Source organism: Hemiscyllium ocellatum, chromosome 5, assembly GCF_020745735.1.
Source record: "Hemiscyllium ocellatum isolate sHemOce1 chromosome 5, sHemOce1.pat.X.cur, whole genome shotgun sequence".
NCBI classification, from domain to species: domain Eukaryota; kingdom Metazoa; phylum Chordata; class Chondrichthyes; order Orectolobiformes; family Hemiscylliidae; genus Hemiscyllium; species Hemiscyllium ocellatum.
In genome coordinates, this window is record NC_083405.1 from 60786942 (window position 1) to 60859030 (window position 72089).

At 41.5% G+C, this 72089-nt stretch overlaps 1 protein-coding gene across 1 annotated transcript; it reads right to left on the minus strand.

Moving 5' to 3' along the window:
• Nucleotides 1–348: 348 nt before the first annotated feature.
• poc1bl (POC1 centriolar protein homolog B (Chlamydomonas), like) lies at nt 349–36495 on the minus strand. The gene is made up of 11 exons (XM_060825465.1): nt 36361–36495; nt 27646–28079; nt 22360–22529; nt 16606–16795; nt 15899–16084; nt 14559–14676; nt 10424–10600; nt 9077–9208; nt 8233–8343; nt 6542–6694; nt 349–1096 (listed from the first exon to the last, which is right to left on the minus strand). Exons 2-11 carry the CDS (start codon nt 28020–28022, stop codon nt 968–970), a joined length of 1743 nt encoding a protein of 580 aa, XP_060681448.1. The 5' UTR covers nt 28023–28079; nt 36361–36495; the 3' UTR covers nt 349–967.
• Nucleotides 36496–72089: the final 35594 nt, after the last annotated feature.

Genomic DNA, 72089 nt, shown 5'->3' on the forward strand with positions numbered 1-72089 from the left:
TCTAATTAACTAGCTTCAGTGCTGTACAGTACCTGTAAATTCTTGTTTTAAAGCTGCACCCAATCAATACAGCAATCTTTAGTTACTTGTTAAATTGAAGGACAGACTAGACTTTAGATTGAAATTAGCCCCTAAATTAAATAATTCAACATTATATAAATGTATCAATAAAAACTTATTTCATTCTTTAAAACAGGAAGAGAAAATGCTCAAAATACTCAGCAGGTATGGCAACATCTGTGCAAGAAAACAGATGTGCAGCATCCATGGCATTTTGCTTTGGTATTCAGCACAAAAACAAATTTTTTAAAAAAATAATTTATTTATATATAATTCTAAAAAGACAGTAGTTTATTTCATGCATTTCTTATATCCACACAAGTTTTCCATCCCTTTGTTCCTGCATTGTAAGCGCTTTAACAATCATTTATCCCTTATACAGTTTCTATTTTAAAATAGCATTTGTTTTAAACTGCATTTCACAAGTACAAATTTTACATCTAAAATTTCTCCTCACATTCTGAAACCATGAATTGTTTCATTTTGTCTCGATTGAAGCCTGCAATCTTTTTTCCCTTTTAACAATCTCAGAAAAGTAAACCATGCAAGATTGTACAAATCACAAAGCAACAGGGACCCATTCAAGTCCAAAAAGCAGTTTGATTAGTTTTAGTTATCTGATACAGTGATCAAGGAAGGGCAAAGAAACCAAATATCCAGACAGAGAGCCATGAATAAATCATCATGAACAAAGACCTCATAATGTCTGGCATTCAAAAATGGACAAAAATCTACATTCACTCAAGCTATCCCCTCCATGTTTTCCATCAAGGTTTTAGGCACCATGGTGATACAAATTGCACTTTGCTTCAATGCATTAAATTTTAACTTCACTTAGCATTGATTTCTCTTTGACAATTACTTAAGTCAAAGCATTTCTGTTTACTCTGGAAAATCGTGAATAGCCCTATTCAAAATGCCAGATTTGATTATTGTCCTGTGAATTGCAAATTCTCATTTCAACATCCATCCGTCCTTCAGCTGTATAATAGGAAGTAATGCACTTGTTCGATTTTGGGTGGAAAATCATTCCGTTCTGTAAATAAACAATGCAGTTATTTCACATAACATACATACAAGTTTCACCATACCAACATTGTTCAGCTTTACCACGGGACATTAAGGCTGGAACTAAACACTTTTCCAGTTCTACCAACATCAATATGAAATTCTGCCAGTTAAGGAGAAGCACAAAGTAAAACTCCATTAGTGTACGTCAAAAATCTGAAGACAAGTAAGGTGTTAATATGTGATATGTATTAATATATCACAAAACATTGTCATTTTCTATGCAGGCCAGGCCACAGGTAGAATATGGATCTTAGAACAAATTCAGAATGATTGAGAGGTGTCCTAATGGAGTTATTGAAAGTGATGCAAGCATTTAATAGGAGGAGAAACCTGTTCCTCTGGTGGGGCAATCCAAAACAGGAGGATTCAATCTTAAAATGAGAGCAACGGTATTCAGAAGGGAAATCAGAAAAATACTTCTTCCCCCACACAAGGTAGTTAAATTAAGACTCCTTACGTAAGGAGTCATTGTTTGATCAACTGAAATTTCCAAAACTACATTTGGGTAATTGAAGCCCCACTTTATTACTACTCTATGATGCTGATATTTTTCTGTAATTTCCCTACAGGTTTGTTCCTCTACAGCTTTTCCACTAGTTGGTGTTCTATAGACTAAACTGAACAAAGTGTTAGGTGAGAAAGGGTGAACCATCTTCCCTCTTTTCAGCCTCTTCAGTTGGTATAACAAAGTTTTTTGAGATTTAAAGAAAGAGCAAATTTATTACCCAAGAAAAATAAAAAGCAGCAAGAACAAGCATATAACCTGCATGCAGTCACTCGGGCACGTACACACTCAAGTACAAATTTGAAAAGGAATAGGGATGAATACAAATGAATGTATAAAGAATATATTTAGTTCAGAATCCTTTGAATGTCCTCAAGAATCAAGATTTCAATCTGAGGCTTAAGGTTGGTTAGTTGGCTTTTTTAGATGCAGTCAGTATTAGTGAATTTTACATATTTCTTTTAAGAGGTCTTAGTCTTCTGATCTTCCTTTCAATCAGTGCTGTCAAACAGGCACTTTTCTTATTGGAGGAAGAGAGATCAGTTGTGCATTCCGAATCCCATTTCTCTTGAGCTGTCAAAAAAGCTTGTCAAAATGTTAACTGTTTGCATGTTCCACGCCTATGAAGGTAGGCAATTACAGATGTTTCAGCTCCAATATGCAAACATTCCCTGATGGTGTAAATCAAATAGGAGATGTTAACCTTCTCATCCTCCTCATGGAGAGTGACTGACCAATTTAATTGTCCTTAGAGAAAATGTTAATTTCAGCTTAGCCTATGTTTGGTCTAATCTGTGTGAGTTTCATGAAACTCGGCCAACGTTTATGGGTCAGGCAATCGATGAAGCCTTTTAACTTCATCTTTCAGGTTTTTTTTTGTAAAAACGGTTTCCATCCATGCAAGTCCTGGTATTAAATGAGCAGACAGAATTCCGAAAACAATATTCTGTAATTTCTATCATCATAAATAATTCAACAGCCTTGTGGAGTTGAATGCTGTACTCGGGTTTTTATATATGTAGCTTAACTGCACTAAGGTTCTTGCTGAAGCTTAGGAAGCTGAAATAGCAACAGCTTGAGAAGATATGATTAATGTATTCAAAATAGTAGAGGGATTAGACTCTGATTATAATGGATAAGCAATTCAAATTAAGTGGAACAGGAAGGTACCACAAAACAATGAAAAACAGCAAGCAATTCTTCTGATGACCTGACCAATACTCCTTTCTCAACCAATAATAAAAAGCCATTGTTTCCAATACTACTTAAATATTTGCATACATAAGTCATTGCACTTCTACCAAGGTGAGGAGAGATATGTGGATAACATACAAAGTAAATGCAAGTTTGTCCTTCCTGTTTCACCTCTACAGCCCCATATTTTTGCACAAGAATTTTGAAAGCTTACATTATGTTTGAATGCCATCCAAAAGTAGGACAAAGATTTTTTCAAAACATAGCAAAACATTCTTGGCCAACTTTCACAAATAGCCTTTCAGATTTGGTGGAATGCCTTAACAGAGAGATGCAGTTCTTCATTCAGCTTCATTTTCATCTTGAAGCAAAGCATCTCAAAGTTTAGGGAAAATGAATGAAACATAGACACAAAATTTTCATTGATCAAATAATCTGGCATTAGTTAAGCCATTTTTTCTGACTCACAAAGCACAATAAACTTCACTGAATCGCTTTGCAAGACAAACTAATATGTGCCACATCTGTATTGTATTTTGAAGTGTGTTCATGTACGAAGTTGCCTTGCAACTCAGCTTCCAGGAATATTACATTATTCAAAGACCTCCTGGATGGAACTATATCTTGAAATTCACAAACTGACTGAAAGAAAATCCCATGATTTGTCTGTATGTCTGGTGATTCCATCCATCTGCAGTCAGCCTCCTCTTCAGATTCCCAAGATTCATGGATGCCAGTCTTAAGTCATATCAATCCGTTTCACATGATATCATAAAATGGCTGAAGGTACTTGATCAACCAAAGCTCTGCACCCTTCCAACATTCTGACTGGTATACTGAAAACAATTTCTTCTCCACAGCTAACCATGCACATTGCCAATGTGTTCCCACATAGTTACAACACCAGTAACTATATTATATTATGAGAAGTAGCCCAAATAGGTTCTGTCTGCAAAAAAAGCAGGACAAACCAATTATAGCAATTAACAATCCATTACTCTACTCTCAATCAACAGCAAGATGAGGAAGATATCACTACCAGTGTTCCCATGTGACTTCCAACTGTGACCATGTGGAAAATTACACAGGTACTTCCCGTACTCAAAATGCAGGACAAGTCAAACCCGGTCGATTACTACCCATCAGAAGTGATGGAAGGTGTCCTAAACAGTGCTACCAAGGATATTCCTAGCAATAATTTTCTAACTGACACTCAGTTTGGGTACCGCCAGGACCACTCAGCTCCTGACCTCATTACAACCTTGGTTCAATTCCAGAGATCATAGAATCACTACTGTGTAGAAACAGGCCATTCGGCCCAACAAGTCCACACCAACCTTGTGCTGAGAGTCATTGCCTTTGATATCAAGGCTACATTTAACCAAGTGTAGTACCAAGGATTTCTAGCAAAGCTAGAATCAATGTGTATCAGCGTGCAAAGTCTCACTGGTTGGAGCCATTACTGGCTCAAAGGAAGGTGGTTGTGGTTGTTGGAGGTCAGTCATTTCAGCTACAGGACATCTCTGCAGAAGCACCTCAGGGTAGTGTCCTAGGCCCAACCAGCTTCAGCTGCTTCATCAATGGCCGTCCCTCCGTCATAAGATCAGAACTGGGGATGTTAGGTGATGACTGCACAATGTTCAGCACATTCATGACTCCTCATATAATGAAACAGTCAATGTCCAAATGCAAGTGCTGGATAATAACCAGGTTTGGTCTAACAAGTGAGAGTAACATTTGTGCTACACAAGTGACAGATAATGACTGACTATCTAACCATTGCCCCTTTGCAATCAATAGTATCACCAATCACTCAATCCCCATAATGGATATGGATTAATCCCCATAATTAACATCAAGCATACTACCATTGAGCAGAAACTCAACGGGACTAGCCAAATAAGTACTGGCTACAAAAGCATATCAGAGACTAGGAATACTGCAGCAAGTAACTCATCTCCTCACTCCCGAAAGCCTGTATACAATCTATAAGGCACAAGTTAGGAGTGTGATGGAATACTTCCCATTTTCCTGGATAACTGCATCTCCAATAATACATAAGCCTGACACCATCAGGGGAAAGCAGTTTTCTTGAGTGACACCACATCCACAAACATTCAGGCCCTCCAACATTGACTCTCAGTAGCAGCTGAGTGGACGATCTACAAGAGGCACTGCAGAATTTCACCAACAGTCCTTGGAAAGCACCTTCCAAACCCACAGCCACTACCACGTAGAAAGCCAAGGTTAACAGATACATGGGATCATCACCAGGTAGAAGATTCCATTTTCCACCAGTCAGCACTCACGTGAAAACATATCACCATTTCTTCAGTATCACTGGGTTAAAACCCTGTAATGACTTTGTGAGTGTAACTACACCAAATGGACTCCAGAAATTAAAGAAGGCAGTTCATCACAACTCCAGAACAGCATGTCAGTGCCACAATTGGTGACCAGACACCTATCACCAGGTATGGAACCTCACTTAACTGCACATGTGCACAGCTTACATGATCACCATCTTTCAAAGGCAACTAGGGATGGGCTGTAAATGCTGGCCCAACATCCTGTGGCTGAACATAGCTGCAGGAGCATCTCAGAGCAGTGTGTGGGGTATAACCATCTTCATCAATGACTTATCTTCCATTGTAAGGTTCAAAGCTGAAGTGTCTTTCAATAATTGCACAGAATATTCAGTACTGTTTGCAATTTTTTTCGATAATAAAGCAGTCTGCCAACTAGGAACAAGAACTAAGAAACATCCCAGGCTTCTGAGATGTCACCAACCAGCCCAAATGGCAAGCAATATCTATCTTTAAGAACAGAAGAGAGCTTGACCTGTACCATTAACATTTAATAGCTTTACTATCGTTAGATTCACCAACATCTGAGGGATTCCCATTGACCAGAACTTTAACTGGATCAGCCATGTTAAACAAGCAGGTTAGAAGCTGAGAAATCTGGGACGAGTAATTCCTTTTTCAACCATATTCGAGATGCAACTCAGGAGTGTATTAGAATACTCACCATTTGCCTGAACGAGGGCAGCTTCAACAACACTATAGAAGCTGAATACCATCAAGGACAACACAACCCATTTGACTGGCATCCATCGACCACCTTAAATATTCATTCACCCCACTTGCGCAAGGTGGCAGAAATATGTACCAACTAGAAGATCCACAACAGCAATAGCAAAATAGTTAGACCTCCTCTGGAGTACCTTCCAAACCTGCGACCACCAACACCTAGAAGAACAGGGACTACAACTGTAGAGGAACACCACTGACCTAAAGCACCCAAGTCCCATAGGATCTGAAGTTGGAACAATATCACCATATCAAACTTCTGGACCTTTCTCCCTAACAGCACTGTAAATACAACTAGACCTGGACTGCAGGAGTTCACAAAAGTCATTTCCCACAAGCTACTCAGAAGCAATAAACGCTGGCCTTGTCAGCAAATCTCACAATCCATGAACAAATAAATTAAAATTTAGAATATAATTGTGTTGTCTCCTACATATGTGCACATGTGCAGAAATTTGCTCTCTTTCAATCAAACTGGCTGTGGGGGCCATAAAGAACAAAAAATACAACCAATAAGAGTGACATATAGAGATACATAGATTAGAGAAATATTACAGAAATGGGCACATGATTTTCCTCTCGACTTGTTTTATTTTATAGTCATGTTTCAGTTACGTACCTGTTTAAATTCCCATGTAATAGACTCTAGTACAGGGGAGCCGTCTAATGGGCAGTATTTCATTCCAATGGAATTCTGTCCATCATTCACTTCTGCACACAGTTCAGTCACAGAATTAAATCGAATTTCCCCTTTAGATGTATATTCAAAATACTGTTTTTAAATAAGAAAATGTTATGTATCAAATGTCTTCTGAAAGTAATAAAATCAATTGCTTTAGTAAAATAACACTCACCAGAAATCCTTTATATAAATCAGTAGAATTATTAAAAATGTAATACTGAAATTGCAATATCTGACCAAGGCTCTTAACATTTAGACTTAACTTTGGTTTACGGTGGTTAATGATATCTATCATCCTGTAGTGAATAGTATCACCATGTAAAACATACATGACTATTTCACAACGCTCAATTAATCTCCATTAACTTTGTTGGAACGTGGCACATTTGAAGATCCCAGTCAAATTTCCAATGTGCACGTTCAAAAAGGAGCTTGAAAAGATTCTGAAACACTTCCTTAAAGCAGCCAACTTCACACTTGAAAGATAGCTACTAAAGGATACTTTCCTGTCACATGAATCTAAAAGTTAGTTTGAAGTTCTCCCTCTTTCATACTTGACAGATAGGATTAATTAATGATCTGAGGGAAGGTGCTCATAACTAACAGCAACCACAATGTGACTAAATTTTACGTACATCAAGGGGGACCATTATGGAGGGCATGAAAGCAGAGTGAATGGCAAATTAGGTTAAAAGGAAAATCCAGTAAATTTAGGATATATATCAGAACACGTCATATTCCAGCAAATAAGAAATTCCAGCAGTGATTAGATAGGTTAATGTATAGTAATACTTGGATTCCAGTGGTTATTAATTTCATCGGTGGGTCTTTGGGAAGCCATCAACTAGCTGACATTGCATGAGCTAATCTCACCAATAGAAATCTTACCCACTCAAACTTTAGTTGTTGAGTGATTTTCAGGTAATATTTTAGCTCAACATGATGGTAAAACACACCATGTAAATAGCAATGTACAATTATTCAAGGTTATCAAAGAAAATGCTGCATTTTGTCTTTAGGATCAGTGGAAGAATTAATCCAGCTTAATCAATTTGAAACTCCAGCTTAACCCATGAATCACTGAGTCCCAAATATTGTCTTTGATCTCACTGCCCCAAAATTGCAGAAAAGTATATACTGTACTGAGTGCTTTCATGATTGAACATTGCTACTCTATTCAAAACTCTACACAGTAACAGTTAAATTCGATCAATATGCTCAATGGAATGCTTTCCCTGCAGGCAATCTAGCCAACTGTAGCTGCAAAGGACATCTCAGCAAAAGTAATTGATATTGGTTCATGGTGCAAAGTAGCAAAGTATTTTTATTGATCATGCCTCTTAAAAACATATGATTACAGCTCATCAATTTATCAATACTCCTTCATTTCTCCCAAAGTACTACCAAATCACATCTTTACTGAAGTGGCATCACGTCCCCTGTTACTGCCACTATTATCTCAAATTAAAACTGCAACATTTACTTTTATTTTACATCCTATGTTTGCCTGTACTGTGGATCACCGTTATTTTAAAAGGCCACAAAACTAAACAATTTAAAATATACGCGACATAGTTTGCTCTACCAAATGAAACTGAAAAAATGTCCCAAAAAACTAGAGCACTCACCTGATTACCTCCCTGACCATGGCAACCAAACAAAGATAACTGTGCTCCAACAGGACTATGTTCTGGTGCATTGTAATCCAGACATTCAGAAGGAATTCCAACACTACGAATCTGGAAAAAATAGTATTAAAAACAATACAGTAAAAGAAATGTTAGATCCATTCACAGATTTGATTGTAAGTGAATGGTAACAATCCAGTGATACAGCATAGTAAATATTAAAAGGTTTAAATCAGATGTCCTTTCAACAATCTAAAACTAAAGCTGGTGCAGCATTGACATTCTACAATGATGCAATGCTTTGTAACAGAGGTGGGAGTTGGAGAACTTTGGGATGGTGAGGATATAGATTGAAAGTTCAATGTAGGAATCAAACAGGACACCATGTTGTAAACAGTTTGGTTCAGACTGAGAAGTTAAGGAGTTGCTCGAAATAAAGAATACTGAAGAGTGCAGGGAAAGAACAAGTAAGTAAGTCTGTCAGTGAAGTATGTGAATGAGTGAGGTACGCAAGTGAGTATGTACATCACTCAAATTGTTTCCAAGTTACAGGCAATTTTAAGTTTTATGCTCTTCATCAAGTTCCTGATATTTTTAAAACTAAAACTCCTCCTTTTACAGCAAGACAGGTTGAGTCAGCTCATCATGCTTGCATTAGATCGGTGAGTGAGCTGTGCTCAGTCCCATTCCCAGCCTTTTTATGGATCACTTAAAACTTTTGTTCCCAAGAAGTAGAAACTGTCCTTCAGCTGAGAAAGTTAATTTTCTCTTCAAATAATACAGTAGCTGTGTTTTTGGAGTGGGGTGGGGGGATTGTGAGGGGACAGAGAGAGAATCTGCTTACTGCTCCATGCCAATCAGGACGATCCTCAGGTACATGCAATTCGGGGTATATGTTCTCCAAATACCAGCTGAAATTGTTGCACTGTAAACGATCTCGGAGTAGCTTTCTTTCAGAAATATCTCCATACTTTTCCTGGAAGAAAGGAAACCCGTTATAGTGAGCCATTCATAATCTCAGCCTGATTGTTTACTTCTGCTTCACTCAGCATTCAAACACTCAGAGGTTACACCCAGGGATAAATGATGAAGGAGTCTGGAATGTTGGGTGATAAAGTTGTACTTAGTGGTATGTCTGCCAGATTAGAAAGCATTTTTAAATTTTGGTGGAGCAATGAGAACTTTACAATCTGAAATAACCTCAAAGTTTTCGAACCTGATCCAAATCATTCCCTCGTTACTGCCACTATGATTGTGACGATGTATGATTCTTTAACTTGTTCAACCAGTTCAAAGTATTAAGGGTGCAACACTGTGGCTAGATGCAGATATTGTCCAAATTTGTCCTGTAAGCATGAGGCTCCTCAGATATCCTGCTGTGCAACCCCACAATAAATCAAGAACTAATTCAGTGTCACATTCCTGGTTGCATCGCACATAGATTAGGCAAAGGTATAATTGTCATAGTCTTACCAGACCATAGGGCTGTTCTCTCACTCAGACACACAACACCTCAGACAAAGTGAGAGGTTGAGAAGTATAGTCCTTTATGGTAACCTTATCTGATGCAGGAATTGAACCCACACTATTGGCACCACCCTGCACAGCAAACCTGATGTCAACTGAGCTAAATGGACAAGTTATCAATTCAACAGCAGTTCAGTTGAATGGTGCCAACTTTAGAACAAAATTACTGAACATGGAAATATTACCAATCAGCAAAAAATAAACACAATTAATTCTAATCTGCCTTCATCATCCTGTTCTTTACAGCGGCCATGAAGGATTGAACTGGAAAGAACTACTTCCTTCCATTAGTCGGTCAATCATGATTGTAATTTTCAAAGTATTTTCAATGTCATGATTTCAGTAACTTAAGAAACCTTCCTAAATACATCCTCATAAAACTATATAAGATCTGACATTCAACTTTACTGTTTTAAAGCAAAGATAATTTTATCTGCTTCAATATAATAGAACCTTCATTATTCACCTACGATTAACAGGTATAATGTATTGGAACAAAATCTCAATCTTAATTGTTAATTTGACTCATTTTTCTGGGTGAATGAACAGACATTGTTTTTGTTATCTATATTCCACTTGCCTCTGTTCCTATGTCTGTGAAGGCAGATAAAGCAGATTCCATTGTAAGTTAAAGATGCAAAACACAAACCTCACTGCCCAGTACCTTTTTAGCTGGAGGATTCCGGTAATAGAAGTGTACTTTGTATTCATCCATCCACACCTCAGCTGCTCGCACAGTGTTCTGGAGGAAATTTGGCCGTGCATAAGGGGCACGCTTTGGAAAAACGTGGCCTACATGTGAACAGGGATCAATTTCCAACGTGCCTCTACATTGCCATATCTTTTGAAGTAATTTCAAAACAAATTAACACAAGAGAATTCCACCACAAAATACTACTACAACAGCTTCGAATACAGTCATACAGTTATATAGCATAAAAGGAGGCATTATCAGCACATCAAATCTTTTTATTAACAGATAATTATACATCAACTTTAACACATAAAAGCATCCCAAGGCTTGCCACAGAGGTCTAATCAGAGAAAAGAAAACAATCAATGGGTGGTGGGGAAGAAGAAAAATATTACAGGGTTAGGGAAGAAGGGTTTGGGAAGAAGACCTGGTTAAATGAAGGTACAGCTACCAATTGAAACATAATGCAGAGGCTGCGAACAAGACTGGGTCAAAAAAGAGAAAATTTGATAAGGTGTGGGTTCTGTAGGTTTGCCATCTCTGTGTGGACTTCAAATCACTCATCATCATCAGAAATATGTCCCAAGACATAACTAAGAGCGACACCAGTAAATCAGTGATATTTTGACACCAAAAATATGTTTTCATGTATCGGTGAACAACATCAGAAGGAAGGGCCCAAAGATAGATATTTGGCAAACTCCAAGAGTAAAACAGCCACCTTCCCTTTTCGGTACTGGGAGGGGTGTAGTGACAGTGCCACTGGACTAGTAATGCAGAACCCCAAGTCAATGTTCTACTGACATGGGTTTGAATCCCACCATGCCAGCTGATGAGGTACGTATTCAATAAAAAGAGAAAATAAAAAGCTGGCCGAAGGGTGACAAGGAAATCTGCCATCCTTACAGGTCTGGCCTACACGTAACTCCAAACTTCATAACAATGTGACTGATTCTTAACTGCCTTCTGGGCAATTAGGGATGAGTGATAAATGCTGGCCTAGCCAGCTACACACTTATTCCATAAAGGAATAATTTTTAAAAAAAGAAAATTCATTCCAGGTGATTGTCTGCCTATGGTAAGACAGGTAAGAACCACAACTTTGAAGATGAAGGAGAGGCTTTGGAGAAGGACAGAGCAGCCAATTATTATGCAAATTGCAGACAGATGCAGATGGATGAGGTAGTTATCACAATCACAGTCTTCAGGGGGGATTGTTTCTGTAATGTGGATAGCTGGAGATCTGATTGGAGTTGGGGAAAGTATATGCACAGATTTGGCATGTCACAACACGTTCAAGGAGAGGGAAGAGAGGTTGGAAATAAGTGTCAATTTGCAGGTACAGTACAGGGAAGAGTAGGTTTACTTTCAGCAGGATGGGAATAGAAGATTTGAGGGAGATGTGTCAGTCCCAGAGGAGACAACATAAGGGAAACTGAGTAGTTAAGAGATTTGGTTGTTATTTGGACAGAACAGGAATTGGGTCTGATGGGAAGTTGAAAAGGGTCTTGCAGAAAATGGAATGGAATCTAAAGAAAACGAAGTTCAGGGCTAGGGCAGCTAAGAATATTTGGGCAAGTTTGTCCTTAAGGGTAAGTGGAAGGTATTGTAGCAGCATGAGAAGCTAACCGGATTATTTTCAGCTTTCTAATGAAAAAAGCCATAAGCTCCTCACACTCACTGCCAGTGGTGAGATGGAAGAGATTGTTGGATTGTAAATGCGAAGTTGAATTGTAGGAAAAACAGAAATTGACAGAGTTCTGCAAATAATTTTAATAACAACATTCCAAAGGAATTGTGTACGTACTTAGATTTGATTCCCTACAGTATGAAAACAGGCCCTTCGGCCCAACAAGTCCACACTGACCCTCCGAAGTGCAACCCACCCAGATCCATTCCCCTACATTTACCCCTGAGTAATGCATCTAACACCACGGGCAATTTAGCATGGCCAATTCACCTAACCTGTATATCTTTGGACTATGGGAGGAAGCCAGAGCACCTGGAGGAAACCCACAAACACAGGGAGAATGTGCAAACTCCACACAGACAGTCGCCCAAAGCAGGATTCAAATCTGAGTCCCTGGCGCTGTGAGGCAGCAGTGATAACCACTGAGCCATCGTGCCACAGAGACCTGAAAATGTTGGTCATTGTCACATTATATACACATTGGTACCATTACATTGATGAAGACATGGCAGACTTGGAAAATGAAAAAAATCGCAAGGGTGTAGGGAACAAATGGATAGCCATTACAAAAGAACCACACAAGCCTGATGCTTGCAATCTGTGATAACATCAGTAAAAGTTATGATTTTATTCCTGGATGAAGTTTGAACAGTATGTTTGGGAGACAGAAGGTGAATACAAAAGAAGTTACCATAGCCAGAGGGGTAACAAGGGGTAACAAGGTCACATGAGATGACAATCTTCAGGGGATGTTGACATATACATACATGGAAACTTTTACCCAGAAGGACAGAGTTAGGAGGGCTGAGGGCAGTTAAATACAGCAGAAAGAGAACAAGAATGGAGGAGTGAGTCAAAATCAGCAAGGAGGGAAGTTGTTCAGTGCACAGGATGAGAAAGTGTTCCAGAAATAACAGTCAGCATGACAGTTTGAGTATTCATACCCTACTGCCACGAGTTCATCAATACCATAATACCAATGTGTATATAATGTGACAATGACCAAAACGTTCAGGTCTCCGCGCCATTGGAGATTGGATATGCTTTGGGAGATGAACAGCCGTATCCTGCAGAAGTCCGAAAGTTTAAAAAAAATCACACAACACCAGGTTATAACGATTTTTAATGTAGTGATTTTTAACTTTGTACATCCCAGTCCAACACCGGCATCTCCAGATTATGACTGTAGAAGTCCAGATGTGTGGACCAGTGGAAAGTGCTTGTGAAACTGTGAAGCACCCAGGACCATCTGACTGGAGTGCCATCTGGCAACTTGGGAGAGAGATCAGTGGTAAGAGATCAGTGATACTCATGTGGATAATTACCCAGGCAATGTTTGACAGATGAAAACCTGATTGAAAACTTGGATAACTCCACATTACCCCAATCAACACCACCCACACCCCACTACAAATCAACCATACCCTCCCCCAATTCAATAATCCTGCCCAGCCTAGCTGAGCCCAATCAGCAAACACCCACAATCCAATCTCTCTGACAACCCAACTACCAAATTCACCCAACATGCCTCAAAAGGTTGGCCCTGCCAATTCACCAGGTAGACTGCAACAGCTGGTGTCATAAAAGGCTGGTGTCTCTTACACCCCCTGTTACCCCACTCCAATCTTGGCAGATACTGCACTATGCATTTCTTTGATATCTAGGACAGACAATCCCAAAATAAAGTGCACAGTGGCAACAGCTGGAAGAATCATCATTTGCTGTAGCAACATTGTGCATACCCAAAATAAGCTTATGGATGGGAAATGTTTTATTTGCAAGCCAATGTACTTTTAAAGGAAGATGTGGAGGGCAGTAGTGGATAGAGGAGAGGGCTGGAAAGCAGGATTGGCAAGGTTACCTTCCAGCAGGATCACAGGTCAGGAAAAGCAAGGATGAGATAATTAAGGTTACAGCTCTCTAGGAGGCAGTGAAAAATGGGTCAGCAGGCTTTCCAACATGACAAAATAGAGGCTAGTGGATTATTTAAAAAGGAAATTATGCAAGAGATAGCAGCTTTACAGTTAAAAAGACATAGAGTAGTGTAGAATGAGGTTAGATTACTAGAGTGGGGAGAAAGGGAAGGAGGCAGGTGTTGAAAGCAGTAAAGGGACAAAAGGGAGAGGAAAGGAAAAGGGGTTCAGGTGCAGAATGGCAACCAAAGATTCATAAATAGACTCACAGAAAGCAAGCTACATGGGCATCAAGGTTACTCATTAATTTGAGATAGTAGCTATGGTGAATGGAGTGATCAGGATAGATAGAAAATTGCTGAGACTAGTCCCAGCAAACAAATAGGTTGCTTCTCATAATGAGGCAACGATAGCCATGTCAATTCATCTGACAGGAAATGCTGAGAAAAGCAACTGTGGAGCTGTGTTCTCAAATAAATACAATGGCACGCACAACACTTACCCTGAAGGATAACTCTAGATTCTCTCCTCCCCATACTTCCATCCCTGTGTCATAGGTGCCCAGGTATTCAAAATACTTCTTACTGACAGCAAACAGCCCCCCTGCCATTGTAGGTGATCTGATAAGAGATGCATTTTTTTCAATTGTGCATATTTAGCTTTGTTAAAAAAAAAGTCAAGAAGAATACAGCAATTGAATTGATTATATTTGTTTTAATAGGATACAGAACTCAGGACATACCTATAATTCAGCAAATAACTTTACTGTTTAGTTGTGATAGGAGACCAAGAATCTTTGGTCCAGTGTGGAACTACTTATTATTAACTAATTCAGAAACTGGGCCATCAAAATTTGTTTCTGTTACATTGGACTGGAGAGAAGAGAATGGACAACTCAGCCAGCAGTCCTGTTCCCACACTTTGTCATCATAGTGGAAAGAACAAAACTCAAGCTCAAATGTAATGAAAACAGAAAATGCTGCAAATATTCAGTATGTCAATCAATATTATCAGGGAAAGAAAGGATTAACTGGTCATTGAACCAAAAAGGAGACAGTGAGGACTGCAGCGGCTGGAAATCCTGAAGAAGGGTTTATGCTAGAAACGTCGACTCTTCTGCTCCTAGGATGCTGTTTGACCTGCTGTGCTTTTCCAGTGCCATACATTTTTACATTGAACCAGAAAGGTTAGTTTTATTTCTCTCTATACAGATGTCATCAAATCTGTGAGTACTTTGGTATTTTCTATTTTTGTTTCAGACTTATAATATTTTGTTTTCCTCAGACTCAGCTGTGATGCCATGGCTAACTAAGCCTGGTAACATTCCCATTCTCATCTCACCCAATAGCAGCAGGTTGAATAATGCCCAAATATCCAGAAAAGAAAGGACGATAAAAACTAACAGTACAGCAATAGGATACATAGTTATTCTAAAACAATTTACAGCATAGATCTTGTACCCAAAAACAATTTAGAAAAGGGATGCTTATTTCTTGCTTATGGCTTTCAATTATTAGTTGCCACTAACATACTTCACAAAATGTGTTACAGCTTCTGCACATTCTGTCCTTGCAGGAGTCTGATCACAAAAACATTTCATTTATGACCCAGTCCACATGTAATATATCATACCTGTTATTTATTGTCTTCAATTTAAACTAATTTTAATTATAGATTAACGTGCTAAATAAAAGTACCAAATGCGTGACATTGTGTTGCATTTTTAAGAATTAGATTAATGTATTTCAAATGTTTCAACCTCCTTTCTAAATGATTTTTTTTTAAAAAGAGTAGCTCTGCACTGAATATATTCTATTCAGATTGTGAGCAAAATATACTTACCTAATTGGGTCTACTCTCGAGTTCCTTCGTTTTCTTTCACCATCGGGGACAACATGCCACTGAAATGTAAGACGCCAGTCAAATCCACCAATCATCGGCTCCCCTGTCTGCATGTAGAATGCAAAAGTGTTCCAATCGATAGTGTCAATAACTGGGCATACAACAGCAGTCTCATTCTCACTAATCCTAAAAATAAAAAGATTTCCATGAACAATACATAAGGGAAAGTATAAATATCCTTGGGTGAGTTGCAGATGGATTTTTCTCAGTTCTGGCCTACTCTACTGTGATGACAGTAGCTGGGAATTGTACAGCGATGGGATTGGAGATATAGTATTGCATATTACAGTCAGTGCACCAGCGGTGAATGAAGTTATCTTTCACAATGCCCAAAGCCAGCAGCATTGCTCGACAGCCAGCATTTTAAAGTGGTAAGGGTGAAGGGTCAAGAGCAAAATATACCTGAGGTGAAGACAACACAATGCTCTAAAGCAATTTGTGGAAATTAGATGAAGTGGGTCCTGGATAACAGGTACTAATGCTAAAAGCACATTATAGCAAAGATATACATAAATTTAAGCTCTTGTGGCACAGTAGGAACATCCCTACCTTTGAGTCAGGACTTTCGCTTTCAAGTCCTACCTGACCATTGGTTTGTAATAGCAACACCTGAACAGTTTGATTAAAATAGCTGGACATAATCTTACCTCGCCAACAATGGCTCCAACCATCCAGGAACACATTCGCAATGACAATCCAGAAATGTAAGTACATCTCCAGTAGAAAAGGTTGCACCAATCAAACGGGCACGGACCAGCCCCTCCCTCTTATTGGTTCGAATGAGACGAACTCGCTGAAGGTTACTGACATACTGCTCCAGTTGAGACTTCAGATAAACTAAAATAATCAACATTTAAATGCATTATCATATACATATTGATTGCTTTCAGGTCAGTGTAGAGCAAAGTATCATGCAACGTAGTAACAGTATAACACGTTTCTAAATACCTGCATTTATTACTAGGGCACTGATGACCAAGAAGTTGCTGTATTGTTACTCAAAATATTGGTAACTTTTGTTCATGTTGGGATATTAGCATTAAATTGTGCAGTTCTTTGTCATAATTACAAGTATTAAAATGTTAAGTAATTTTTACAGAGCTAAATAATTCACAGATATGTTTTATCCAACGTTGGAAGTGAGGCAAGACCAGAATTTATTACCAATTGCTAATTGCCAATAAGCAATATGTGATGAACTACTGCAGTCTGTGTCAAGTGTATCCGATACTGTTGGTATATAGGGATTTCTAGGATTTTGATCCAATGACAATGAAGCAATGTCCAGATTTTTTTAAAGTCGGGATGGTACCTATTGAAGAAGAGAACTTCAAGGCATGTTGATCCAAAACACTGTCTTTTTCAATGGTAAATATCACAAGATTGGGAAGTGCTGTTGAAGAAGCATATGCTGCAATACATCTTTTAAATGGTACACAATGCAGTCATCGCCTAATGGGATAATAGTTTCTCTGGTAAGGCTGGAATTTACTGCTTTAGGATAATTAGTTGGGATTCTCATTCTTGAATCATTACTGTCTATATGGTGTAGGGTTTTATCCCCACTGACAATGAAAGAATGTCAATTTCTTTCAAGTAAGGGTGCTCTGTGGCTGCGAGAGAAAGACAATTGATGGAGTTCCAGGCTTCTGCTGTTCAATGGTGGTGTTGTGATATAGGCAGTGGCAGCAAATCCTGATTGTGATAGGCCCAGAGCCAGGGAGCTCCTGTTTTTCAGTGAAGGGCAGTGGCAGTGGTAGCAGCAGCAGTGCCAGGGGCTCCTGGTTTCAGGGCAAATGAGATCCCAGCATGGGCGCGTGAACAGTGGCAACGCTGGTGTTGGTGGGTCCAGCGCAGATGATGGCGAAGTGCAAGTATCACTGGTGAGCCAGCTCAGTGCTCATGTCGGATGTGGCTGAATGAAGAGAGACTCTCATTCGGCTATATCCTTTTATTCTTAAACTATTAAAAATGGCATCATTTTGTAGCAACAGTCAAAGCTTTTCACTGCATTTTACTGTATTATTCACTGTAAAATACAAGTGACAATAAATCATTCAATTCAATTCAACTGTTCTCCTACGTGGTAAAGATCATGGGTTTGAAGATACTGTCAAAACAATCTCGTTGAGTTGCTGCAGTACACCTTGTAGGTGGCATACACTGGTTGTACTGTGCATCAGTGATGGGAAATGGTTGTTGAAGGTGGTGGACTGAATGCTGATAAAGTGGACTGCTGTACCTTGGGTAAGATCAAGCTTCTCGAATGTTGTTGGAGCTGCATTCATCCAGTCATGTGCAAAGTATTTCACCACACTCTTGATATGTGTCTTGTCGGTTGTAGACAGGACATTTTGATCTGGCTATGCAACCACAGTATTTATATGACAGATCTAGTTCAGCTTCTGCTCAATGGTAACCCCCAGGATGTTGGTGGGGAATTCAGTGGTGGCAATGCCATTGAATGTCAAGTGGAGAAGTTTAGATTGCCTCTCATTTGAGATGGTCATTGATGAAGCAGCTGAAGATGTTGAGCGTAGGACACTAACTTGAGGAAATCCTGAAGTAACGTCCTAATGCCGAGGTGACTGCTACAAATGATAATTATCTCCCGGCTAAGTATTACTCTGAACAGCCAAGCATTTTTCGTGACTCCGGTGACTTTAATTTTTCCTGATGTTTGTTAAATGCTGCCTTGATATCAAAAGCACTCATTATCTTCCCACCTTTGAAATTTAGTTGTTTTGCCCATGTTTGTACTCAGACTGTCCAGGATTCGAGTGGCCCAAGCTGAACCCAAGCTGAGTGACAGTGAGCAGGTTTTAGTTGAGAGCTGCTTGATAACACTATCAATGACACCTTCCATTATTATGTTGATGACTTAGATCAAACTGACAGGACAGATATTTGCTGAATTGTACTTGTCCTATGAAACTTTCCACATCATCAGCTCAATATCATTGTAGCTGCTTTGGATGAGCTTGGCTGGGGGAGTGGCAAGAGGTTGTTTTAATGGTACAAAAGGATACCATTTGGCCCATTAAGTTGGTGATTCTCTGTTGACTAATCAATCAATTGCTCAGTTCCTCAACATGCTTCTATAGCCTTGTTAATATATTTTCCTCAAGTGTCTATCCAGTCACTTTGAAGTCACTAGTAGTTTCTTCTTTCACCAAGCTTGTAGATGCCAAGTTCAAAACCATTAACAATCAATGCACAAAAAAATTCTTCCTCATCCTCTCTACATTTCATTCTCAAATCCATAAACCTGTGTCCACTTTGCCTTATACTTTCAGCTACTAGGAACAGACTGTCTTTGGTTACTTAATATTATAATGCCTGTAAACACTGTTTACATTCAAGTGAAATTCAAACTCCACAGAAGTTAATGAAAAGAACCATGTCTCAAGATTTCACATTTTTAAATATAAAAATATAAAATGAATGCGAAAGCAAGTAGTACTAACATCATAACTGGTCAAGATGAAATGTTGGCCTTTGTCACGAAGGGGTTGGAGTGCTAGAATTCAGAAGTCTTGCTACAGTTGTACATACATACATCTGGTGTGCAGTTTTCTATTTATTCTCTATTTTAAGCAAGATTCACTTGCAATACATGCAGTACATCAAAGGTTCTCTAACTGATCTCTGAGATGTCTGATAATAAGTGGCTAATAAATTGATTGCACATTCTCTGCAGTTTATGAGAGGCCATCTTTTTGAAACATTAATGAGTCTGAAGGGACCAATAAGGCAGAGATTTTTCCACTGATTGTGGATTCTAAAGCAGGGGAGCAAAATGTTTTGGGATAAGAGGCCAATCATTTTGAGCCAAGGAGAAATTCCTTCACTGAAAAGATATTAAATTTTTGGAATTCTCAGAGGGTTGTCAATGCTCCACTGTTTAACACACTTAAAGTGGAGACTCACAGGCTTACTATCTCGGGAAATCAAGGCCTATGTAGCTGTATTGGGAATGGGCAATAAATTTGAGCCATGACTGTATTGAATGATGCAGCAAGCTTGAACTGCCTGACCATTTTCTCCTATTTCTTGTAAGAGCTAAGGATATATAAATCTGATTTCCTTTTTACTTTCATCCCCCAAGAGTTCCCTTATCAAACAAAGGTTTGAAGGATTGTTCACTATTGTTGGTACTAACACCAAACTTTCCCATGGTTACCTTTTATAGCTCAGGACTCAGTTCAAACCCGAATTTCACCTGCAGTCGATGCAATGATTTTGACAGTAACCAAAAGTCATATTTTTCTATTTTCCTGGTCAACAGCTTTTGATAAATACCTAACTTCTGTTTTCTGAACTCAGGGCTTATGTACAATAATTAGCTGCTTTCACATTTGACCTCAAAGACATTCTAACTTCTTCCAGGTGAATGGTCCCTGGCCGATTTTTCTCTCTCTCTGCCTAATTCCAAGAACAACCCTTTTGGTTTTGTGATCCGTGTGCCTAACTTAAAACTGTAACGGGTTAATGGCCCTCTCCTCCAAACAAACATCTCAACATGTGTGGGCGGCACGGAGACACAGTGGTTAGCACTGCTGCCTCACAGCGCCTGAGACCCGGGTTCAATTCCCGACTCAGGCGGCTGACTGTGTGGAGTTTGCACGTTCTCCCCGTGTCAGCGTGGGTTTCCTCCGGGTGCTCCGGTTTCCTCCCACAGTCCAAAGATGTGCGGGTCAGGTGAATTGGCCATGCTAAATTGCCCGTAGTGTTAGGTATGGGGTAAATGTAGGGGTATGGGTGGGTTTCGCTTCGGCGGGTCAGTGTGGACTTGTTGGGCCGAAGGGCCTGTTTCCACACTAAGTCTAATCTAATCTAATCTAAAATATAAATGACGAACAGAAACAGGCTGTTCGGCTCTTGAGTCTGTACTACCATTGAAAACACAATGGACAAAATCTTTATAGGGGCCTGAGTAGCATCAGCCATGGTAAAAATCACTACTTCGACTTCAGAAAGGACTTGGTGCATCTTCTAACTGAGTTTCAGGTGTCAAGGTAAGATGATCAGTAGAGAGCAATGAGTTTTCTGTTAAGGAGGATTATTGCTTGTTAACAATCTTACTAACTGCAGACATTGCCTCTTAGATGCGCGAAACCCACTTCCTAAATATTGTAATTCATGTGCAAGGGCACGCAGATCATTTTAAACTACAGACATCTTTGATCTCATCATTTACAACATGTGCTGCTTTTCCAATCTTGCCATTCCTATTGTAGCACCATCTGTCCTTACCTGCTGCCACTCTTAAGTTGTCTGTCTTTTCTTGTATGCCTCAATTATCATTACCTTAATTGTTCACTAGCTTATCTGCCCAAACTTCTCCTTTAGATTAACCACATCTTCCCTTAGCCTCACCATTTAAGTTAAAAGCCATCTCTATTACCCTTCTATATAACTCACCAGACCACAAGTCCCAACTCCATTCTGGCGAATACAGTCTGAAACTTTGCTTTTTATGTATAATAGCCAGACATCCAGGTTTGCTGGGACAGTTCCAGATTTTCACTAACTCAACAAGAAATGCTGAGATGGGACTGGAGGCTGATAGTCCCTGGACCTGATGAACCGCGAACCTACTGCATGATGTAGCAGGCACTGTGGACAAAATGGCTTAATCTCCTCCCTATTTATGACCTTATGTCTATCTGCCTCTGCACACTCTTTATAACTGTGTCATTACATTTACATTATACTGCCTCTCCCTATCCCTCCGACAAGAGTATCTCCCCTCATATGTGGGTATTTTAAGCTCCATGTGCCAATTGTCTGTCCATTCTCACATACAGTCCCAGAAACAGTGTTGCAAACGGACTACCTCTAGGCCCAGCATTTTGTTGGTTTCCTCAAGAAATGTGTTTAACAATGATTACCTCTTTCTCTCATATATTTCCCAGACAAAGATTATACATTTTCCATCTTTCAATCTGCTGCTGGAAATGAAAATTCCCTTAGACAATTGTTAAGTTTGCAATGAATTGTTTCACCACACTGCAGACTGCAACATTTGGTCCTTCCATATAGATTAGAATTAATCTATTTTCAGTTGTTTCTGTCGCTCACTTGTAAATTTGTCTCCATACACTCTTAATAAGGGAGATACCTCAATGAAGAGAGATCTCCAGATCCTTGCTATACCAGAATATTGTAGGCTAATTTGAAAAGGCTAGGGTGAGCAGTAATACTCTGAGTGCTCTTTCCTTTTGTGGGAAAGAGATACATCAGTGCTTCAGACCCATTCAGCATCTTTGGGATTAAATATCTCCAATCCCCGATAGTCCCAAAAAGAGACCAGGCATATACTCCCTCAAACGACACATGAAACATGATCTGAAAATATTGCAACAGCATAAATACATTCAACATAATTACTTCCTTACTTCGATCACTATAGTCATCAACGAGAATGAGTTCTTTAAGGAGAACAGCAGGAGATGTTTCCAACACACTGTGAATTGTACGGAGAAGTGTAGACCAGGCCTCATTATAAAACGCAATAACGACAGAAGTGGTAGGAAGATTCCGATAATTGAACTTCCTTGCCCTACATCTGAAATGAAGCAGAATTTCAATAGGATCAAGAATACCCCAATAATTTAACACAAAATACCTTTAAAACAAAGCTCACAAGAACAGCTAGGAGGTTGTGCATGCACGAATTTAGTTTTGATTTGCGCAGTCCAAATTAAAGAGTTACTGCACTGCAATACACCAGCTGCCAGAATTCTCCAAGTTTTCAAATGATAAATAATAAAAATAACACAGAATAAAAAAAACACAGGAAATTCAATCATCAACCTCACGCTTAACAACTGTGCAAAAAAATTGCTTTAGTGTCACAGGTGAAGAAGGGAACAAGGAATTAAATAACAAGAAAACACGCGGCTACTGTAGCAAATTTGTCAACACACTGCAACACAAAACACAGTAAAAACAGGTTCGGGACATGCATTCCACTCTTAGTCTCAAATATATAATGAAGTGGTGACACTCAACCACATGGAGGAGGATAAGTAAAGAAAACTAAAAGAGGCCATTACATCAGATGCCTTGGATTGCTCATAAGTGCGTCCGATCAAACCATTACCGAGCAACACCCCCAAATCAAAGTTGTTAACTTGCCTGCTTGCTGAGAGAAAAGTGAGTGGCATAAGGGAATGAGAAAGAAATATTTTTTTCAAACTTTACACAAAAGAAAAGTATGCAGTTGAGGCTCTACTGGATGAAAAATCATCATATTTACTTGCAAATACTATCTGTTTGACAATGTGCTTCTGAATCGTAAACTATTTAATAGTTACATTCCTTAATACTGATTTGAAGGCTCTGGCTCAATGGCTATATTACATTCAATGTCTTTAGATTATTGAATTGTAACCTCGGATAGATCCACTTGTCACAGAAAAAAGATGTTCTATCTACTCTCTAGGGCGGCACGGTGGCACAGCGGTTAGCACAGCTGCCTCACAGTACCAGAATCCCAACCTCGGGCAACTTGTCTGTGTTGGGTTTGCACATTCTCACTGTGTCTGCATGGGTTTCCTCCGGGTGCTCTGGTTTCCTCCCACAATCCAAAGATGTGCAGGTCAGTTGAACTAGCCATGCTAAATTGCCCATAGTGTTAGGTGCATTAGTCAGAAGGAAATGGGTCAGGGTGGGTTACTCTTCGGAGGGTCGGTGTGGACTGGTTGGGCCGAATGGCCTGATTCCACACTGTAGGGGATCTAATCTAAAATTCAGTGATTCTTAGAATAAATTCTAGAACAAAAGTATGTTGCAAGATTTTTGACAAGATCACACATGATAGACTGGTCAGAAAATTAAGTGAGATTAGAAGGATGAGTGGAATCTGATTGAACATTACATAATACTAAGGGGAAAAAGTGAGGACTGCAGATGCTGGAGATCAGAGCTGAAAATGTGTTGCTGGAAAAGCGCAGCAGGTCAGGCAGCATCCAAGGAGCAGGAGAGTCGACGTTTCGGGCAAGAGCAAGAGCCCTTCTTCAAGAATGAGGAGAGTGTGCCAAGCAGGCTAAGATAAAAGGTAGGGGGGAGGGACTTGGGGGAGGGGCGTTGGAAATGCGATAGGTGGAAGGAGGTTAAGGTGAGGGTGATAGGCCGGAGTGGGGGTGGGGGCGGAGAGGTCAGGAAGAAGATTGCAGGTTAGGCAGGTGGTGCTGAGTTTGAGGGTTGGGACTGAGACAAGGTGGGGGAGAGGGGAAATGTGGAAACTGGAGAAATCTGAGGCCTGGATCTAATTCCAAGAGGCCTGGATACAGTGGACATGGAGAGGTGTTCCCACTTATTGGAGAGACTAGGACCTGAGGGCACCTCAGGGTGAAGGGTCAACCCTTTAGAACTGAGATGAGGAGGAATTACTTCTAACAGAGCGTGGTTAATCTGTGGAACTCACTCAGGCTCTGTAGCCCCAGTCATAGGGTCCTAACTAGCCCCACTTGTGTGTGTTTGGCCATGACCCCCAAACCTTTCCTATTCATGTACCTGTCTAAACCTATGCCACCTAGTTCTGGACTCCCCCACCCAGAGACAAATAATTCCCTTACCAATGAGGAACCTAAGAGTTATCGGGAGAAAGCAATAGAATGGGAAATAAAAGACAAATCTGCCACAATTGAATGGTGGATCTGACTTGATGGGCTGACTGGCCTATGCTGTTCTGATACCTTATGGTCTTAAATCCAAAGGAGTAGGCTGTTGAATCCAAAACATACTCGAGTTGGAGGGGTTGAGCAAAGAGAGAGGCTGAATAGGCTGTGGCTGTGGCTGTTTTCTCTGGACCATCAGAGGCTGAGGGATGACCTTATAGAGGTTTAGAAAATCATGAAGGGCATGGATAGGATAAATGGACAAAGACTTCTCCCAGGGGCAGGGGAGTCCAGAACTAGATGGCATAGGTTTAGGGTGAGAGATGAAAGATATAAAAGGGACAGAAGGGGCAACTTTTTCACACAGAAGGTGATATGTGTATGGAATGAGCTGCTAGAGAAAGTGGTGGAGGCTGGTGCAATGACAACATTAAAAAGACATTTGGATGGTTACATGAATAGGAAGGGTTTAGAGGGATATGGGCCAAGTGCTGGCAAATGGAACTAGATTAGTTTAGGATATCTGGCCAGCATGGACAAGTTCGACTGAAATGTCTACTTCCGTGCTGTACATCTCTATGACTCTAAGTGAACAGTAATGTTTAACCATTGCTCTTGCAAAACAAGGCTCTTTCCGGTGGGGTTCCACAGGGCCTAGTACTTGGCACATGGCTTATCCCAAAATTCTAAACTTAAATGCAGGTAGCGCACTTGATACGTTTGCAGATCAAGGAGCCTTTGCTCAACTATATAAAAATGCTAAACAAAAACAGAAATTGTTGTAGAAACTTAGTAAGTCTGGCAGCATCAGTGTAGAGAAAGCAAAGTTAACCTTTCTAGTCCAGCGACCCTTCTTCAGAACTGATAGTATCTAGGAAAAGGCAGTATATGCTAAAGATGGAGGGCAGATAAAAGAAGGAAGGAGAGAGTGAGGGAATTGGCAGAGAAGGAGAAGAGCGAATGACAGTTAGACAGACAAAGGAGTGGATGACAGCATGTCAGGGAGAAATAAAATCTAAAAGCTGATATTGGGGACCATAAGTAGGTGAAAATTAGGTTGGTTGCACTGAAAGCAACCCAAGTGATGACATGGCCAGTGTAGTGAGGGAGGGGGGGAGGGCATAAAGGACATTGATGTTTAGGTTCTAAAATCATTGAACTCAATATTGAGTACCACTTCAATACACCACTGTCTTCCCTGGCCAGTATTTCTGCTCCAACAAGACACTTCACTGGAAGAACAGCTTCTCATGTTCTGCTTGGGAACCCTGTAGCCTTTAAACCATTGAGTTCGATCATCAGTTCTGAAGAAGGGTCATTGGACTTGAAATGTTAACTCTGTCTTCTCTCCATAGATGCTGCCAGACCTGCTGAGTTTCTTTAGCAATTTCTGTATTCACTTCAGATTTCCAGTATCCACAGTTCGTTGTTAGTGTAGCCAAAGAATAGCAAACAGTTCCGATCAGTTCAGGACAGGAAGGTTCTGACTTCACAAGAAAGCGGAAAGAGGAAATTTATAAATTTAAGCCAAATTTTTTAGCTAAGAGTAATGGTTGGATGACCAGTGTTGTTTCTAGAAGAGGTGGAAGGAAGATATAATAGAGGGGAATAAAATTAAGAGGAGCAATACAAAGTGGATAGGTAAACCCTATTTCCGAAGCAGGCATCAATTTCAAGTAATTGGTAGAAAGACAAATGGGGAGATAGGAGAAATATTTTCACTGAAAGTGAGGGGAGAATCTGAAACTTATTGTCCAACTCAGAATGGTGGAGACAGATCCCCAAATTACACTTTTAAAATAAGCTTCTTTACCACCTATATAGTTGTGTACCATAAGATAGAATAAGCTTGGTAAACTCCTCAAACAAAAAGACAAGACAGGCAAACAGCCTCCCTCCGTGTCCTAACTTTGTTCCCCTGCAACTGAACTCTTTCGCATCTCTTCGAACCAGATTAAAGTAGGAACTCTGAACAACAGAAGAAAGCCAGAGGTACATGTCTATTTTCTCATTCTCCAAAACACAGTCACACAGGCACAGAAGGAACTAAACTACAGTTCAAAGAAATGAGCCAATGTATACAGGTGAAGTATTTTGCAACTCTGTTACTGATTTGAATACTTGGGTGCACAATACATTTTTAGAATCACAGAATCCCTACAGTGTGGAAGCCCACTGAATCCACACAGACCATCTGAACAGCATCCCACCCAGACCCATTTCCCTATCCTATCCCTGTGCCTGCATATCCCTGCACACTATGGGCAATTTAGCATTTACATTAAATGAACAAGACATTCCTTTATTAAATTATTCATATTCCATTAATGTTCAACAAGTTAAATTAGCCCCACAAATTAAGTGAAACACTTCAGTTTCGTGAACTGTTTCAAATAAATGACTTATGGATTTTAAAGCAATGCATTGGGCAAGATATCCAGAATCAGAAATGTTCTCACATTGCAAGGTTGAGAACTTTTGGCAGTTGTGGAAAAGCTTGAAGAGTTCTTGCTCAAGAGTGCCAAAGCAAGTCTCGCGTAAAATACACACCCAAAATTTCAGAACTTGTTTTACCCATTTATGGATTTGCTGAGTACTCCTAATACTTTTTTTGTTTTATTTCAGAACTCTTGCAGCTGTACGCATACTTATTAGAGCTGCCATTTCCTGCTTGATGTCTTGAAATCATGGCAGATATTCTTTTATAAATTCACTAACAAATTTGCAAGGCATTGTCCAGGAGGATAAAACCTCATTCTTGTAAAGCACAAGTTACATACGTTGTTGATGTGAATGAGAAACTTTTATAATAGGAAATGAGCTGTGACAAGCGTGTGTTTGGAGCTGGGATGAGGAAAATTAAAAGGCAGCTCATTGATGGTCAACTGTCATGAAGAATGGCAGTCAATAATACTGTAGTATCGCAGACATAGGCGTTTTAAAATTCTTTTCAGTGGAAAACAGCAAACATTTTTAAGTAGCAGAATCAAGTCCAGCAAATTTAAACAAATTCCACAGTTCTTTTAGGTAATTAAGTTTGTATACTTAGATAAAACTCACTCAGCCATCCGATCATCCTGGATGTGACGATGCAGTGATATTGTATCACTTACATAAACATTGATAGCATATCTTTCAATACCTTCCTCCTCTTTCTTTTTTTCATCAGGACTCAGTTGCAAATTCACAGCCTTACCGAACTCTCCAGGACTATGTGGATCAATAGCAGGTTTCTCATATACTGGGTGTGACAGATCTTCAAATTGTTCATCACTAGAATGGGTCCTGTACTTCCTCTCTTCATGACTGCTCTGCCCAGCAGAGTTTTGAACAGTGGAGATTGACAGTTTTAAGATGACAAAAGTAATCCATAATAAAGTGATCAGAAGACAGCTCTTCCCCAGCCAAGCCCATTTGCATTTCAAAGTGATCTTCATGATGCTTCAATTTTGATGTTCTTGTGGAGACTGAATGACAGGATGTGGTTGGAATTTCTGTGAAAGGATAGTTCAGAAATTAGGTAGCAGGCTCTCAAAGGCCATATTGTGTCATTTGCTAAAACAAAACACTAGTGAATCCGAACAATAAAGGTAAAATACTACAGATGCTGGAAATGTAAAACAAACAAGAGAATGCTGGAGAAACTCAACAGGTATGGCAGCACCCGTGAGGAAATGGAAGTGAAGCCTAACAACCAAATAAACTATTACACAAGACTTCATTCTTGTCAAATCTAAAGATGCCATGAAGGAGGTCAATATGGTCATCAATAAATTCTTCCCAATTTTTATTCCTCTTTTGTACAATTAATTATTTTTCTCCTTGTTATTCTCATACATGCTTTCCCAATGGAAAAAATTACTTCTGAGCCTTTTACAATGGAGTCTTCCAGAAAATGAAAGAGCTGCTGGTTTTCAGTTCAAAGAAAAAACAATGAAATGTCAAGGATGATCAACTTACTGGACAACAAATATTGACCACCATCTTTCTACTTCCTACAAATGGATCTTGTCTGCCTTCAAACCTGAAGCAGCAATCTTGTGACCTTTTTTTTTGCCATATTTCTTGCTGAGATGAGGAGAATTTTCTTCACCCAGTGAGTAATGAGCCTGTGGAATTCACTCCCACAGAAAACAGTGAAATCATACATTGTATGATTTCAAGAAGAAATTAGGTATAGTTCTTAGGGTTAAAGGTGATTAAAGAATCTGGTGGAAAAACAGGATGAGGTTATTGAATTGGATGACCCGCCATCGTCATAATGAAAGGCAGGGCAGACACCAAAGGCCAAATGGCCTACACTGCAAATCACTGAAGATGACCGTACTGTGCACCACAACTCTAACTGGGCACAGATTCTATGTTAATTAACTAGATTTACAGATAAAAACTAATCTCTGATGCAACAATTGTTGTTAAGGCCTGTGCTTTCGTTCTAGGTGTGCCCTTGACATCCGTGACTGCAGCAAGTTGATTAACTAATTGTACCTATAAAATACCCAGCACTGACTTTCTGCTTCACATCACCATTATTTTTAAAACATCTTTGTCATTGCCTTTGTTCCCCTTCATCCATCAGTCTCAGGTCAGAAGCTTAAAAATTTCACTTCAATTATGGTGTCCTTGTGAGTTTGAATGACAGGGCATGGTTGAAGTTTCTGTGAAGGGACAGTTCAGAAATTAGTTAACAGGCTCTCAAAGGCCATATTATGCCTTTTTCTAAAAAAAAACAAAATGTAATAGATACCGGTTGTAAGTTTGCCTGCTGAGCTGGTGGTTTTTTTCTCAATGTTTCGTTTCCATGCTAGATAACATAATCAGTGAGCCTCCAGTGAAGCATTGTGCTATTTGTGTGTCTTGGTATGATGTGGTTGAGTGATATCATTTCCAGTTCTGTTTCTGTGAGGCTGGAAAATGTGGTCCAAATCTATATGTTTGTTAATGTTATACAAAATACCCAACAAGGACTGTAACAAGCATTATATTGGATAGACGTGCAGGAAACTAGCCACCAGGATACATGAGTACCAACTAGCCACCAAAAGACATGGCCAACTATCACTTGTATTCAGACACACAAATGAAGAGGGTCACCAGTTCGACTGAGACAATGCATCCATCCTGGGACAGGCTAGACAAAGAGATGCATAGGAACTCCATTAACAAACATATAGATTTGGACCCCATTTAACAACCACTCAGAACCAGAAATGATGACACCTACCACAACAAAGAAAGACATATAAATAGCAAATGGGACAGAATACCAATGCTTCACCAAAGGCTCACTGATGATGCTACCTCTGAGAACAAACCCACTAGCTCAGCAAGCAAACTTAGATTAGATTAGATTCCCTACAGTGTGGAAACAGGTCCTTCAGCCCAACTAGTCCACATCGACTCTCCGAAGAGTAATCCACCCAGACCCATTTCCCCTGACTGATACACCTAACACTATGGGCAATTTAGCATGGCCAATTCACCTGACCTGCACACCTTTGGATTGTGGGAGGAAACCAGAGCACCCGGAGGAAACCCAAGCAGACACGGGGAGAACGTGCAAATTCGTTCCTGAGGCTGGAATCGAATCTGGGACCCTGGTGCTGTGAAGCAACAGTGCTAACCACTGAGCCACCATGCCGCCCCCTCACCCCCACACCCAGACAGACAACCTGATCGATAAATCTCCTCCAGAATTTGATCCAGATATTCAAGTACTGTACTAAGTTGTTATTTTTTTCAAAAATTGATTGCTCATTTGCTCTAACTAGGAGCTAAAACTGGCTAATTGTATGTTGTTGTAACTCAGCAGTCAAGTGTAAGGAGAGTAACTCACAAAGCCATTAGTTCTTTTCACATCAGTACCACTTCTGGAAATAGTGCATTTGGTACGAGAGGACAACAATGATAGTTTCTATCCAATACTCTTAATAGTTACAACTCTAGCGTCTTCAAACATGTAAAATTAGTTGTTGAACCTAAATAGCCACTTTAGTGCCAAAATTGATCTCAACTCTATTGTTATGTTACAAAGTTGTTTTATTGATTTTAGTTCTCAGTTAAGTATTTACTGTGGAAAATCTTAAGGAAGCATTGTATTTATAAATTGTACACATTATCTTGATGAGCATAAAACAAAGCAGTAATGACTTTCTGCAAAAATGTCCACCCTTGAATAAAGACTATACAGCAACAGAGGCCACTTTTCTCGAGAGTCATTTAACAGGTGGAATCTGGGAAGCAGGGTACATGCAATCTGGAGACTTCCATGGAGAGATAATTTAGAAAACCACATGGCTTACAGCTCAACTTTTCAACTTCTACTGGTATTTTAAATTTCTCTGTTGAGCTCAATAACTTGGTATCTCTGTTGATTATAAATAAAATGGTCATTCCAGATTTTTAAGTTGGGGTTAAATGTATTTCATAGCAAATTACATTTCTGCACTCAAGCTAAAATGGAGAGAGAAGGAATGGGATGGTTATCCCCATTTATTTCAGCGCTATTTTGATCATTTTGACAACAAAAAAAATCAAAAAATATTTAGTCAATAACAATTGGTTTCATTGTGTACCAAAAGCTACCTGTCACACGATCAAAATCCCACCCGAGAAGAAGTGACATTGTAAAATTCCCTGGAAGTTGCAGGGAGTAACAACAAGGAGGCCTGCAGGATGGAATTGATAACAGTCATCTCTCAGCAGATTTTTCAAACTTGGGCTCTGTCTCATTTACAAGTTGGAACATATCACAAAGAGAAGGATTTTGTTTTTAGAAACAAGAGAGCTCCAAGTGCTATTTTATCTACTCTGAAAAAAAAGACTGATTGCAGTTTAAAAGTGTCTCGAGAAGAACAACCAGCTTTCACTGAACACAAGCCCACCAGAGCTTCCAGAACAGAAAATTGTGATTCTTTTCTCTCATGGACATGGAATTGGAAAAAATTATCTCCCACATTCGAGGTTCACTCCCATGCCAGTTTACGTATATACAACAGACACAGGATGAGTTTTAATTGTTGATAAGATTATTCATTTTAGTGAGTGAACTTTTATCTTCAAATAATAAAACAAACTACTTACTTGTTAATTTAAGAGATCTGGCTAACTAGCTTCTTCACAGTTTCACACATGGTCACTTACACATTAAATCGAAAAGAGAATTTAAAAAATGTAAACTGCTTTATTGAACTCAGCAGTGAAAAGAGAAGAATTTATTCACTCCTCCAGATTCACTCATAACATTGCACATAGGATTATCATTCCATAACCAGCATAAGAAACATGGATCCACATCTTGCACTTGATGACAGGTTAATCACATCTGCTATATACATATCGGTATGAGTATATAATTTATATCAACAATTTAACATTAAGACAGTATTTACTATTCAAACTCAAATTATAAATACTGTAGAAATGGAGATGTTGAGCATATCATTGTGTGCCCCCATCGCAGCTGATGGATGTTAAGCTGTTAATATTGCTGCCTCTTTCAGGAACAGAAGTAGAATGGACCTTTTGAGTTCACAAACCTCCGACTCAGGAGGATTGTTACTAACCAACACAAGTATGAAGTTGCAGAAAATAAAAATAATGCACCAACTTACAAGAGGCTCAGTCTACCTCACTCAAGTCCTAAACTAGATAATATTTTCATCCTACTCCTGCTTTTGTGTCAACCTGATATCCTTGAATTCAGCTGAAACACTATTTTTCATCATGAAAACCGATTTATTTAACTTATCATCTCAGCACTACTGAAGAAGCCAAGACCAGCGACTATCAGAATCATTTTGCAGTCTTTCAGACACAGCCAATCATCCAGCAATGAGTTGGTCTGGATGTTTATAGGCGTCCCCAGGGGTTGTCAACTTTTTCACTACAACTCATCTTTCCAAATTGCAATGTGACGAGTTTCTCTAACCCAATTAACAAATCACAAGTGCTCTCTTTAAATGGCTGTGCTCAAGTTGAAAGTAAAACAATGCCAACAAGCAAAGTTGATCAACATTATTGATTACATTTTCACTATTCAACACTAACTCCTCTGACTGATTCAGTAACATGAACTTAAAAGCACAGTGGGACAGGGAGGGGTCCTGATGTCTTTTGACCAGCGAAGTCACAAATATGGGCTACCTAGTAGGGACCTCTTCTGTTATTTTCAGGTTGGGGATTATATACAGAGAAGGACCACACTTTTAGCTCAGCCCTACAAGTTCAACATGGAGAGAAGAGTGCCCTAGTACTCTCTCAGTCAGTACTCTGTACCTTTTATAGATAAGAGGCACCTTGGAAGATATGGAAAGACTCCATGGAGTCTGGAGTCGCAAACTAGGGGTAGAAATGTCACCTGAAACATGGGAGGACATATGGGGGAAATGTGAAAAAGAGCTTGATAAGCAATAAAGCGCAGGCTGTGCAATTGAAGATTCTCCAGAGCCCATATGTCCCCGATGCAATTCACAAAATTTAAGAAAGGAGCATCTCTAGGCTGCCCTAAATGTAAAATAAGCACAGGCACTCTGACATGTTGTCTGGGATTGTGTCATAAGATCCATAGGTACTGGGTTGCCATAGTCTATGAAGTGGAAGAGATCCTGGGACTTGAAGTTAAGGCAGATCCGGTATCCCTTCTTTTGGGACTACTGAATCTGCCTTCACTTGATGAACACGGGAAGAGATTATTCAACATTCTCACATATTGTGCAAGGAAGAACATTTTAATGAGTTGGACCTCAGAAACCCACCCCCTCCCCACCACCTCTCATGGGGTGGCATTGATTAGTGATGGTGCACATTCCCCTGGATTTTCTTACGAATGTGTTGTACCAGAAAATGGAACTATCCCAAAAGATGTGGTGACCCTTAAATTACATAGGCACTAACTTGTCAGCCATATTGAGCAGGGCCTTTATATAGCTGTGAAGGCCAGATGTGGCAGTTTGGGAGTCTTGGAGGGAGGAAGCTTGATTAAATATGGGTATAATAACTGATGCTCCCGTGGATGGGAGCCTCGGTAGGTGTGCATCAAATGATGAAATTTAATTAAATTTAAGTTGATTTTATCTAATCTGACCTAATCTAAGTTAAATTAGGTTAGTCTAGTTTAATTTAAGATCATTTAAACTAATTTGCTAAGTTCAATTATTTATTGAATTGTAATGTGGAAAGATTGTTCTGTACCTTTGTGACAGTTTTGGTTTGTTTTGTAGAGTAGTAGGTAGTTCATTGTTAATGTTTTTGTAACATTAGATTGTTCTACCATCTTTTGTACTTTTATAATTCTGTAAAAAATAAAAACCTTTTTCAATTAAAAAAAAGCACGGTGGGTGAGGTGAGGGGATGTTAGTTAGATGATAGAGACTAGCTTTGTCAAAATTTTGGATTAATTTAGGTGTTGGCTAAAAGGTTAAGTCTGGTTAAAGAGATGGGGGGGGGTCTGGGTTGAGGTTAATGTGAATGATTTAGGGATCAGTTCTAGAAGTACTCCAGAGTTAAACAATGATTTATTTGTTGACATTTCCTGAGTACTGATCCAGATGAGTAACTCAATTGTCTGTAGTATCCAGCTCCCAATCAGATTGCCACTCCAGATCCCTAGACATTTCACAGGTGCCTCACAAATAAATATCACTGAGTCAGTTGTATATTACTTTAGTTAGGCCACTTTTGGAGCATTGTGTGCAGTCCTGGTCCCCACACTGTAGAAGTAGAGGCCTTGGAGAGGACGCAGAAGAGGCTTTCTGGGATGTTGCCTGGATTGAAGTGTACTGCTTTAAGGAGTGGTTGGATAAACTTGCAATTATTTTCGCTAGTGTCAGAGGCTGAGGGGCACTACCACCTCCTCCCTCTCAGTTATGATTAGTTCAAGTATGTCACCATTTTCTTTGATTTCTCAACTTACATTATTCTTCATGAATGCACAATGTACTCAGCAAAAACTTAATTTGCGTCTTCTGGCTCCACTCTCAGTTTCCCATGTAGGTCCCTAATCCATTTTGGTAGAAGGAACATGGAAATGCAGTATTCAACAAAGATTACTATCCTCAATGCTGTGAAGGAGCAGAGACACCTTGGTGCATATTTGCAGGTCAGGGTAATAAAGCACCCAATATCCAAAGCATTATTAATTAGACATGAGACTAAAAGAGCAAGGAGGTTATGCTGAACTTCATACAATATAATAGTTAGACCTCAGCAGGAGTATTGTGTACAGTTCTGGCTGCCACACATCAGGAAGAATGCAAATCAATCAAGGAGATTTACAGGAGGGGTTCTCAGGGTTGGGAAACGTCAGTTATGAGAATAGATTTTAACAGTTAGCGATGTTTCTCTTCGAGGTAAGAAAGCTATGGGGAATCTTGATACAAATTTTTGAACTTATGAATTTTCCGATCAGAGTAAATAGGGTGAAACTGCTCCCTCTTGCAAAAGGAAGGAGAGGGCACAGTTTTATATTTTGCAAAATAAGCAAATATAAATTGAGAAAAAAAAACTTTAGTGTAGCAGAAGGCAGGAGAATGGTACTATAACATAATGCTTTCTCCAAGACACAGGGTAGACCTGATAAGGTGAGTGGCCTCTTTTGGCTAACCAGTCTGTGATCTACAAGAGTAAACATCTGTAGTACTAGGTGAAAGTATGGACTGCAGATGCTGGAGATCAGAGTCGAGAGTATGGTGCTGGAAAAGCACAGCAGGTCAAGCAGCATCTGAGGAGCAGGAAAAGTCGACGTTTTGGGTAAAAGCCCTTCATCAGGATCTTGTGGTACTCCCAGCCCACAAGCTTACAGTGAAACACTTTGCGGTCTCAGGCTGACTTGCAGTAACAGGACCTAGCATTTTGAAACTATGACCAACCGAACTGTGCAGTTCACCAAATGGCAACAGTAATAACTACTGTGGGTTTCAGAAGTTGCATTGGTCATCAACTGTGTCTGTCAAGTAACGTGACTGAAATTTTAAAAAGTATATACTTCTTTCTGAAGTGTGTCTGGACAATAATTGTCCAAACCCTGTCTGAAGATGCAGTGAAATCTTCAACTTGTGCCAACTTTGGAAGAGATGGTAAAGTAGGCCAAAGGATAGCTTCTACATTTTTTTTTAAATACCCCCACACCCAGTCATGATATAACATAGAGTAATAGAGAAGTACAGCACGGAAACAGACCCCTGGGTTATTTTGAACACAGTTTTCACCCACTCTCAGGTGTATTACCACATTACAGGGATTGCTTTCAACACAGACCACTCACTATCCTCGGCCCTCATTATCATTTATCCTGCTTCCCTTCTGTGGGCCTTCCATCCATAATACCCCTGTTTACTTTGTATCTCTCTTTGGGCTACATCTCCACCTATCCACTCACTCTCTCCCTCCCTCCCTCCACTAACTTCGTCTTCAGCATAAATACCACATTTTTTTTTCCGAGTTACTAACAGTTTCGATGAAGGGTCACAGGAGCCGAAACGTGAACTCCGCTTTTCTCCTCCCTCCCCAAACAGATGCTGCCAGCCAGACCTGCTGAGTTTCTCCAGCAGCCGCAGTTCTTTGTTTTATTCCAGCGAGGGAGGGGGTTGCAGTTTGAGGAAAGTGAACGAGTGGGGCTGATGCGGCCTGAGCTGTAGGAAGGAACCCCCACTCCCCTCCCGCTCGTTGCAAGCCAAGTTCGCCCTGGGGAAAGTTTCAGAGTGCGGACTAAAGAGTGGCGGCGCTGGGGAATAGCGAGAGGGAGAGAATGAAATAAAGCGAAGCGTCCACACTCACCCTAAGCCGAACTGGCGGCCAATCTACATCCCGGCAAAATAAAAAGGCGACTGTCCGCTCAACCCAGGCGCAACTGGTGACAGTGAGGGAGTCGGGCACTGAACTGCTGCATTCCTTGCCGTCTCTCCACCAGGAAGTCCTGCTCTCTCTCTCTCATACACACACACAACGTCAACTACACACAGCGCATTATGGGTTACCCTAAGAGCAGGGAAAGGGTTTCTACCTCTGTCCACTGCTGCCACTGTTTGTACACTTCTTTACAAACTCACAACAACTCCTTCATCAACAAAAAACAGAAATTGCTGGAAAAGTTCAGCAGGCCAGGCAGTATCTGTGGAGAGAAATCTGAGTTAATGTTTCATGTCCAGTGACCCTCCCTCCCAACTCTGATTTCTGAGAGAAAAGGGCTTATGCCCGAAAAGTCGATTCTCCTGCTCCTCGGATGCTGCCTGACAGACTGTGCATTTCCAGCACCACACTCTCGACTCTAATTCTGATTTCTCTCCACAGACACTGCCAGACCTGCTGAGATTTTCCAGCAATTTCTGTTGTTGTTTCTGATTTCCAGCATCAGCAGATCTTTCATTTCAACTTTATCATCGCTCCCCCATTTCTTTCATCACCTTTTTCCCCCCCAGGAAGAAGGGTAATTAAAGTTACTGTCCATCCCTGAATTCTCCCACAAACCTTGTAGTGACAACGTGAGGTTGGTGAAATAATTCCCCAGGGACCAGTATCCCATCACCAAGTCACCCTTTATGTACACATACTAGTCTTGTTTCCTCAGAGTCGAGGGTGTGGAGCTGAAACAAAAACAGTGCACAGGCCGTAGCAAAGGTCGGGATGTTAGGTGTCTTCAAGGCAGAGATTGATAAATTCTTGATCTTGCAAGGAATTAAGGGCTATGGGGAGAGTGCGGGTAAGTGGAATTGAAGCACCCTTCAGCCATGATTAAATGGTGGAGTGGACTTGATGGGCTGAATGGCCTTGCTTCCACTCCTATGCCTTATGGTCTTATGGTAAAGCACAACCAGACAGGCAGTATCAGAGGAGCAGGAAAATCAATGTCTCAAGTATAAGGTCTTCATGAGGAAGCCTCAGAGCCAGCTCTCAGCAAACAGTGCCTCTGATACTCCAGTTTATACTTATTTTTCCAAATCAACCTATTCAGAGATTTTACTACACACTTCTAGAGCAGTGGGACCTGAACTTGGGGCTAGGAGAAAGTGAGGACCGCAGATGCTGGAGTACCAGAGTTGAAAAATGTGGTGCTGGTAAAACACAGCAGGCCAGGCAGTATCCGAGGAGCAGGAGAATCGACGTTTCGGGCATAAGCCCTTCTTCAGGAATGAGGCTGGTGTGCCAAGCAGGCTGAAATAAAAGGTAGGGGGGAGGGAATTTGGGGGAGGGGCACTGGGAATACGATAGGTGGAAGGAGGTGCGGGTGAGGGTGATAGGCCGGAGAGGGGTGGGAGCGGAGAGTTTGGGAAGAAGATTGCAGGTCAAGAGGGCAGTGCTGAATCCGAGTGTTGGGACTGAGATAAGGTGGGGGGAGGGCAAATGAGGAAGCTGAAGAAATCTACATTCATCCCGTGTGGTTGGAGGGTTCCTAGGCGGAAGATGAGGCACTCTTCCTCCAGGCGTCGTGTGGCCAGGGTCTGGCGATGGAGGAGGCCGAGGACCTGCATGTCATTGACGAAGTGGGAGGGGGAGCTAAAGTGTTCAGCCACGGGGTGGTGGGTTGGTTGGTGCGGGTGCCCCAGAGGTGTTCCCTGAAAAGATCCGCAAGTAGGCGGCCTATCTCTTCAATGTAGAGGAGACCATATCGGGTGCAGCGGATACAGTAAATGATGATGTGTGGAGGTGAGGGTGAATTTGCAATGGGTATAGAAGGATCCATTGGGGTCTTAGAGGGAGGTGAGGGGGTGTTGTGGGCACAAGTTTTGCACTTCTTGTGGTTGCAGGGGAAGGTGCCGGGAGTGGAGGTAGGGTTGGTGGGGGGAGGGGGAGGTGTGGACCTGACGAGGAAGTCGCGGAGGGAGTGGTCTCTCCTGAATGCTGATAGGGGTGGAGAGGGAAATATATCCCTGGTGGTGGGTCTGTCTGGAGGTGGCTGAAATGACGGAGGATGATGTGATGTATCCGGAGGTTGGTGGGGTGGAAGGTGAGGACCAGGGATTCTGTCCTGGTAGTGATTGAAGGAGCGGGGTTCAAGGGTGGAGGTGCGGGAAGTGGAGGAGATGCGATGGAGAGCGTCGTTGACCACGTCGAAGGGGAAATTGTGGTCTTTGAAGAAGGAGGCCATTTGAGTTGTTCAGTAGTAGAATGTGGCGGAGGTGGAGGAATTGGGAATATGGGATGGTATTTTTACAGGGGGCAGGGTGGGAGGAGGTGTAATCTAGGTAGCTGTGGGAGTCGATAGGTTTGTAGTAAATGTCTGTGTTGAGTCGGTCGCCCAAGATAGAAATGGAGAGATCTAGGAAGGGGAGAGAGGAGTCTGAGACGGTCCAAGTAAATTTGAGGTTGGGGTGGAAAGTGTTAGTAAAGTGGATGAACTGTTCAACCTCCTAGTGGCAGCATGAGGTAGTGCCAATACAATCATCGATGTAGCGGAGGAAAAGGTGGAGGGTGGTGCCAGTGTAGCCGCGGAAGATGGACTGTTCCACATATCCGACAAAGAGGCAGGCATAGCTGCAGCCCATGTGGGTGCCCATGGCTACTCCTTTGGTTTGGAGGAAGTGGGAGGATTGGAAGGAGAAGTTGTTAAGAGTGAACCCCCCCGCCCCTCCAATCGCCAACAGGACAAAACCCCACTGGTCCTCACCTTCCACCCCACCAACCTCCGGATACATCGTATCATCCTCCGTCATTTCCACCACCTCCAGACAGACCCTACTACCAGAGATATATTTCCCTCTCCACCCCATGAGCATTCAGACGAGACCACTCCCTCCATGACTCCCTCGTCAGGTCCACACACCCCCCCTCCCCCACCAATCCAACCTCCACTCCCGCCACCTTCCCCTGCAACCACAAGAAGTGCAAAACTTGTGCCCACACCTCCCCCTTCACGTCCTTCCAAGGCCCCAATGGATCCTTCTATATCCATCGCAAATTCACCTGCACCTCCACACACATCATTTATTGTATCCGCTGCACCCGGTGTGGTCTCCTCTACATTGGAGAGACATGCCGCCTACTTGCGGAACATTTCAGGGAACACCTCTGGGACACCCGCACCAACCAAACCAACCACCTCGTGGCTGAACACTATAGCTCCCCCTCCCACTCCGCCAATGACATGCAGGTCCTTGGCCTCCTCCATCGCCAGACCCTGGCCACACGACGCCTGGAGGAAGAGCGCCTCATCTTCCGCCTAGGAACTCTCCAACCACACGGGATGAATGTAGATTTCTTCAGCTTCCTCATTTCCCCTCCCCCCACCTTATCTCAGTCCCAACCCCCGGATTCAGCACCGCCCTCTTGACCTGCAATCTTCTTCCCGAACTCTCCGCCCCACCTCCTCTCTGGCCTATCACCCTCACCCTCACCTCCTTCCACCTATCGTATTCCCAGCGCCCCTCCCCCAAATTCTCTCCCCCTTACCTTTTATCTCAGCCCACTCGCACACCAGCCTTATTCCTGAAGAAGGGCTTATGTCCGAAAAGTCGATTCTCCTGCTCCTCGGATGCTGCCTGGCCTGCTGTGTTTTTCCAGCACCACATTTCTGAACTTGGGCCTCTCAATCCAGAGGTAAGAACACGACCACTTTGGCACAAAAGATCCCCACTCCAGTTCATTTTTTTCTTTTTTTTTGTTTTATTAACCAGTACAAATTACAAACAAACAGTTAACATAGAGTCATGGAGTCATAGAGATGTAGAACACGGAAACAGACCCTTCGGTCCAACTCGTTCATGCTGACCAGATATCCCAATCCAATCTAATCCCACTTGCCAGCACCTGGCCAATATCCCTCTTATTCATATACCCATCCAGATACCTTTTAAATGTTCAATGGTACCAGCCTCCACCACTTCCTCTGGCAGCTCATTCCATACATCCTCTGCATGAAAAGGTTGCCCCTTAAGTCCCTTTTATATCTTTCCCCTCTCACCCTAAACCTATGCCCTCTTGTTCTGAACTCCCCCACTCTAGGGAAAAGACTTTGTCTGTCCATGCCCGTCATGATTTTATAAACCTCTGTAAGGTCACCCCTCAGCCTCTGACGCTCCAGGGAAAACAGCCCCATCCTACTTAACCTCTCTCTATAGTTCAAATCCTCCAACCCTGCCAACAACCTTGTAAATCAATAACAGCTGAATGCAAGAAACAGCAATTTACAGGGAAAAGGGGCAGGAAAGCCAGACCCCAAAACCCCACTGTACAATCAGTTCGCAGGGAAACAAGAACAAACCTCGAATCCCACCTTACGTTAATCAAGAAGGAAACAGTAAATGCAATCACATACAGACAGTCTGATAAACCAAACAATAAGACAGTGCATATATCATAGACACCCCTAGCAACCCAGCAAAATACCCGTCCCTCCCACCTTCTGGCCACTCAAAGGCAACCCGCCCCTACCCCTCTTCTGGCTCCCACTCCAGTTCATATCTGTTAGTCAGGGCTTCCTAACTGGACCAGATTAACAGTCCCAATCAGGGAGCTCATACTCTACGAGGTCTACCTGGCTGACCTCATTACAATCACTACAGTAGGGAATACTGAATATTAACTAGGATACATGACTCGGTGGTATTGTTCATGGAAATGGATTGCTTTCTCACAATGTTGCTGTTGCTTTCCTAGGAGAAAGTGATAGAGAGCCGAGTCGAGAGTGTAGTGCTGGAAAAGCACAGCAAGTCAAACAGCATCCGAGGAGCAGGAGAATCGACTTTTCGGACATAAACCCATCATTAGTTGCTTTCTTTAAGCCATCAGGTTCGTTGGGAGAAACCTGAATGTTAAGCTTGAGCAGTTACTGAAGTGCATCTGCTAGTTACTGCATTTGAGTAATCAGATTTTCAAAAGGGATCCCCGAAGGAAAATAGACAATTATACTGGTGAATACAACATACTGGTCTGACTCATGTTACATTTCAAAATGAAGGTATGACCAGCACATTCATTTCCAGGTGTTACTGGTCTTCCAGGTCAACCTGAGAGAATGCTCCCTCACTGCACAATCTGCACAGTGCAGTTGATATAATTCATTTGGATTTCAGCAAAGTCTTTGACAAGGTCCACGTGGGAGATTGATAAAGCAGGTAAAGGCTCATGGGATTCAGGGTAACTTGATACGATTGACCCAAAATTGGCTTAGGGTCGGTAGGCAGGGTGGTGGGTAAGGCTGTTTGTGTGACTGGAGCCTGGTGTCCATTAGTGTACCAGAGGGATCAGTGCTGGATCCCTTATTGTTTGTGATATAAATGATATAGATGAGTGTGTGTGTGTGTGTGTGTGTGTGTGTGTGTGTGTGTGTGTGTGTGTGTGTGTGTGTGTGTGTGTGTCTGTCTACCTGTGGTGGGGGGAGGGCCGATGGTGATAAGTAAATTTATGGATGACATGAACATTGGTCATGTGGTTATTAGTGAGGACAGAGGTCTTTGGTCACAGAATAATATAGGCTGATTGGTTGGAAAGGCAGATCAGTGACATAAAAAATTTAATCCTGAAAAATATGAGGTGATGCACTTTGGATGAAGCAGCAAGACAAAGAAGGGAGTACACAATGAATGGCAATACACTAGGAAGCTCAGAGGAACAGAGGGATCTTGGGATATTTGTCCCTGCAGATCCCTGAAGGCAGCAGTATGGATTAATAGAATAGTTAACAATGCATATTGGATGCTTGTCTTTATCAGTCATGGCCTAAGTTATAAAGGCAGGGAGATTTTATTGGAGCTGTACAGAACTTTGGTTGGAACACAGCTGGGCTACTGTGTACAGTCATGGTCACACACAATAGGAAGGATATGAATGCACTGGAAGGAATCCAGAGGAGATTCACCAGGATGTTGCCTGGGTTGGAGCATTTTCATTGAGGCAAAGATGGGTAGCTCTAGTTGTTTTCTTAAGAGCAGAGAAAGTTGAGGGGGATCTGATTGAAATGTATAATATTATGAGGAGCATGGACTAGGTGACCAGAAAACAGCTGTTCCCCTTAATTAAAGGTTCAATAACTACAATCTGTTATTTTAAAGTGAAAGGCAGGAGGGTTAGAGGAGATCAGACTAAAACCTTTTTCACCCAAAGAGTAATGGAGATCTAGAATGCACTGCCTGGGAGAGCAGTGGAGGTGGAAAACCTCACAACCTTTAAAAAGGATGTGTATGAGCCCTTGAAATGTTACAATATTCAAGGCTATGGGCTAAGTGCTGTAAAGTGGAATTAGTGTAGATAGGACGGTGAGACTTGGTGGGCCGAAGTGCTTCTTATAAGCTGTATGACTCTATGATTTTCTTTGCAGCATCTCAATGCAGCACTTCCACTGTATAATTTACTGCTTGAACAAGTGAAGAGATCATAAACTGGTACTTTTTCTTTTTTTTAAAAATTGATTCCGTCAAGTCCCAAGGAAACCACACAATGTGGATGCAAACCACTCAAGACATGCATCCTCACTTTCCTCTCACTTGCCACGCATTTTCTGTCCACCTTACCTTGAGATCTTTCTTCACATTACCCACAAATACAACACTATGTTGCATAGTAAGTGGACACAAACGTTACTAACTGTGGGACAAAGCAGATATGGACTGTGCAACTCTCAAACAAAGTGGCAGAACTAAGATGCATGTTCTTCCTTAAGTGCAGAATAAATGGGAAAACTGAAATCTGTAATATTTCGACCATTTTAAAGAAATGGTCAGGGTACCAGGATATATACTGAACAATGAACTGAAAAGACTTTTAAACTTCTATTAGTTTGTAAACCAATTTGAATATTTTAGTTATTCTAAATCATAAATAATTTTGTTTCTATTTTTTTTTGGTCTCTCAATATCCCTGACCCTTATGTTTATTAGAGAGCAATTTAGACAGAATGCTGCACCCATGCTTTACCATTCTGTAGCATAGTTCTGAAACTGGCACAAAATATTACTGTTTCTTCTTCTTCCCATTGAGAAAGATCCAGGGATGGGCTGCGCAGCTAACATTGTTAAATTGCACCACATATAAATAAAACAATGAGCTCTGTCATTATTTGACAGGCATGATCCTGGAAGCCTTTATTTAAATAATTATAGGTTGTAAACCACTCTTTCTTCATAGCTCATTATAATACCAGGTAATTATGTTTGCTATGTGAGCAGATTGGTGAAACATTTCTATTAAAGTAAATCATATAACTTGGAGGCTGGCAATTTTCTGTTAAAAAAAACTGGAGGAACTATCCCCCATCAGAATTGTGGGTAACATACATGGCGAAAGCAGAGTTGTATGAGCTGCAATGTTCAAAATGAATTGTATATGCCTTCTTAATCTGTACACTGTGGGTCTGACATGATGCCTGAGGAACTTTTGTTTCCCAAGATAGTAAGATATCAGATCTTCGAAAGACTAAAATAGAATACCGTTAATTACTGTCAAACATCATGAAACAATCATTCACGTTAACATGAGTAAATTCACAGAGGGAAATAAATAAATCTAATGAATGCTGCACCGTGAAAACTGCATGTTGTCTGTAAGTTACTGATACTTAGACATTAACACTTCTCACATTATGGTGTGACAGTTGACTCCAAAAGTTTGCACTATTAAGCATAAACCAAGTGTATAAATCACAGATGAATCACAGACTGCTGATTTTTGTTTTGTTTTAACTAGGGAGACTGGAAAGTTTTCTTTCTATGTCAGCTTCATAAGTAGTTGATTCTATTTCTCATAGTAAATTGTTTAATGTTTTGTACAGAAATGATTAAGGATTCTTGACAACTGAAATAAATACATCAGCTATCAGCTGCTTTTAGTTGTAGTTAAACTTATTTAAGTATAGATGTGTTGAGTTATCCCATTAAATCATGTTATAGAAAAAAGATGCCTGCACTTACCAGCAGCTCTTAATCAACCTGTTATTCTGTTTAATGATGATAAATGGTTGCTTGGGATTATCTTGTCCAGAATCTTCATTATTGTGACATTATAAAGTTCTAATCCATTCAAAGAATGAAGATAAGAATTACATATAAAGCACTGTGCTGTCTATTTTGTCATAGCAGCAGATATAATGAAGAAGGTCTTAATCCCTGACTGACCAAGAATAACTTTGACATCAGTGTCAAAACACATTTGGTTCTCAGGAATTATGAAATGGAGTAAGCCATTTCACCCATTATTTAGTGGAATTATGGCAGATGTGTCACCTAATTCCATAAACTTGTTTTATCCCTTTTCTTTAAACCCCAAGTCCATTATCACCTTTGAACAACAAAAGAATGTCAATATTAGTTTTAAAATTCACACTTTATCAAACATAAATTGTAATTTGCAGGGAGAATGTCCAAACCTCTATCCACCTTTTTGTGCAGAACGGCTTACTAATTTCATCCCTAAAAGTTCTGGCTCCAGTTCTTAGACTCACTTCCTACTTCTAGACACATCTATCCAATCTGTTCACTAAGTATTTTCAATTGAATCACATCTTGAACCTTCCAAATACCAGGGAACACAAGTAATTCTAGGTTGTATAAACTCTTATTGTCATTTAACCCCAGGAGTTAGTTTATAGAAGTGTACCCGTCTGTAAACCATCCCTCGGCTCTAGTTTATCTGCACATTACTGGAACCCACAGATAGACAAACAAGGTTCATAAAAGCTGTTAGCTTGTTCTCTCTCCATGGATGCTGCCTGACCAGCTGTGATTTCCAAGACTTTTTGTTTTCAGTAAGGTTCATGAAAGGTATAAAATTCCTTCCAACGGTTTAAATCATTTTTTCCCCATTTCAGTCCATTGTTTTAAAAAAGGACAGAACTAAAAGTACTCACTCTTTGCAATGAGCTGATGGTCTCTACTATAGTCGGCACTTGGCAGGACTCAAATCTGCAGGATGATTTTTAGGTCAACATATACACCAACATGGAATCACTCCACAGAGAATATTAGGCAGAGATGCATTTGTGTGATCATGAAGGGAACATTTGTTGAAAAAAGATGATAATGAACAGCTGCTTTACAACACAAATGCCAAGAGTAGATAAATGTTTCAGCACAGTTCCTAGCACCATGGATTCCAAGCTTTCCCTTTCATCCTTAATTGTCACAACTAATTGTTGCATTAAAATTGCCAAAGACCACAAATATGTCCTCAGGCAAGTCATTCTCGATGAGTTAACGGAGATCTGTGGAGAACGTACTTTGCCGGTGGAGTAGTCTTTAGGACAAAAGCTTAAACACTGAGGAGATTTGCATGGTGCGGGTGTTGGAAGGGAGACACAGGACAATCATGTGTTCAGCATGGCCAGTTACTAGGCTTGAGAATTTAATGGTGATAGTTTTCTTCACCATGCAGCTGATAGTGAAGAAGGTTTGATCCACTTGAGATCAATCTGACAGGAGGATGTAGACAGTATTGTATTTTGCCAGCTGCCTTGCTCGAAAAGTGGATGCTATTTTGATGTCAAGTCTGGCTAGCTCATGGCCTCGCGAGCCAAATTTCAATGAGAATGATCTGTGTCATCAGAGTCGAGCAATGTTCTCATGTTTCAATGAATGAGTTTCTGAATTTTTCTTCTTTTCACACTTTCTTGCGGTGAGGTCAGGAACTTGTGTTTTCTTCTCTGCCACAATTTCACTGCATGAGAGTTGCTGCTGGCCGTGGCAAGCCCAGCGGGGTGATGGGCGGATCAGTAGTTATTGAGATCCCCCTCTTGCCTTCCAATTCAGGAGCAGACAGATATGTCCTTCAAAAAGACTGTGTGATCATGAGGATGTTACGAATGATGACATTATCTCTAGGTCACCAACAAAATGATCAATATTTCGAGGTGCATACAGAATTGGGATTACAGCTCTTAGCATCATCTTATTTTTACTCCAGGCTGTTAGGCTGGACTATTTTCCTCCTTCCCTCAAAAGGGAGCTTTAAGGTGGAGTAACTGACTGACTCAACTCTTTAAGCCTGGAGTTCACCTGTCATGGCCCAATGAATTAGGACAGAGAACTCAAAGACAGAGGCTTGAATTCAGAAATTGCTCTCCTATGTGGGTTATCAGGCAAGAAGGAACCCTTCTTCCTTTTTTGATTTTTTCCATAGCTACAAATCAATAACGGTAATCTATAGAATATACATATTTGGATCAGAAGCTGATGGTGCTTTTGCATTGCTTGGAATACTCCTGCCGATGTCATTATCTTTATAAGCAAAGAAATCCTCTCAGATGTTTCACCCTCACTATGGTTTGCCTGTCAGCTGACACAGTGTGCCAAGGTATGGTGTTTGGAGCTAGAAGTGAGAGTTGGGCATAGATGAGGACCAGTAATTCCAAACCATCCTATGATGCTGCCTTAAGGAACACCTCCAACACCCATCAATGCTGTAGTATTGGATACTTCCAATAAGGTCATCAGATTCTGCAGCAAGAAGAACTGAGACTGATATGATGAAAATTACAAAGAAGTCCAAAATCTGTCAGCAATAAAATGAAAGTTGATTAGGCTCAGCTGGGAATCAGGAGGAGAAGATAATCTACCTGTAAACATGCTGCATCCTTCAACATAAAACAAGGAATATCTAAAATGACTGAAGGATTTCACTGGCAGAAAAAAAACTCAACTGTTGATACTGGTGACAGAAGAAGCTTCTGTGAAAGATTAATATCTGCCTATGAGCCAGCTTATCAAACAAAAAGGTCCCAGTGGAGTGTAGATGGCAAGGAAGTAGACACAATTGAGGAGTTAAGTCCTGGATCACAGGTCAGAATATTTTAAAACGTATCTCATTGCTAAGTACAAAATGCATCATACCATCGTTAACTGCATCCAACAGCATCTAATTGAAGGAGAACCCAACTCTGAAGGAGATTGTGACCATAATCCAGCAGGTGAAGGGCATGGTTTCTCCGAGCTTGATGGAATTCAACCTAAAGCTTGAAAAATAGTGACCCTACCTGACATACTAAGCTCCATGTGACTTTTGTGGCATGCTGGGAACAGGGCTGGATCCACATGATCTTTGGAATCCCATTATTGTCAGCTTGTTCAAAAACAAATGAGAAAGGTCAAACTGTTCCAAATACCACAGGATCAGCATTTCCTCTCATTTTCTTTCTGGCTGCATGTGCATCTAAGGACTGGAATCTGAAGTCAATGCCAGGATGTGCGTGCAGTCACTGATCGCTCTGCACAGAAGCTTTGGATGCTGTGTGCACATATACAGCTGCATAGTGTAGAGGGAACATTGTGTGGATTCACCCATCATTGTATTGCTATGGAGACCCCAGATAAAATGCCTCTGAACATGTTTTTATCCATCATTGGGGATTAAAAATTTCCCAGAAAGCCAATGCAGTTTCAGAATAAGCACTTTTGAAGTGTTCACCATGGTACTCAACATTTTAAGCAGGGCCGACTTTGGAAAATCTTTGAAAAATCGAGATAACCTCCCAGGTTCCTGGTCTTCATGAAAATTATGCTGGATAAATCAAGCACAACAACAACTTATCAAATCCTATCTCAATATCTGATGAAATGAAGCAGAAATACAACCCGACCTTATTCATTTTCCTTCAGCTTGATACTGCAGCAAGCAATACAAGATCTTTAGGAATTTGTTTACATACACTTTTATACGGATGGATTTATTTTCAAGTTTACACAAAGACCACAGGAATACTCATCATGGCTGCTTTCAGACCAAGTCATATATTATCTCAGCCTCTCAGGATTTTGGAGCTCAGAAACACCTATGACTTGCACGTTTCTTCTGGGTTACTTTGACACTGGGTTTCTCATGCATCTATACAGGCTGCACCTCATGGCTGTTATCTTGCTTTCTCAGTATTTACTCTGTGCTGACTTGGAGGCTGTCAGTCTCTGTGGCATTCATTGCTTTGTAGTACAGAGAGAGAAGCAGGACGTTGGCCATGTTTCAGAGCATAAACAGTCATGTGGAGGGGTGGCCCTGTCGACATGACATAGCAGGGAGCAGAAGGTCATTAAGTATCTTTTTTCACCAATATGCATTATATTTGACCCTGCAGGCCACACTATCTGTATCCAGGCTGGTGTAACCTTCTTTGGAAGTCTGAAGGAAATAGTAGAACCTCTCTCAACCACTTCAAACTCGTGCATTTCCATGTGTCCATCTATGAAAGGGGATTGCAGTTTCCCTTTCTGGGCCACCTACTCAGTGATGACAATCCAACAGCACACTGTGAGAGGCATTCCCTTGGTTGCAATGCCTGAATTTCTGTCGAATGGGAGATTAACTAGGGCTCCAATGATATGAACGTCAAAAGTCCCAACAGCGATGAGTACTTCCACCATTCCTGTCAGATGATGGCATGAGCTGAGGGCTGTCCAGGCCCATTGCCTAACCCACCAAATTATCTCTATACGGTTTCCAAACATCTTTTCCCAAATTCAACTAGTATTGTTACCTAATTGTATGTTCAATTTATTTCTCTTCAAATAAAAAAAAACTTCCTTGGTACTCAGAATTTCATACCTGCCGAGATTGATTTTCATTCAATTTTTCTTTACAATTGAATGTTCTATCCATCTCTGTTAAATGCAAATAAATTTCCTTTCCCTTTAAGCACATGGAATAGCAATTCCTATCAATTTCACTTATCAATTTAAATTCCTGAAACAGTTACGGCCAGGTTTGACATTTTAAATAACAACTTATCAATTTATGGATCAGCCAACTACAACTACTTTACAGTCTGGGGACATTATTTTCCCCTCTCACAACCATAGAATGACTCCATGGCTGTCATGATTGAATTACTTTTATGTTACTCAAACTTGGATGATTAACTTAGACTGATCTTTATTTTTGCTTTGCAGTCTACAGTCTAACATACCGAACCACATGATTACATTTTAATGAGATTTTCCAGACAGGTTTTAGTGGTGATAGTTTATTGCTGAATTAACAATTAGGTGTTGTTTCTTTAGTATTTCATCACTTAAGCAATACTAAGCATAGACAAGAAGTCAAAGCTTTGTGCATTCATTAGGATTAGGATTCAAGAAACAGACTAGAGAAGAAAAACACCAAATTGTAAAGCGCAAGAGGAGGGTACTAATTGATTGGACAAGTGTTAGCGCTGAGATGCAGCAGGAAGAATTAACTGTCAATCTTAATTCACAGATTAGCAGGTCAACTCATAATCCATTACTCATTGATGTAGAAGACAAAATGTCTATCTGACTCGGTATGTTTACTTAAATATTATAGCTAAAATACAAACAAAAGAAAGTGGAATTTAGAATAAGTTAACTATTGGAAAACTTAACCAAATAGTAGATACCTTACTTATTACTAATTAATTGTTCCAATATAGTAACATCCCACAAATACACCCCTTAGCAAAAAGGTAAATTCACACGTAGATTCTTACATGCAGTTCTCCAAACCAGGGAGAATCAACATCAAGGGAGATTTCAGAGGAAGTAACTGCTCGGAATCATTCACTGAAGCTCCAACCCTTTTGAGATCCCAAACAGTTTCTGACTGCCTCAGCTAAAAAAAAAACTTGGAAACTTGGTTTGTGACAGCTGGCCACTCCATTTCAACCTGCTTCCATTGTTCCAACTTTTAAAAAAACTAGAGGCCTGCTAAGTTGTTTACTTAAGCCATCTTCAGTAGCCAGTTTGCACTTCTGCCTTTACAACCTCTCTTTAAAAAAAACTCAAGACAAAGTAACATTTTTAAAATGACAGCACCATCACAGTAGACCCTTTCATGACTTAGGTGAAAGTGAGTACTGCAGATGCTGGGATTAGAATCAAGAGTGGGGTGCTGGAAAAGCACAGCAGGTCAGGCAGCATCCGAGGAGCAGGAAAATCAACGTTTCGGGCAAAAGCCCTCCTTTCATGATTTAGTATATATGGATGATGATTGATCAGATTAGCCATTATCACCCAGTGTCGTTTTGAGATGCCCTGTCCCAACATTATGTTTGCATCATGAGCAGATGTCTAAGGCCCTATTCACAACCTTTCCAGTGAAATTGATTTGTAGTGCATGGAACTGTAGGAATCTCAATGTTATATTGACAAGTGGCTAAGGATTTTTGGTAGATAATACTGTGGATAATAATCCAATGGCAGATTCCTCAATAAAATGGAGGAGAGGGAGCTTGTGTAATTGTTCTGTTCCAATGGTAAATTAGAGCACAACATGGTGTTTATTAAAGCTGCCTGAAGAAATTCATTAGTCCAGTAGCAGATTCAAATATTGCAAACATGTAATCCATGAGTCTGAAGTATACAAGGGTGACCATTCCATTTACATATTCCTCATGTAAACCAACAAAGATATTAGCAAAAGCTAGCTGTACAGGGGATCCCATGGCAATGCCTTCCAAGTCGGCATATACGGTGAATCCAACTACACAAGTTGCTAAGTTTATGAAGATGATGAAACATTGATGCAAACACCAGTGATAAATCTAAACTGCCATGAAATATTGACACAGGAGCAAATGTTAAAAGCTTCCCTGAATGGTACATTGGTAAATAAGCTTATAATGTTGAAAGAATCCATCGATATGCTATTGTTTTCACTATTTAATCTTGAATAATTTTCTCAAATATGAAGGAGTTCTTCACAGTGGATGTGGAAAACTAATTTAAAACTGTTTGAAATAGCTCACTCAACTCTTTGGGCAACTCATGTTGCGTATGGCCAGTCATAGATAAAATGGCACACATTATGGCAGCCCCTTTGGATTACTCATGGCTTTACTGAAATGAATCGTAACACATCTGTCACCAGACATCCTGACACAAGTCCAACAAGCACTTCTGCAATTTGCACTCAAGCATGGCTTTGCGGTCATGTGTCCTGAAAGGTCAAACTGATATAAAGTCAGAAACATTCATTTAGAACAGCATGGCTTTTGCTGATACAGTCTTGTTCATTTTTGTGGGCTGCATACCATTCTGTGCTTGAAAGCTTCAGAATTCTATATCCAACATTAGATGTGATTCTGCTTTTAGACAACATTTATCCAATAATACAGACTACATTGAGAAATACGTTGGAAACTAATTTATGATTTTCAGTCAAGTTTGCAATGTTATGCACTTGCACATGCTCGAACTTGCAAATACTATTAATACACATGACTTTGTTTTATACTGGGAAATAGAATTGTCCATACATTGCACCTTTTTCATTGAAATGTAAAGGGATCATGGAGCCAACCAATATCTATTGCATTCATATAGCAGCACCCTGACCATGGTGACTCAGTGGTTAGCACCGCTGCCTCACAGCGTCGGGGACCCAGGTTCAATTCCACCCTTGGGTGACTGTCTGTATGGAGTTTGCATGTTCTCCCCGTGTTTGCGTGGGTTTCCACCGGGTACTCGAGTTTCCTCCCACAGTCCAAAAATGTGCAAGTTAGGTTGATTGGCCACAGGAAATTGTCCATAATGTTCAGGATGTGCAGATTTTGTGGATTAGCCGTGAGAAATGCAAGGTTACAGGGATATGGTTGGGGGCTGGGTCTGGAGATACTCTTTGAAGGGTCAGTGCAGATTTGAGAGGCTAAAAGGCCTCTTACCACACTATAGGAATTCTATGAATCAAAGCCAATGCCTGGGCTGAAAACTAAAATTGTTCCAGCTACATCTCCTGTTTATGAAACTCTGTTCTAACATATAATTGTAAAAGAAAATCCTAATCTTATAGTGAGGGAATACACTAGAGGGAATAAGTGACTTGACCTCATCCTCACCAATCTACCAATCACAGATGCATCTGTCTATGGCACATTTGGTCGTTGTGTCCACGACACAGACTTTGTGGAGATAAACATTGTAACATCACATTGAGGATGCCCTACATCATGTTGTGGGGCACAACCACCGTGACAAACAGAATAGATTTTTAACTAATCAATTCAAAACTGTCATCCATGATATAACCTGGCCTTTTTAAAAGTTATTCATGGGACATGGGCGTTGCTGGCAGGCCAGCATTGTTTTTGTCCATCCCCAATTACTGTTCCAACTAGCTACTCTTAATCATCAGAAAAGTGATGGAAAGTGCCTTTGCAGGTGCTATCAAAGAGCTCTTACAGAGCAATAAACTGTTCATTGAGCTCTACATGAGGTCCACAGGTAGCCACTTAAATTCTGATTCCCCTTGGCATCAAGACAATATTTGAGCATTTCAGGAGGGTCTAAACTAGTTTGGCAGGGGGATGGGAACCGGAGCTACGGATCATAGGATGAGGTTGCTGGTAAACACAGGCAGACAAAACGTGCAGAGAGTCTGTAAGGAAGGATAGACAGTTGATAGGCCAAAGTTGCAGTCAATGTGTGAGGCTGAACTGTGTCTATTTTAACACAATAAGTGTCAGGACTAAGGTGATGAACTTTGAGCATAGATCAGTACTTAGACCGATGATGTTGTGGCCATTATAGAGACTTGGATATCACAGGGGCAGGAATGGTTGTTGGATATTCCAGATTTTAGATGTTTCAAAAGGTATAGAAAGGTAGGTAAAAGAGGTGTGGGAGTGGCATTGCTAATCAGGGATAGTATCACAGCTGCAGAAAGAAAGGTTGTTGAGGAGGGATTGTCTACAGAGTCAGTATGGATGGAAGTCAGAAACAGGAAAGGAGCAGTCACTTTATTGGGAGTTTGCTATAGGACCCCAATAGCAACAGAGACATAGAGGAGAAGATTGGGTGGCAGATTTTGAAAAGGTGCAGAAGTAACAGGGTTGTTCTCATGGTTGCCTTCAACTTCCCTAATATTGATTGGAACCAACTAATTCAAATAGTTTGGAAGAAGCAGATTTTGTCATATGGTCTAAGAAGGATTCCTGACTCAATATGTAGTTAGGCTGACTAGAGGGGAAGCCATATTAGATTTGGTGCTTGACAACAAACCAGGCCAGGTGTCAGATCTCTTGGTGGGAGAGCATTTTGGTAATAGTGATCGTAACTCCCTGACATTTACTACGGTCATGGAGAGGGATGGGAGCAAATGGTATGGGAAAGTATTTAATTGGGGGAGGGGGAAATTACAATACCATTAGGCAGGAACTGTGGAGAATAAATTGGGAACAGATGTTCTCAGGGAAATGTATGACAGAAATGTGGAGGTTGTTCAGGGAGCACTTGCTGTGAGTGCTGGATAGATTTGTCCCATTGAGACAAGGATGCGATGGTAGGGTGAGAGAACCTTGGATGACAAGAGATATGGAACACCTAGTCAAGGAGAAGAAGGAACATTAGTCTGGGGTAAATATGAGGTAGGGAAGGTCCTGAATGAATACTTTGCTTCAGTATTCGCTAGTGAGAGGGACCTTGCCATTTATGAGGACATTGTAAAACAGACTGATATAGTTGATGTGAAGAAGGAGGATGTCCTGGAAATTTTGAAAAACATCAAGATAGATAAGTCCGCTGGGACAGATGGAAAAACCCAAGGTTACTAGTGAGGGAAGAGATTGCTGTGTCTTTGGCAATGATCTTTGTGTCGTCACTGTCCACTGAAGTGGTACCAGATGATTGGAGAGTGGCAAATGTTATTCCTTTGCTCAAGAATGGGAATAATCCTGGGAATTACAGAACAGTCAGTCTTACATCAGTGGTGGGCAAATTATGGAGAGGATTCTGAGAAATAGGATTTTGTGATTATTTAGAAAGGTATGTTTTGTTAGAGATAGTCAGCATGACCTTGTGAGGGGCAGGTTATGTCTCGCAAGTCTAATTGAATTATTTGAGAATGTGACAAAATACATTGATGAAAGTAGAGCAGTTAATGTGGTGTATCTGGATTTCAGCAAGGCAATTGACAAGGTTCCCCATTGATAGGTTCATTCAAAAAGTAAGGAGACATGGAATACAGGGAATTTTGACTGTCTGAATACAGAATTGGCTGGCTCAAGAAGACAGAGGGTGGTAGCAGATGGAAAGTATTCAGCCTGGAGCTCGGTGACCAGTGGTGTTCCACATGGTTCTGTCTGGGACCTCTGCTTTTTGTGATTTTTATGAGTGACTTGGATGAGGAAGTGGAAGGGTGGGTTAGTAAGTTTTCTGATGACACAAAAGTTGGTGGAGGTGTGTATACTGTGGAGGGCTGTTATAGGTTGAAATGGGACATTGACAGGTTATAGAACTGGGTTGAGAAGTGACAGATGGAGTTCAACCTAGAAACGTATGAAGTTATTCATGTTGGAAGGCCAAATTTGAATGCAGATTACTGGCTTAAAGGCAGTGAGGAGAAACAGAGGGATCTTGGGGTCCACATCCATAGATCCCTCAAAGTTGCCATCCAAGCTGATAAGATTGTTAAGAAGGCCTGTGTATAGAACATAGAATAGTATAGCGCAGTACAGGCCCTTTGGCCCTCAATGTTGCATTGACCTGTGGAACCAATCTGAAGCCCATCTAACCTAGACTATTCCATTCTCGTCCATATGCCTATCCAATGACCATTTAAATGCCCTTAAATTGAGCAAGTCTACTACTGTTGCAGGCAGTGTGTTCCACACGCCTACTACACTCTGAGAAAAGAAACCACCTCTGGCATCTGTCCAATATCTATCACCCCTCAACTTAAAGCTATGTTTCCTCATGCTAGCCATCATCATCCAACGAAAAGGTTTCTCAATGTCCACCCTATCTATCCCTCTGATTATCTTACATGTCTCAATTAAGTCTCCTCTCAACCTTCTCCTCTCTAATGGAAACAGCCTCAAGTCCCTCAGCCTTTCCTCATAAAACCTTTCCTCCATACCAGGCAACATCCTAGTAAATGTCCCCTGAAACCTTTCCAAAGCTTCCACATCCTTCCTATAATGCGGTGACCAGAACTGAATGCAATACTGCAAGTGCAGCTTCATCAGAGTTTTGTACAGCTGCAGCATGACCTCATGGTTCCAAAACTCAATCCCTCTACTAATAAAAGCTAACACACCCTATGCTTTCTAACCAATCCTATCAACCTGGGTGGAAACTTTTAAGGATCTATATATCTGGACACCAACATCCCTCTGCTCATCCACACTACCAAGAATCTTACCATTAGCCCAGTACTCTACATTCCTGTTACTCCCTCCAAAGTGAATCACCTCACATTCTCCACATTAATCTCCATTTGCCACCTCTCAGCCCAGCTCTGCAGCTTATCTATGTCTCTCTGTAACCTACATCATCTTTTGTCACTATCCACAACTTTACTGACCTTAGTGTCATCCACAAATTTACGAACCCACTTTTTTAAGCCCACATCCTGGTAATTTATAAAATGGCAAACAGCAGTGGATCCAAAACAGATCCTTGCGTTACACCAATACTAACTAAGCTCCAGGATGAGTATTTCCCATCAACCACCACCCTCTGTCTTCTTTCAGCTGGCCAATTTCTGATCCAAACTGCTAAATCACTCTCAATCTCATGTCTCCACATTTTGTGCAATAGCCTACCTTGGGGTATCTTAGCAAACACCGTACTGAAATCTATACACACCGCATCAATCGCTTTACTCTCATCCACCTGTTTGGTTACCTTCTCAAAGAACTCAATAAGGTTTGTGAAGCATGACCTACCCTTCACAAAACCATATTGACTATCCATAATCAAATTACTCCTTTCTAGATAATTATAAATCCTATCTCTTGTAACACTTTCCAACACTTTACCCATAACTGAAGTAAGGCTCACTGGTCTATAATTTCCAGGGTTGTCTCTACTCCCCTTCTTGAACAAGAGAACAACATTTGCTCTCCCCCAGTCTTCTGGCAATACTCCTGTAGACAATGACAGCATAAAGATCAAAGCCAAAGGTTCGACAATCTCCTCCCTGGCTTTCCAGAGAATCCATGGATAAATCCCATCCGGCCCAGGGGACTTACCTATTTTCACATTTTCCAGAATTGCTAATCCCTCCTCCTTGTGAACCTCAATCCCGTTCAGTCTAGTAGCCTGTATCTCAGTATGCTCCTCATTAACATTGTCTTTTTCTAATGTGAATACTGAAGTAAAGTATTCATTAAGCACTTCCACCTTCTCCTCTGACTCCACACACAGCTTCCCACTACTATCCTTGATTGGCCATAATCTTATTTTTGTCATTCTTTTATTCCTGATATACAAACAGAATGCCTGAGGGTTTTCCTTGATCCTTTCCACCAACGACTTCTCATGTCCCCTCCTGGCTCTTCTTTAGCTCTCTCTTTAGGTCCTTCCTGGCTAGCTTGTCTCAATTGCTCTAACTAAGCCTTCACCTCTCATCCTAACATAAGCCTTCTTCTTCCTCTTGACAAGAGATTCAACTTCTTTCGTAAACCATGGCTCCCTCGCTCAACCACTTCCTCCCTGCCTGACAGGTACACACTTATCAAGGATCTGCAGTAAGTATTCCTTGAATAAGCTCCATACTTTAATTGTGCCCATCCCCTGTAGTTTCCTTCCTCAACCTATGCACCCTCAATCTTGCCTAATTGCATCATAATAAAAAGCTGCCTTTCCTCTAGCTATAACTCTTGCCCTGCTGTATATCCTATCCCTTTCCATCACTAAAGTAAACATAACCAAATTGTATTCACTATCACCAAAGTGCTCACCTACCTCCAAATCTAACACCTGGTCTGGTTTGTTGCCCAGTACCAAATCCAATGTGGCCTCGGATACTACATCAGGAAACCCTCCTGCACACATTGGACAAAAACTGACCTCTCTAAACTACTTGAACGATCATATTCCCAGTCAATATTTAAAAAGTTAAAGCCCCCCATAACAACTATCCTGTCACTCTCGCTCCTATCGAGGATCATCTTTGCTATCCTTTCCTCTACATCTCTGGAACTACGCGGAGGCCTACGGAAAATTCCCAACAGGGTGGTCCCTCCTTTCCTGTTTCTAACCTCAGGCCATACCACCTCAGTAGAAGAGTCCTCAAACGTCCTTTCTGCAATTGTAATACAGTCTTTGACTAACAATACCATACCCTCCCCCCTTTACCATTTTCTCTGTTCTTACTGAAACATCTAAATCCCAGTCCCTACAATAATGATTCCTGTCCCTGCTCTATCCATGTCTCGGAAATGGCCACAACATCAAAATCCCAGGTACCAACCCATGTTGCAAGTTCATCCACCTTATTCCGGATGCTCCTGGCGTTGAAGTGGACACACTTCAAACCAACTTCTTGCTTGCCGGTGCCTTCTTGCATTCTTGAAACCTTAGTTCTGACCTCACTACTCTCAACCTCCTGTGTACCCGAACTATAAATTAGGTTCCCATCCCCCTGCTGAATTAGTTTAAACTAATCTGAAGAGCATTAGCAAATCTGCCCCCCCCCCCCCCCAGGAATTTGGTACCCCTCTGAAGACCGTCCTGTTTGTAGAGATCCCACCTACTCCAGAATGCGCCCCAATTTTCCAGGAATCCAAAACCCTCTCTCTTGCACCATCCTTGTAGCCAACTCCTCTCTCTCCCTATTCCTCACCTTACTAGCATGTGGCATGGGCAACAAACCAGAGACGACAACTCTGTTTGTTCTAGCTCTAAGCTTCCATCCCAGCTCCCTGAATTTCTATCTTAAATTCCCATCCCTTTTCCTACCTATGTTGTTCGTGTCTATGTGGACCACGACCTGGGGCTACTCCTCCTCCCCCTCAAGGATCCCGAAAACATGATCAGGGACATCGTGAACCCTGGTACGTGGGAGGCAACATACCAACCGTGAGTCTCTCTCATTCCCACAGAACCTCCTATTTGTCCCCCTAACTATGGAGTCCCCAATGACTAATGGTCTGCTCATCTCTCCCCTTCCCTTTTGAGCACCAGCGACAGACTCTGTGCCAGAGACCTGTACCCCATGGCTTACCCCTGGTAAGGCGTCCCGCCCCAACAGTATCCAAAATGGTGTACTTGTTATTGAGGGGAATGGCCACTACAGGATTCCCTACACTGCCTGCCAGTTCCCCTTCCAACCCCTGACGGTAACTCATCTACCTTCTTCTTGCACCTGAAGTGTGACCTCTTCCCTGTAACTCCTCTTAATAACCCCCCTCCACCTCCCAAATGATCTGAAGTTCATCCAGCTCCAGCTCCCTAATGTGGTTTTCGAAGAGCTGGAGTTGGGTGCACTTCCCACAGATAAAGTCAGAAGGAACACTAGTGGTGAGTCTTACACATTGTGCAGGAGGAACATTCAACTGTCCTAATCTCCATGCTCATTATTCTAAATTCCCAACAAGACTACTGAAAAATGAAGAAACAATAAAGAAATTAGTCACCTTACCAATCTGGCACAAAGATCCTTTTTTTAGTTTAGAGGAGGAGGAGGATGGGCAGTGTTTCAGATAAAGCAACCTCCCAAATATAAAGTCTCATTTACCTAGCAGTCCCATGTCCGCACCTGCTCAATGTGCACTCCACCTATATACAAGATAACCTTTTATCTATTTTAAATTTACCTTCCCATCAGGCCTCTGGTCCTCGCCATCACTCCTCCCACTCCAAATGCCGCTGAACAAAATGAAGGCTTTCATTAGCTGGGAATTGATAGACCACACTTGGAATATTCAGTCCTGATTGCCTCACTGCAGGAAAGATGTGGAAGCTTTAGAGAGGATGCAGAGAAGATTTACCAGGTTGATGCCTGGACTGGAGGGCATGTCCAAGAAGAAAGGTTCAGGGAGCTAGAGCTTATCTCATTGGAGCAAAAAAGGATAAGAGGTGACTTGATAGAGGTGTACAAGATTATGAGAGGCATATATCGAGTGGATAGCCAGAGACTTTTTTCCAACATGGGAATGGCTATCGCAAGGGGGCATAATTTTATGGTGATTGGAGGAAGGTGTCAGGTAGATGTCAGAGGTCGGTTCTTTACACAGAGAGTGGTAAGTGCATGGAATGCACTACCAGCGGTGGTAGTAGAGTCAGATCCATTAGAAACATTTAAGCAACTCTTGGATAGTTACATGGAAGATAGTAAAATGAAGGGTATGTTGGTTGGATTGATCTTAGAGTACGATAAAAGATCAACAAAACATCGAGGGCCAAAAGGCCTGTACTGTTGCTGTTGTTGTGCTGTTCTATGTTCTATGTCCGGATTGTGGCACCCTGAAGCCTGCACAAAATTGATTTCAAAAGGAATCAGGAGGGAAGTTCTCTACTATTTGAAGTAATACCCAACAAAAAGGAAAATGGTGTAGGTGCCAGACATCAATCATCTCAGTCCCTGAACAGCTCTGCAGGGAGTTCCCCTGAGTAGTGTGCTCGGCCTAACCAACTTCAGCTGCCTCAGCAATGACATCCATTCCCCCTCATCATCAGATTAGAAGTGGGGATATTCACTGATACTTGCACAGTGTTCAGTATCATTTGTGATTGCTCACATACTGAATTAGCCTGAGTCTACATCTAGAAATATCTGAACAATATTCATGCTTAAACTAAAGGAACATTTGTAGTACCCAAGTGCCATGAAATAGCTGTCTCCAACAAGAGAGAATTGTACCATCACCCCATGAGATTCAACGGCATTATCATTGCTGAATCTCACACTATCAATATCCTGGGAATTACCATTGACTAGAAAAAGAAATGGACCATCCATATAAATACTGGAGGCACAGAACCGGCTCTCAGCTGCCAGGTGGAGTTGAATCTGGATAGTTGTGAGGTATTGCATTTTGGTACAACAAACAGGTCAGACTTATACAATTAATGATAAGGCTTTGGGTTGGGTTGTAGAACAGAAAGACCTAGAGGTACAGGTACATGGTTCTTTGAAGTTTGCATCACATATAGAATGGGTGGTTAAAAAGGCATTTGGCATACTTGTCTTCATTGCTCAATCCTTTGAGTAGAGGAGTTGGGAAACTATGTTGAGGGTGTACAGGACATTGGTGAGGCCTCTTCTGGTATGCTGTGTCCAGTTCAGGTTGCCCAGTTATAGGAGGGATATTATCAAACTGGAGAGGGTACAGAAGAGATTTACTAGGACATTACCAGGTATTAAAAGTTTGAGTTATAAAGAAAGGCTAGATAGGCTGGGAATGTTTTCATTGGTACATAAGAGATTGAGAGGGGATCTGATAGAAGTTTATAAAATATTCAGAGATATAGATGGAGTTAATGGTGTTATACTTTCCCTCACATGGGGGATTTCCAGACTGGAGGACACAATTTTAAAGTGAGATGAGAGAGATTAAAAAAAACGTGAGGGGCAATTTTTTTACACAGAGAATAGTTTGCATGTGGAATGAACTTTCTAAGGAAGTAGTGGATGTGGGTACAATTACATTTAAAAAACATATGGCTAGGTACATGAACAGGAAAGGTTTGAAGGGAGAATGGCTAGAACAAGACAGCTGGGGCTAGTTTAGTTTGGGATTATCTTCAGCAAGGACTGGTTGTACCAAAGGGTCTGTCTCCGTGCTGTTTGACTCTGTGAGTCTATATCTGCAGATGCTGGAGAAACTCAGCATTTGTGGAAAGATAAACATACTTAACACTTCGAGTCCAGCGATCCTTTATCAGACTGAATGGGGCTGGGAAATGGTGATATATAAGCTGATGACAAGGGAGAAAGGAGTGAGTCAAATCAATGGAGCAAGTGCTCAGAGAGTGTGAAGGAAATAAAGGAGAAGCAGACAAAGGCATTGCTGATGATAAGCTGAAGAAGAGTGGTAAATACTGAATGGGTGCTAGCAGGAAGTGTGAACAATTGAAAATGGGTTAGCTTAGGACAGCCCTTTCAGAATCGGACCTGGAGGGACTAATGACATGAGCTGGGCTGTCAACAAGATGTTTAACAAGCAAGAATCACTTTCAAATGGCAACTCACTCCTGCCATGTGAGAATCTTTCCACACTATTTGTGAAAAACGAAAATGTTAACATGAGATGTTGAGATGGTCTTTCTATACTTGTCGCCTGAATCTGCATCACAACAGGACACAATCCATATTACTCAGACCCCTATAAGATCTGCCAAGGAGTTTGTGGAATGATACAGATTGGTTGAGTGAGTGGGCAAAAGTCTGGCAGCTGGAGTAAAATGTGGGAAAATGAGAAGTTATTCAGTTTGGCAGGAAGGATGTAAAGCAGAGTATTAGTTAAAGGGAGATTGGCTGTGAAAATCGGAGGTACAGAAGTATTTAGGTGTCCTCATAAGTGAATCACCAAATATTAGTATGCAGGGACAGCATAAATGCTAATTGAATGGTATCATTTGTTATGAGAGGAATGCTTCAATTGTACAAGGCAATGGTGAGAAAAAAAATCAAATATTGTGGAAAGTTCTGGTCTCCTTATTCAGGAAAGGATGTAAGAGGTCATTGACTAGATTCACACTTGAATGAGTGGGTTACCTTATGACCATAGGTTGGACTTGTTGGACTTGTTTCCACCAGAATTTAGAGAAATGTGGGTGGGGCTTGATAGAAATCCTGAAAGATCCTGAATGGGTTGAGGTTGATGTGGTAAAAATCTCTTCTCTTCTGGGCGAGTCCAGAACAAAGGAAAACTGGTTTAAAATTAGGGGCCACCCTTTCAGAACAGAGATAATTTTGCCCAGTGGCTATGTAACCTCAGAAGGCAGAGGATAGATTTATGTTCAGCGTAGTAATCAAAGATTATCAGATGCAGTTGGGAATGTGGAATTTGAATCATAAACAGATCAGCCATAACCTTAACCAATGGCCTCTGTGCATTCTTCTTCAACAAAAGCTCTGACCTCCCTCTGAGGACCCCTTCTCCAACCTCCAACCTTCCTCTTCCACTTGGTCACCCCATGCCAATTGTTTACCCACCGGCAACCTCTTAATTGCTGACTGCCAATGCAACATCAGCCACCTCAATTTCTCCATACCCCTCATCCACTCCAACCTCATCCCCTCTGAATGTGCAGCCTCCACTCTTTCCGCACCAACCCTGGTTCACCATCAAACCCGCTGACCAAGGTGGGGTGGTGGTAGTCCGGAGAACAGATCTCTATGTTGCAGAGGCCAAACGTCAACTCTCTGACACCATGTCCTAGCTCCCCCTTGCCCACACTCCACTGTGACCCATCAGGCCAAAATCACTCGCATTGTCAACGCTCCCATTGCCTTGAGTGATCTCCCCTCCACTGTCCGGTTCTACCTGCTACCCAAGATCCACAAGTCCAACTACCCTGGCTGACCCATCATCTCAGCATGCTCCTGACCCACCGAACTCATCTCACCCTATCTCGACTCCATCCTCTCCCCCTTGGTCCAAGCACTTCCCACCTACATCCACTACACCAACCACACCCTCCACCTTTTCAGTAACTTCCAGTTCCTTGGCCCCTAGTTCTTTATCTTCACTCTGTACTTGCAGTTCTTATACATGTCCATACCCCACAAGTACAGCCTCCAGGCCCTCTGCTTCTTCCTCTCCAATAAACCCATCCAGTCGCTCTCCACCAATACCCTCCTCCGCCTTACTGAGCTGGTCCTCACCCTTAATAACTTTTCCTTTAAGTCCTCCCATTTCCTCCAAATCCAGGGGGTGGCCATGGGCACCTGGATGGGCCCAGCTATGCTGCCTCTTTGTCAGCTATGTCGAACAGTCCCTCTTCAGTACCTACAGGGTCACTTTGCACCAACTCTTCTGCCATTACATCAATGATTGCCATGGTGCAGCATCCTGCACTCAAGCTGAACTGGAACAGTTCATCGACTTCACCCACAACTTCCACTCTGCCCCCACTCTCCCCACCCTCCCCACTCCAAATCCACTTAGTCCATCTCAGACACCTCCCTTCACTTTCTTGACCTCTCCATTTCCATCTCCAGTGACAGACTCCAGACAGATGTTTACTACACACCCACAGACCCCCCATAACTACCTGGACTACACCTCCTCCCACCCAGTATCCTGCAAGAATTCCATCCCATTTTCCCAATTCCTCCGCCTCCGCTGCATCTGCTCAGATGAGGAGGCATTCCACTCCCAAGCATCCCAGATGTCATCTGCTTTGAACAATGTGTTTTTCCTCCTCCTGTCACCCAGACAGCCCTCTACTGCACCACCTTCATTCCCCATTCCACTCCTCTAAATCCCACCCCAAACACAATAAAGACAGAATCCCCCTTGTCCTCACCTAACACATCCCCCCATCTCTGAACCCAGTGCATCATCCTTAAACACTTCTGCCAACTCCAACTGAACCTCACCACCAAGAGCATCTTCCTGTCCCCACCCCTCTCTGCCTTCCGTGGGGACCATTCCCTTCGAAGTCCTTGGTTTGTGCCGCCCTCCCCACCAAGCCGCAACCCCCCCCTCCCCCGCGGTCCCCCTGGGGCCCTCCCCTACACCTAGAAAAGATGCAAAACCTGCCAGTACACCACCTCCCTCCACCCAGGGCCCTAACCAGTCTATCCAGGTGATACAGAGGTTCACCTGCCTCTCCTCCAACCTAGTTTACTGTATCCAGTGCTCTCGATGTGGTCTTTTCTACATCGGAGAGACCGAATGTAAACTTAGGGAATGGTTTGCTAAGCATCTCATCCAGGCCAACAGGTGTCAACCGGCCCTCCCAATCACCACCCATTTCAATCCCCTTCCTACTTCCTTTCCGACATGACCATCCTTGGCCTTCTCCATTGCCACAACAAACCAAACCATAAATTGAAGGAATAACACCTCATTTTCCACCAGGGCAGCCTATAGTCTGGAGGACTCAACAATGAGCTCTCCAATTTCAAATAACCTCCCTTCCCATCCCCTGACTCCCATCCCAGCCCTGCCACGCCTCCCAGCCACCTACCGATTCATTCCTCCCATTGACCAACCAGGTTGTACTTATCACCCCATTTATCTGCAGCTTCCCCTACACTCAGCCCCAGTCCTGAAGAAGGGTTACACCTGAAATGTTGATTTCTCCACCTCCTGATACTGCATGGCTTGCTGTGTTCTTCCAGCCTCCTGCTTGTTTACCTTGATCTGAATGAATGCTCAAGGAACTGAATGGTCTATTTCAGCTCCCATTGCATATGTTCATATGCCTCTGAATCAGCGATTATGTGTTCAAACATTATTCAAGCATATCATCATGTAATTTAGCTTGCCAAACAACTCCTTGCACTTTGTAGATTAAATGCTTTTCAGAGCATATTACACAGTGGCCCCACCTTCCAATAATCAAAGACCATGCAGCACAATTTAAACAGCAGATACTTTCAACTGTCAAAACAGATAAATGCCTGATGTTTACAATGCTCCTCAAAAAGTGACAATATTTCCACATATCTAATAACACCAATCAGACACTGAATTTTTTTCAATAGTTTTCCCACTTCGTTCCCACGACTTGTTTGTATCCACATCCTGCTGTTTATTAATGGCCATTTTGAATCTTTAAAGACAGATTCAGAAAATGAATTGTATTTTAATTATGGGAACAGTACGTTAAGTTACGTTAATTCAACCAAACATTTATCCTCACAGTGAAAATTATGAAACTGGAAATTCTAGTACACTACGGCCTGAAACAAAACCACACCCATAAAAACAATGTTGCTTTATTGTTACTCCATGCTGACGTGTCCCTCAAGTATACACAACAATTTTGAACCACTCCTCAAGAAAACAGCAGTGTATCAGGGCAGCATAGAGTCATAGTCATAGAGATGTACAGCATGGAAACAGACCCTTCGGTCCAACCTGTCCATTCCAACCAGATACTGCCCTTGAGGTAACTGGAGGAGAATAGTTAATTCAGCAAGATACAATGCAATTTGATTTATTTGGGCACATGAAAGAATTGTCATCATGGTGAATGTTATGATCTAAAAAAGATGTACAACTAGAAAGTTTTAAAGAAAAATATTTTTAATCTATTTTCCACATTGGCTTGGCAAATAAATATTAATTTGAATGTCTTTTTATTTCTGCCTTTTTTAAATAATGCTAGTTTTTCTACATAGTAGGCAAACACAGTCCAGTTTGCCAAAGATTTCTATCCAACTCACAATGAGCTATGCAGTTGGCAGGCCCAATACAAAGTTTAAAACATGCAAGGTGCCTTAATGGAAAATATGACTTCTCTGAGATTTCCCGTGTCCCTCCTCTCAGCTTTTTGGGACAATAATTTTAAAGGTGGATGCTGAAACTGGGTCGATGTTTCTGTGACCAGGTTAACAACTGGGATGAGGTAACAGGAACTGGGGATAGAACCGTCTGATAAATAGCCATCACCAAGTAGAAAGTGATAAGAGAGAGTAAAGGAGAGAGAAGGGAGAGAGAGGTAGAGCAAGAGAGAGAGCAAAAGAGGGAAGAGACAAAGGGAGGGAATGAGAGAGGAGTTGAGAGAGAGGGGGAGGGGAATAGAGAGTGAGGTAAAGAGGGAGAAGGAGAGAGAAAGAGAGCAAGGGAGAGGAGAGATGAAGGAAGGGGTGAGAAGAAGATGAGGGAGAGAGATGGGGTGAGAGACAGAGGTAAAAGAGGGATGATGAGGGGTGAAGAAGTGTGAGGGAGGGAGGGAGAGGGAAGAGTTTGGAAGGAGGAGGGAGGCATGAAGAGAGAGTGGGGCAACACAGGGATGGGAGCGATAGAGGGAGGGAAGAGGAAGATCAAACGAAAGGGAGATTGTTGGAGGAGGGGCAGGAGAAAGGAAGGAGAGGGAGAGAGATAGAAGTACTAAAGGGGGAAGAGGGAGAGCACGGGGAAGGAGAAGAGAGGATGGGAGAAAGGGTGAAAAAGAGGGTTAAACAGAATGCAAAAGAGGGAAATGGAAGAGACAGGAAGGGAAAGATGGGAAGGTAGAGAAAAACAGAAACTGGAAGGGAGGGTTAGAGGGATGAGAGTGTGTTATGGGGAGAGAAAAAGGCAAGGAAGGGAGGGACAGGGAAAAAAGGAGGAAGAGGGAGGATGTGGGAGAAGAAGGGGATGAAAAGAAAGAAATGGGACAAGATAGGGAGAGAAGTTCAGGAAGGGAAGGGCTGGGGAAAAGGGAAATTAGAGAGTTGGGAGGAAGAGACAGTGAAGGAGGGGAGAGAAAGGTGGAAACAACAGAGACTAGGATAGGAGAGGGAAATCAAAACACTTTTATCTCTCCCACCAGCGCCCCCAACCCCCACCCCAACTCCAGTCAAAGCTTCAGAGCTGCACTGGTCAAGAGAAAAATTGAAAAAGTGGCCCTGAATATGAAAATAGACATGAAAATACTAGACATGCCTCAGCCGACTGAGCTAACATTGCAGTAAATTGAATGGAGGTCCCAAGTAATTGGTTGACTCCCAGGTGCCAGATGGAAAGATTTATGAAAAATAAAGAAGCCAGCCAAAAGTCATGGTTCACACGCCTCTACCCAAATAACACAACTCAATAGTAGAGAATAAGTTGAAATTCCTTCCAGATATCATAATGCTAATGCTGCATATTCAATGAGTCAGATAAAAATATCTCATTTCAATATGGAGTCAGAAAGGTGGCACAAAAGAGATAGTTTCAGATACCTAGCACTTGGTTTCTCATTTGCTGCTATGCCCTGTAATATCTCAACCATTTATCTTGAATTACTATTTTTCACTATTATCATTCCCTCAGAGACATATTCCAATGAGCCCCATTGTGAGACTTGAGTTTCTCACGTTCCTCAGGACTATATGCACAGCCCATAATAAGCCCACTGACCATCAATATCTAAACCTTAACAACTGACTGTTGTGAGGACAGCTCCAGTGGCCCCACCAGAGAACAGACCAGCCCTCAGACTAATGTCTCCACTATACCCCAACTGTCATATCTGTATATCTCAAATCTTGTCAACCAGCCACATGTCCAGCCATGGCTGTTCAATGGTCCAAACTATTAAACTGCTTGTATCACCCTGGGTGCAGAAAAGCAATACATGCCGCAGGAACTGACAACCTGTAAGTTAGGAATGAAGACCCTATGTATTGAAAAGCAGGGTGAACCAGAGAGGCTGGCTGCCCCCAAGTGATTGCAAAGGGAGTGAGCACTAAGAAATGAAATTAAGAGCCATTTGATACGTCTTGTGTAGACGCATTAGGTGCTTGTCTGGTTCTGCACATTAGTCAACCTGGCAAAAGCATGCAAGTTATCAGTGTCACTGAGTTCAAAAATCAAGTACTAAAGGGATGAAGCAGTGTGTAAGTGATCTGCGAGAAGCCATGATGATGTGATAAAGCTGGTGGTTTGGCGATTCCCACTTGCATGAATGAAACATGGAACAGGATAACGATCTTGGAGCTTGCAGGGACATTTGGTGAAGACAGAATTACGTGAAGACCTGAAGAAGCAAGTGGCAAGCTTTCATCGCCCCAGAACTGCTCTGACATTTATATTTGCAATTAGTACCCCCTAGATTTCTTGGGAAGAAGAGGAGAATTGGTAGCTACATGGCAATGAAGCAAGATTAGCTAACAATAAAATGTCAGTCAGAGAAATAATGTCAATCCCCGTATAAGTGAAATTCAGAAGTCACTGTGTAATATCTAAGGGAAAATTTGAGACCTCTGTACATGAAATCAAGAATCTGAATTTTGTATTTATGCCATATTTTGCCAACTTTCTCACCATTTCCCAAACTGCTCAAGGGAGTGGGAAACTCTACCTGCAGTAATTTTGTTAAACTATTTCCCAAATAATAGGCAGACAGATGCAAATTGTCTGATTCAGTCAAATCATTACTAAACAGCAAGTTGCTAAATTGGCAGATTATCAGTTGCAGCTATCATACTGCAATTATAGTATTTTATTTCCCACGAATTTCACCATTAAAACCAGCAGCATTCTTTATTGCTGTAAGCAAAACATTTCCCCAGTTGCTGTGTTTGGTGTGTTGGGAATTTTCAGATTGCTGTCCAACCAATTGCGTCAAGGGGGCAGACCTTAGCAAGATGCTGATCTTGTGACAGTGGGTGACTGCCAGATTAGAGCTGAAGATTTTTGTGTTATGAACGATAAAGGGGAAGATTCAGCCACAAACAGGATGCTGCTCATTAGGAAAACTTGCTTTGTTAATCGTTTCAACTAAACATTCATTTCCTTTTGCAGCAGATTTCACAGAGAGAAATTGAAACTTGAACCTGGTCACTGCTCACCCCACATTGTTAGAGTATCTGGAAGAGTAAGGTGGAGTATTGGAAGAAAACAGAGGACCTATAATGAGATGAGTTTGATTTTTATTCGGAGTAAAATCTAATCTGAGTCCAACCAGGCTTGGGCCTGTCCCCTTTCTGTTTTAACAGAGGAAGGAGATACTGACAACCAAACTGCACCCAGGAGGTGGGCCTCTCATTTAAATATTGTAATAAGCTGTGTGCCTCACGTTTTGCTGAATTATCATGAATAATTCTTAACAATTTGTTAAGAAAATAATCGTCTGATCAAATCAAGCTAACATGGTTTTATGAAAGGGAAGTTGCATTTGATAAATTTCTTAGATCTCAATGTCAATCCTACTAATCAAGAAAGAGGAGACACCAAATGAAATGGGCTTCATTTCTCATTCCCACCAGGTCAGGGAGCAGTGATGGGTGAATGCTAAATATACCACTGCCAGCTGGTATGCCAGTTCCCCAGCTCTATCCTGCCTCCAGATCAATCTTGTAGAGATGGGGTAGAGGAGAGGCTTGCTATACCCACCTGGATGTGATGGGTAGTCAAACAGAATCATTACAGCCAATTAAACAGCACAGTTCCACTTTACCTAAAACTACCTTTATTCATAAAGTTTCAAATTGAGTACAATATTAAAGAATTTGCAATTCGCAATGCATTACTCCCATCTACACTCACAAATCGACTGTCTAACCACTGGAAATCTGCCCAATATTCTGTTTTGCTGTTTGTTTGTCAATCTATTCCAGCACTCCCAATGGCACTTGACGCCACCCGATCTTGACTGGCCTAAACAGCCCATGGCCCAAAGCATCTAACCTGAAATTTAAAAGCTGCCATTTTTGGGAAATCATACTTATAGCCATTTGAAGAAGCACAGAATGAAATAGCACAGAAGCATGCCATTTGGCTCATTATGTCATTGTTAGCTTTTTGAAAGAGCCGTCCACCAAGCGCTCAACTAATTTTTTTCTCTCATTCTTTCCTCGTGTTAACTGTGGAACTTTTGTCAAACATCACTGGTTACCAACCCTTCAACCACTACAAACCAATTCTCTGATTTACTTAATTAAATCTTGATCAAAACTCATCTCACTTTCTTGATTTAAAGGAGGATAATCCCAGTTTCCCTCGTCTCTCCACCTACAGTACTTCATCTCTGGTATCACTCTTGCAAATCTCCAAGGCCTTTATATTCATCCTTTACTGGGTTGTCCAGCACTGGCGATGAGACTCAAGCTGAGTGCTCAGTGTGATTGACCATCAATGATTCACCGCCACAAATACTTTAGTGCCTTGCTGTGACAGAATAACTCAGTTGGATGGCTGGTTTGAGATGCATAGTAATGCCAACAATGTGGGTTCAATTCCTGCAGTGGCTGAGGTCACTACGAAGGCCCTACCTTCTCAGCCTTGCCTGAGATGTGATGACTCTCAGGCTAAACTCACTGTCTTTCTCTCTCTAAAGAGAGAGCTGGCTGTTGTAACTTTTACACTTTCTGCTATAGGTATGATTATTTTCATCAGAGCCCCGAAACAACTTTTCGATCCAACTCATCCATGTTAACCAGATATCCTATATTAATCTCGTCCCATTTGCCAGCACTTGGCCTATATCCCTCTAAACCTTTCTTCTTCATATACTCATCCAGATGCCTTTTCAATGTTGTAATAGTACCAGCCTCCTCCACTTCTTCTGGCAGCTCATTGCATACACACACCCCCTTCTGCTTGAAAAGGTTGCCTCTCAGATCCCTTCTAAATCTTTCCCCTCTCACCTTAAACCTATGACCTCTATTTTTGGACTTCCTTACCCTGGGGAAAAGACCTTGACTATTCACCCTATCCTTGCCCCTCATGATTTTGTAAAGTTCTATAAAGGTCACAGCCTCAACCTCTGATAGTCTTGGGAAAATAGCCCCAGCCTATTCAGCCTCTCCCTGTAGCTTAGACCCACCAATGATCAGACCTTTACAAAAGAAGGGTCACTGGAGTTGAAGTGTTAACTCTGTTTCTCTCTCCACATATGGTAGCCATGATGTGGAGGAGCCCATGTTGGACTGTGGTGGACAAAGTTAAAAATCACACAACACCAGGTTATAGTCCAACAGGTTTGTTTGGAAGCAAGAGCTTTCAGAGTGCTGCTTCATCATCAAATAACTGTGAAGCAGGACCATAAGACACTGAATGGTGCCGGACTTGCTGAGCTTCTGCAGCAATTTCTGTTTTATTTCATACCTTCCTTGTTTTAATCACACAGCCATATTTTTTGACCTTCCCACTCCTTTGGTAAATCCTTGATGCAATGTCTGTTACTGCAATTCTGGGCTTGTTACTTTCTGTAAGATTTCTTTTGGTCATGAGCTTTCCAGTAATCATTTGGTTGTAATTTTTTGGGTTGCAAATTCAAAATAATTTCCTCAGTAGAACAGAAAATTGAGTTTTGAGTTTTCTTTCCATCAAAAATTTGGAAGATGTTAGTTAACATTCTAATATATTAGATTTGCAGTTCAGTTGTACTCTTTGACAATTCTCTTTCTTTTATAGAAGTAACGTGATAGTTCTGACTTCATATTAATCTTCACCATTGGACTGAGAATATCTTGGCAAATTTGGGACAAGTTTAAATACAGTTAAATACAGGCAAGGAAAGCTCCTGACGATTATCATGTACTGTCTTCCTTCAGCTGATGAATCAGTATTCCTCCATGTTGAACAATACTTGAAGATAGCACTGAGGGTGGCAAGGATGAAAAATGTACTCTGGGTGGAAGATTTCAAAGTTCACTACCAAGCATACTGCTCGGCAGACGTACTACTGAGCGAGCTGCTCGGGTCCGAGAGGGCAGAGGTGTTAGACTGGGTCTGTGGCAGGTGTTGAGGGAACCAACAACAGGGAAAAACATACTAATCTCATCTTTACCAACCTGCCAGCTGCAGATGCATCAGTCCATGACAGCATTGGTCAAAGTGACCATTGCACAGTCTATATTAGAGACAAAGTCCTGCTTTCACATTGAGAATAACCTCCATCATGTGTGTGGTATTATCACCATGCTAAATAGGGACAGACTTCAAACAGATCTACCAACCCAAGACTGGGCAAACGTGAGCCATTATGGGCCATCAACAGCAGCAGAATTGTACTCCAGCACAATCTGCAACCTCATGGTCAGGCATACTCCCCCACCCAGCCATTACCAGAACGTCAGACGATCAAAGCCTTGGTTCGGTGGAGAGTGCAAGAGGGCATACCAGCAGCAGCACCAGGCATACCTAAAAATGAGGTATCAACTGGTAAAGCTACCAAACAGGCTACTTGCAAATGAAAGAGTATAAGCAGCAAGTGATAGATGGAACTAAGCAATCCTACACCCAACAGATCATATCTAAATTCATCAGTCCTGCTACATCCAGTCATGAATGGTGATGGACAATTAAACAACTGACTGCAGGA

Coding starts and splice junctions, on each gene's coding strand:
- poc1bl (XM_060825465.1), bottom strand. CDS start 28,022: ATGAAGATCACTTTGAAATGCAAATGGGCTTGGCTGGGGAAGAGCTGT. Junction 22,530..27,645: donor CAGGATGATCGGATGGCTGA/GTGAGTTTTATC, acceptor GCTTCATTTCAG/ATGTAGGGCAAGGAAGTTCA. Junction 16,085..16,605: donor TTGGAGCCATTGTTGGCGAG/GTAAGATTATGT, acceptor TTTTATTTTTAG/GATTAGTGAGAATGAGACTG.